We start from the raw sequence: 72,089 nt of genomic DNA, 5'->3' as shown, positions 1-72,089 counted from the left end.
ACACTGAAATGGCCCTAGTGGCCCTAAAAGCGTCCCTGAAGCTAAACAGTGAGAAGAATGCCTCAAAAGGCAAAACGAGCTGTAGAAATGGATTCAGAAGGTTGGAAAACTTCAGGAATGACCTTCTTTCCACATTCACTGGTTGCACAATTCCCAATGCAACTCCCAAACTGATTTGGCCCTGGTGGCTCCTGGAACTTCCACGAAGCTAAAACACCTGAAAATGATCTCAGATGGCTGTGAAAAATGTGCCAATTGCTTCAGAAGGTCAAAGAGACCCAAAATCAAAAACAAATTCGTCCAAAACCGACTTTCTGGGCCAAAGTTATGGCCATTTACTCCTGACTGCCAGTTTCGCCTAACAAAACCCCAGTTACATTTAGTGACGGCCAGTTAAGCCCGCCAAATATGGCGGGACCGCCAAATTTGCCATGTCCGCCAAATTTTCCGCCAACTCCTAACTGCAGTTACATTAAAAAGGCGCGCATGTGACCACAAAATCCGGTTGGCGGTTATTTTTGGATTTCACGCCGGGCGGTGAGGGTTTAGGCCCATGGTTTTGGGCGTTGGTCGTATGGCATGGGGCCTGGCCCTTAGGGGCTGGCCCCCTTCGGGCCCTGCCTCACACAAATTTAAATATTAAATAATATTTCTTGCGCCCATTTAATAAGAATTGATGTGGTGGCCTAACGGTAAGGCATAGGACTATGAAACCATAGGTCGGGGGTTCAATACCTTATCCAACCAAAAGTTTTTGAACATCCGCCCAACCACCTTGCTGACGTCATCTGGGGGCCACATGGCGGCTTGTGATTGGCTGCTAAAAGGTAATATTCCCTAGAATATTCCAAGGAATATTCTGCGGAATATTCCTTTTTTAATTTTTTTTTTTTAAATTCAAATTTTCTAATGTTTTGGGCAAAATATTCTTTTGGCCATATCTTCCTCATCCGGCGACCGTTTTTCAAACCGTTTGCGGCACCGGAATCAGGAGGACGGGCACTTTCTATTCATTTAGCTTTGAACCAGTTTTGAGCACTTTGAATTTTGAGCATTTTTACGACACTTAGGACATGAGCACCTGATCACGCCTCCCCATTGGGAAGCTTTTGGACCCCAAAAGCCTTCAACTACCTGTTAAAGAGGTGAGGGTATAGCTCCCTCACTCTTTCCACCTCCATCCACTTTGCCTTGTTCGGTTTGCTGCCTTTGAAACCAACCCGAACATAATCTACACTGCCCCTCCTTGAAGTGCATGTCCTTCTGTCAAGGATTGTATCTTCTTTCAGCTCATATAATAATTCTGGCGAGAAATCTTCTATAGATGGCAGCTGAATAGCACTTTCATGATCAGCAATCAAAGGAGGTTCATACAAACGTAAGTTCTCCACATTGACAACAGAATACATTTGCATGTAGGAAGGAAAATCTAATTGAAAAGCATTATTTCCAACCTTCTTGAGGATTTTGAATGGACCATAACGAATAGGCTTCAGCTTTTTACCTTCTCCTTGCATCCTTTCCTTACTAATGTACAGCCATACCTCATCCCCTTCTTGAAACTTGTGATCGACTCTATGCTTGGCGTGTCTTTTCTTGTACTTGCTTTGACTCTTCTCAAGCTGTTCTTGAATTTGCTGATGTATTTGCTGAATTATTTCAATGAATGAACGAGCTTTGTCAATATCACTATGTCCCTCAATGGCAACATCTTTCTCAAGTATGAAATCAAGAGGTGATTTTGGCAAGTAACCAAAACAAGCTTCAAACGGTGAGGTGTTTGTGGAAGAGTGCTTGGCACGGTTGTAAGCATGCTGTATGTAGTGCAAATGTTCATCCCAAAGCTTGGGATGCTTGCTGCAATAACCTCTCAAGAGGTGCACAATGGTTCTATTCACAACTTCGGTTTGTCCATCTGTTTGCGGATGGAAAGCAGTACTTTTCTTCAACTTTGTGTCCATCATCTCCCATAGGTTGGACCAAAAATTCCCCACAAATCTGGAATCCCTGTCACTAATAATGGAAGTAGGCAAACCAAAGTGAATCCATACATGATGAAAAAATAATTCAGCAGTTTGTTCAGCAGTTATAGTTTTCTTACAAGGCATAAGTATACACATTTTGCTGAAACGATCAACTACTACATATAAATAATCATGCTGCTTTCTAGATTTTGGCAAATCTCCTACAAAATCCATAGAGATGCTCTCCCATGGTCTAGAAGGTACCGGCAAAGGAGTATACAAACCAAGCTTCCTATTGCTAGGCTTGCTTGTAGCACATAATGAACAACCTCTTATGAACCTTGAAACAAAATCTACCATGCGAGGCCAATAGCAATACCTCTGTAGATGTGCAACTGTTTTGCTCACACCAAAATGGCCAGCAATAAGAGAAGAATGAGCTTCTCTTATGACATTTATCCTCTCCCCCTGTGGTATACACAACTTGCCCAAATGAAACAGCAAATTTTTATGCATGTGATAATCATTTTCCTCTACATGATTCCCTTTACTCAAGTTAGCATACATATCTTTAAAGTCATCATCAGATGCATATTGTTCTATGTAACTATCATGTACAATGAAAGCACCCTTAAGTAAAGTAACAACACCAATAATAGGCCTTGAAAGCATATCAGCAACCTTATTCAAAGTACCTTTCTTATACCTTATTACCAAATGGAACTGTTGCAAGAAGCCCATCCATCTGAAGTGTCGTGACTGTTGTAACTTGCTTTGTGATTGCAAGTACTGTAAGGGCTGATGGTCGGTATGTATAACAGTTTCTTTGCCCATCAAATAGTGTTTCCACTTTTTGACGCTTTGTACCAACGTTATCAACTTCTTTTGCATATGTGGTTGATTTATTTTGCAGAACAAATTCATTTTAATGTGTTAAACAGTAAAAGGAATTAACTCTGCTATGCTTAAATGAGTCATGAACAGCTGAAAATTTCATGTGTTTTCTTTCCCTGGTCATCTTTCTCGGTTTTAGCAGCTCCTATCCCTACAGAAAATAAACCAAGAAAAGTCATCATTTCAAGCCAAAATTAGAATGGAAATTAAAACACATCTGTACTATAATTTGCTTTATTTGCATAAGAATCTTGCACTGCAGTTTCCAGATCCAATTTTGTTGTGAGATTGCCAAGGGAAGGAGTCTAATCAGCCTATAGGAGGGCCGAATATATTGTTTTTCACCAACACTAGGAGAGTCGAGTTATTTATCATTCAGGGGACGAGTTCCAAGAAGATTTGCTACCACCACCAGCTGATATCGAAGTTATAATGTCCAGACTTGAGGGTTTGCAGTAGTTGAGATTAAATATATGGTGGTTGTCATTTTCATATCCAAGGACAAGTAAATAAGGAACCTATTCCAGATTTATTTAGGCTCAGAATTTCAAGGTATTATGGCCGCATTGATGAGGGAACCATAGAGATTAAGTAGCCAGCACTTCACATACATTATTGTTGATACAAAAATTGCTCCAAGAAGGGAAAAGAGAGAAGGCCTGGATGAATTGCTCACAATGACAGATTATGTTGTGTGCTCAGCAAATTTTCCTCAGCCAGAGAGGTATGATACTGCATATTGTTGTCATGCTTCTGCTATATGTTCGGGCAATTGTTAAATTGTTAAATTGGCAACTAGGGCCAAACTCCATGTGGGTTAGCTTATTTCTGGCAGCTGATATTTTTATTGGATCCCTCTCATCGAGAGGTGTAGGATTGATCCAAAGATCATCCGATTCCGATAAGTATTTATGGAGATATGAATTTATTTTGTCTATGTAATTATTGTCAAGCCGACCAGCTCTTATGTAGGATCTAGAAGCCCAACCGGTGTGTCTATTCATCATCCTCATTTTAGTATAAATAGATGAGTATTTGATGTCATTTTAAATATGTATCCTTGAGGTGATCTCCTCTCCACGGCTGGGTTTTTGGAAGGAGAGAACCAAAAGATACGCTGGCCTTATGGTGATGCCCTAGCCGCAGGTAGAGCTATGCATCAAACAGAGACACCTACACGTTGTCAAATGGAGATATCTCATATGCTAGAATGGAAGACATTATACGCAATTATGGAGACCCAGCCGTAGTCATAAAGGATCTCAACGTAGTAACTGAAGCTATCTTACACATTATTGCACGTTGTTCACAAGTCTTCTCATATGCTCTGGTAGCATGGTTATACATGGAAACACATATATGCAGTCTATGTATGGAACCGCAGCAAATACCCTAAGAAGACGCTGGATAGTCATACGCTAATATAAACATTGGACGCTGGGCAAATGCTGGACAGTCTTACATATGTGCTGGATAGTTTTATATACGCTGGACAGTCTTACATATACGATGGGCAATAATATAAACCTTGAACGCAGTTAAGGCAACACATAAGTAATGAATGCAGTAAATCAACAACCCTCATCTACGCAAGTTAAGGAGGCTTCATGAATGCTTACACGCAGTCATATACGCTCAAGATGGAGGCCCAAATGCTGTCAAACCCTAGCCGCAGTAAGGAATGAAATACAAAACACAGTTAACGAGAATCATTATACGTTGTTCATGGTTATATGCAGTCAAAGGTTATGCAGGGCATAAAGATTAATACGCTGGTCATGAAGCATAAAGGCTGTCAACACAATATATAAATGGAAATGTTGTCAACGTAATATATATTGGAACGCAAGTTAATATGCCACGTGGCTCATATGATTGTCATAGAAGATATATATACATATACATATACTTTGTAGAACATAGTCATATGCAGTCCATTCTAGGTACACACAGGTCCATACAAAGAACACACAGTCATACATTGCAGTTATGGTCACATACATTCGTTGGACAATCTTGTATATACGCTAACGCAGTCACATACATATATGGAATGCAATCATGTATTGAAGACTGTACATATGAATGCAGTCAGAGTAATAAAGGTTGTAATAAAGACTGTACATATGATCACAAGATGGCAATATACATATATACGTTGGGGTGATACAAGTTATATGATGTATGCACGTATCTTCTAGACTATGCTCATATATACATGACAAGGTATATGCAGGTTATGGCAATAAATATCTATGCAGGCAGAAGGATGTATTATCATAAGGATGCAGTTATGATATAATGATGCATGGGAAGTATGAGAAGTATGATGCATATGGGTATTATGAAGCAGCATAATGCATATATCATGTGCATCATAATGAATTAGATCATGTGTATGGGCAGAACAATGATGCATGGAGCATGAACAACATAATTGTAAATATAATCATGAGAATGGTACAATTGTGATGAATGATGCAACGGGCAACATCATGATGGTGCTACATAGTTAGGTGCAGATGCAGAACAATGATAGGTGAAGGAGTCACCTTGAGAATCAATTGAAGCAGAATGTCTTCAACTGATCTCATCATTTTATGAAATGATCTATGCTAGATCTAGATAAGTCAATGTGTTGACTTCTGTTGATGTACTCTCTCTCTCTTTCTCTGCTGAACTTTGAAGATAAAAGAAGATTTGATCAAAGGGTTTCCCCACACATTGTGGGGTTTGTTCCTGGCTTGCGCAATATCTTGTGTCCTTTTGTCTTGGCTTGTCTTCTGCATTTTATATTTATGTTCTATCTGCAGTTTATCATAATGCTAATGTGATTGCTAACTGTGAAAATTTAAATAAATTTCTCTAGCATAGAACATACCCAAAACTTAACATGGTATCAGAGCCGAGGTGAAGACAATGCCCAAGCAAGAGTGAAATAGCAATCACCGAAGACAGTTGGGACAAGACAGAAGGATCAATGGGTTCCTCATAATTCACCAAGGGTGAATTCAAAGCAAAGAATGTTATCAGAATGGCGCAGCGGAAGATTTTTGATGGTCCATCTTAAGATCACTTCATTGGGAAGTTTGGATCTAAGGGTGGAAGGAAAGGCGGATGCCTTGTTGAAATAAGTTCGGTCGTTATGCGAAGGAGTGTCTGAATGGCAGAGACACATCTCTTGATGAAGATAACAATCATTCCTGGGACATCTTCAATGATCAAAAGAATGATTGGTAATGCAGGTCATCAAGGAAATGGTCGACTCTTCCACGAAAGCAAGGAACCCCAAAATCTCTTTTATGTACCTGATCGAACCTGATGTCCATCTCTGAAATGGAATTCAAAGGTTGCAGGGTGGCACTTATCGATGGAAAGGTACGTGTTCGAAAATAGATCTTTCAAAAATGTTTTTGAGTTCAGGGTTGTATCAAGTTGCAGGAAGTCCACTGGGGACCATGTCCATTGACTCAGCTCTAGAGGTCTGTGAGTCAAATGGTGACTAGGATGCCTGAATTCAAAAGGAAGCATGAAGGTACATGTTTGAAATGTACCAAAGGAAAATATTATAAGGGTACCATTCCCCTCATGCAGCAGGTTCACAGGTTTGGAACAACCCGAGGAGTTTGAGAATCATGATCAAGGAATCTCATGTATACAGGTGGAAGAAAGCCCTCTATGGCTTGAAGAAAAACACCTCAGGCATAATATGAGAGGATTGATAGCTGTCTAATGCAGCTGAGAATCACTAGCAGTGAAACCGATCCAAACCATTACTCGAAGGTTGTGAATGATAAACCTCTCGTACCGGCACCTATGTCTGACAGGTGCAGACCCTCTCATTTATAGGAGACAGAGGGAGTTGGATTCTGAATGTGGGAAGGTAAGATGCAAACTTGTGACTACCTCGAGGATCTTAACTTTCAAAAGTTATATGGTAATGATGTCGGACTAGATTTGGGAAATGCCTCTGAGTTTCATAAACTCATTCGCGTTGATGTTCTTGGAGAACCTCCGTCCGGACATCTGTGTTGCAGTTAGCATGGTGAGCTCATATTTGGTTGAGCCTCACTAGATTGGTGCCAAGAATCTTCTAAGATATCTTCAGGGCACAATCTCTAATGAATTGAGATACACTGCCGGAAATATGAAACTACATGATTATTCGAATGATGAGTGGGCAGGAAGTATGGAGGATCACTAGAGCACTTCTCAGTGCTGTTTGGAATCTGCCTTGATATCCTGGATGAGCAGGAAGCAGAAGTCGGTGACTCTGAGCACCACCAAGGTAGAATACATTGCTGATTGTATGGCCTTCTATGAGGCAGTCTGGTTGCTGAAGCTCTTCAGTGAGCTGTTTGTACACATGATGAATACCACTGTGAATCTCTGTGACAACTAGAGATGGGATTCGATTATTGAGGAATCCCGTATTTGACAATTGCTCCAGTAGATAGACATCAATTACTGCCTTATCTGGGATATGGTAAGTCTGTTATAGACATTTTTGTGCCTTACAGCTTTAAGCATGAAATGTCCATAATCCAAGGGATCCAAAGTCCCTAAAAGTGTTGTTCCTGCCCCTAAAGGAACAAGGTCAACCAATGACAGCTTCTCCCAGAAGTTCTCCACCAGAAATTGCTCAAAACTAGTCAAATCAGGATCAATTCAGAAGCTCCACTAGCTGCCTGTGTTGCAAAGCACCCAAATACACTGTCTAGGTGCATTGCAATGCACTTGAATTCACTACCCAGGTGCGTTGAGCGGGAAATGACAAGTGGCAAAGTCATTCAATGAGGTGGAGAGACAATGGAAGCTTCCAGAATCTTCTCCAATGACACTTGCCTCACTGAATTCGACCAGTGATGAGTAAGAGGCTCTCAGTCTCCAAGTGGAAGCAAGAACTGACAGAGAGAAGCCACAAGTCAAAACATAAGTTGACTCATCCTCTCTGCTTACATCTATATATGGATCCCTCATCCCAGAGATCCAGATCCTGGAATTTTGTACTTTGCAGAGAATTGTTGTTGGTTTGAGATTGAGATTAGTGCATTGGGTGATTTATGCTTTGTTGGAGGTGAGGAAGGGATTCCTTTGCTGGGAGGTAGATGCTAGATCGGGACTCACTTGGTTGTATCTCCTCTTGGACTTTCTTATCATATCAATAAAACTATTTGAGTTTCTCCTACATGCTGTGTATCAATGATGTTTTGTTATATTTGCATGTTTAGCTTAATCTGATCCTAAGCTTTTTATGAATGTAAATCTGTATCTTCGTGTAGTTTCTCTCTTCTGTGATCTTGCAGGAATTCGGTGAAGCTGGGCTGGTAAGGGAGCAGGGAGCTGGGAGCTATTGAAGAGAGGAGCGATCAGATCAACAAACTAGCGCAAGACACAGGTTAGTTTATCCTTCCTCTTCGTCTACATTTCATAAAGAAGAATACTCAAGTAGTTTTTCCTTGTTTGTTGCTAAGGCACTGTCACACCTTAGAGTGGGATAGGGGTGTTCTGAATAGATACTTTTCCCAACAACAGAATTCCTGCAAGATCACAGAAGAGAGAAACTACACGAAGATATAGATTTACATTCATAAAAAGCTTAGGATCAGATTAAGCTAAACATGCAAATATAACAAAACATCATTGATACACAGCATGTAGGAGAAACTCAAATAGTTTTATTGATATGATAAGAAAGTCCAAGAGGAGATACAACCAAGTGAGTCCCGATCCAGCATCTACCTCCCAGCAAAGGAATCCCTTCCTCACCTCCAACAAAGCATAAATCACCCAATGCACTAATCTCAATCTCAAACCAACAGCAATTCTCTGCAAAGAACAAAATTCCAGCCTCTGGATCTCTGGGATGAGGGATCCATATATAGATGTAAGCAGAGAGGATGAGTCAGCTTATGCTGTGACTTGTGGCTTCTCTCTTTCAGTTCTTGCTTCCACTTGGAGACTGAGAGCCTCTTACTCATCACTCGTCGAATTCAGTGAGGCAAGTGTCATTGGAGAAGATTCTGGAAGCTTCCATTGTCTCTCCACCTCGTTGAATGACTTTGCCACTTGTCATTTCGCACTCAACGCACCTGGGTAGTGCATTCAATTGCGTTGCAACGCACCTAGACAGTGTATTTGGGTGCTTTGCAATGCAGGCAGCTAGTGGAGCTTCTGAATTGATCCTGATTTGACTAGTTTTGAGTAGTTTCTGGTGGAGAACTTCTGGGAGAAGCTGTCATTGGTTGACCTTGTTCCTTTAGGGGCAGGAACAACACTTTTAGGGACTTTGGATCCCTTGGATTATGGACATTTAATTTTTAGAGCTGTAAGGCACAAAAATGTCTATAACAGTTGCCCCCTAAAGTGTGATGCCGTTTATCGGGTGAAATGCTTTATTAGGAGGATCCGAAGTTCTTTCAATGCTGGGAGGAGACCTGTAATAAGATACAATACAATACATTATTTTCATACTGTTTTCATGATCTAGCTGAGGCGGGCATTCCCATGCTCAACTTTATAAATTCATTTTTATGTACATAGGACAGACAATCGTCTGATGGTAGACTGATGATTCTGATGAAATCATCATCCTTTTGGTAGGATGATTATCTGTTCTGCAGTGCTGTACATGTCAATGTCTTTATTTTTCCTGAATATATATCACAGCCCGGATGGATGAAACTAGATCCGGGGTCTTCAATCTCATCCGATCTTCACTCTAAGTACAAGTCGATCCATGTCAGAAATGTTTTGAAGTCGAACATGGAAAGACATCGCTTGATTACCAGTCAATGATGTAAATTGTTACCAAGCGCGAGAGGAATCACCGATAATGATAATGAACCTCAAGGTACTGCAGTACAATTCACGTGGTGTGAATAAAGGACTTGGCGTCGAACACCACGCAAAATCTTTCGGTCGAAGGTCATTGATGTATACCTGTCGCCGGAAGTGAGAAACTTACCATTGAGGCATGCAAGCTTCAAAGTACTGAAGGGGGTGTTCCTAGATCAACTTCTCGGATAATGAGCTAATGTCGACAAGAAGCGATCCGTCAAAGGAGGGCCTTAATGTATCCCACATCAGTGACACAGAACGGAGCAAACGATTTTGATGGAGGTGAAAACGATCTGATGATATATGGTTTAGGGTGGCGGTCATGAAAGAATGAAGTATAATGTATGGTAGTGGATGGGACACGGTTGACTTCTCTGGATGACTTCTCTTGAACATATCGGCGACACCTATGTGATGGATCGGTATCATTTACCCTAAATGTGGATGGTATTGCGAGACCATGGTGATGTGACCGGTGAATGAAACAACCCAACCCGACTCAGGCACAGAGTGGAAGTGTCATGTTCAAGAGCGACTTGCTACCAATAAAGGTTCTTTGAGTTTCTTCCCAATTTTTCCCCAGTCATTGCTGACCAGTACCTCTTTATTTTTGTCAAGCTTGAGGAGGATAACATATGCTTGTTCTATAATTTTCCCTTCCGGCAAACCCATCGCTATGTTTTAACGAGCCTAGCAATAGTGAAACTCGTTCTCGTCTAAAGACAAGTTTGTCGCTATTAATCTTTTTAACGAGTCTAACGACAAAGATAACTCGATCCTTTTCATTTTTAGAGAGTCTGAAAAGGTACGTAAAGTTAACTCCGGAATTCCTTTTTTGTCATCTAATCCCTTAAGTCCGAAAAAATATAAAACAATACAGAAGGGATGAATTTTTGATAGTTTTAACGAGCCGAACAAAACAAGCGCTCGATCGTTTTGTGCAATAATCCCTCAGGTCCAAAAATATTAAAATCTAGAGGAGGGATAGCTCTTCCAGTCGCTTTTACGAGCTGGAAGGCCAAAACTCGGCAATCTTTTCATATTTTACGAGTCAGATGAAAAGACCTTAAAGAAGACTCGTCTTTTGAGGAACGAGTGATAAAATGGGTAGCAGCTGATTCCAGGTAAGGGTTGGAATTTTCCAAGCACAGCAGAGTCACAAGGATGGCTAGTGAAATCACTCTTCGCAGCTGTTCCTCAAAAATGGGTAAACAATCAAATGGAGGTGAATGATCGGCCAACGGAAAAGTGGAGGTGACGGGGCAAACACGACCAAGGCTTTAATGGCTGATAATGTTACATTCACGGTGGTTATTTACCAGAAGATATTTCATTTTTTAACGAGCTTAAACGGGGATTGAAACACTTGCTCGGTCTTATGTTTATTTTTTAACGAGCATGAACTATGTTCTAAAACTTCTCGATCTTATGTTTATTTTTTAACGAGCATGAACTATGTGCTAAAACTGCTCGATCTTATGTTTATTTTTTAACGAGCATGAACTATGTGCTAAAACTGCTCGATCTTATGTTTATTTTTTAACGAGCATGAACTATGTGCTAAAACTGCTCGATCTTATGTTTATTTTTTAACGAGCATGAACTATGTGCTAAAACTGCTCGATCTTATGTTTATTTTTTAACGAGCATGAGCTATGTGCTAAAACTGCTCGATCTTATGTTTATTTTTTAACGAGCATGAACTATGTGCTAAAACTGCTCGATTAGATGGTCTTGTTTTGATTTTTTACCATAAATAGCTTTGCTTTTCAAAGATAGTACTGCATTTTCAATCGCTTCATCAAACTAGTTAGAAATGAATAACATTTGCTTGAAAATGAGATTAAAACGCTAATATTTTACTTTGAACTACGTAAAAAGCAATTAAAAAGTGTTTTTACCTCTCATTTTACCATTTCATTTGAACTTGGCTTGTTGGAGATTTGGAGGTGCCTCTTCCCCCTTGATTTTCATCAGTTGATTTCGGGAGATTCTGTGGATGATTCTCGGCGCCGTCTGGACCAGGTAGGAGCTAAACCTGAGCTCTTTCATTTCATGGTTTCCTTTTTGCATTCTGTGCTTCATTCTCTGTTTTTCTGAGCCCCTGGAGTTTGATGGGTGCGTTATGCCATCAACGCACCCTGGGCATATCGAAACCTGCGCTGAATGTGGGTCATCATGAAGGTAACTTGACATTCAACACACCCATAACACATGTGCAGGTGCGTTGGGCGCAGAAAGGAAAGTTGTTGCATAGTTTTTAATGGAAATTTTCCCTGTTTCTCATCAAAATCAGGATCTAATCTCCTCTCTTGTTTGTTTTTGCAGAGATATTGGAGCAAAATGACCCTTACATGGCAAGAACAAGAACATGAAGAAGAGGACATGATTGCCCTACATGATCCTGTTACAGTGAACGCGCTGAGGAACTATGGTTTGCTGAAGTTCTTCCGCATCTCTAGCATGAGACAGCAGATCAACCTACTGCAGTATTTGCTCGATGCTTGGGATCCTATCAATCAAGTTTTCCAGATTAGGGGCAAATCTATCCCCTTGACCGCAGTAGACATTTACTTCTTGACTGGCTTGTCGAGGTGGGGTGCCCCCATTTCTTTGTCAGGTTCGGCCCGAGGGAGTGACTCTGTGAGAGATTATGTCCGCCAGTATTTGTTGTGGGGAAAAATGCCTATGCAGGACGATCCTATCCACCTAAGGTGTGACAGTGCCTTAGCAACAAACAGAGACAACTATTCTAGTATTCTTCCTTTATGAATTAAGAATGAAGAGAGATGGATGGACTAACCGGTGTCTTCCGTTTGTCCCTTGATCTGGTTTCTCTTCTCTTTGGGAGTTCCCAGCTACTTGCCTTCTCACTCGCCCAACTTCAACAGGTTTCTGCAAGATCACAAGAAGAGAACACTACACAAAGACATAGATTCATATTCATAAGTAGTTCAGGATTAGAAATAAACTAAACATACTAATGCAATCATACATGAAATATACATCAGTATATAGGAGAAACCAAGATAGCTTTATTGATGAATAACAAGGTTCAGGAAGAGATACAACCCAGAGGGCTCCAATCCAACATCTCCTTCCCAGCAAATGAAATTCCTATCTTCACCTTCCCTCAAAGCATCAAGCACCCAATGATTCCAATCTCAAACCAACAGCAATTCTTTACAATAACAAAATTCCAGCCCCTAGATCTCATGGAGGAGAGATCCATATATAGATGTTTGGAGAGAGGATGAGTCAGCTTGAGATCTGGCTAGTGTCCTCTCCCTCTGTCAGTTCTTTCTTCCACTTGGAGGTTCTTGCTTCCACTTGGAGATTGAGAACCTCTTACTCATCACTAGTCGAATTCACTGAGGCAAGTGTCATTGAGGAAGATTCTGGAAGCTTCCAGGGTCTTGACACCTTGTTGAATGAACTTGCCATTTGTCAATTCCCACTCAGCGCACCCTGGTAGTGCTTCTACCTGCATTGCAGTACAGGTAGCCAGTGAAGACTTTGCATTTCAGCGCAGACAGCTAGTGGAGCCTCTGAATTGATCCTGAATTGACTTGTTTTTGAGCAGTTTCTGGTGGAGAACTTCTGTGAATTGTTGTGGTTTGTTAGCCTTGTTCCTCTAGGGGTAGGAACAACATGTTTAGGGACATTGGATCCCTTAGATTATGGACATTTCATGCTTATAGCTGTAAGGTACAAAAATGTCTATAACAGTTGCCCCCTAAAGTATGAGGCCGTTTATCGGGTGAAATGCTTTATCAGGAGGATCCGAAGTTCATCCAATGCTGGGAGGAGACCTGTAATAAGATACAATACAATACATTATTTTTCATACTGCTTTCATGATCTAGCTGAGGCGGGCATTCCCATGCTCAGCTTTATAAATTCATTTTTCTGTACATAGAACAGACAATCGTCTAATGGTAGACTGATAATTTTGATGAAATTATCATCCTTTGGGGTAGGATGATTATCTGCTGCAATGATGTACATGTCAATGTTTTTATCTTTCCTGAATATATATCGCAGCCCGGATGGATGAAACTAGATCCGAGGTCTTCAAACTCGTTCGATCTTCACTCTAAGTACAAGTCGATCCATGTGAGAAATGTTCTGAAGTCGAACATGGAAAGACATTGCTTGATTACCGGTCAATGAGGTAAACCGTTAACAAGTGCGAGAGGAATCACCGATAATGATAATGACCCTCAAGGTACTGCAGTACAATTCTCGTGGTGTGAATAAAGGACTTGGTGTCAAACACCACGCAAAATCTTTCGGTCGAAGGTCATTGATGTATACCTGTCGCCGGAAGTGAGAAACTTGCCATTGAGGCATGCAAGCTTCAAAGCACTGAAAGGGTTGTTCCTAGATCCACTTCTTGGATAATGAGCTGATGTCGACAAGAAGCGATCCGTCAAAGGAGGGCATTAATGAATCCCACATCAGTGACACGGAACGGAGCAAATGATTTTGATGGAGGTGAAAACGATCTGATGACATATGATTCAGGGTGGCGGTCATGAAAGGATGAAGGATAATGTATGGCAGTGGATGGGACACGGTTGACTTCTCTGAACGACTTGTCTTGAACATATGGCGACACTTATGCGATGGATCGGTAGCATTACCCCAAATATGGATGGTATGGTGAGATCATGGTGATGTGACCGGTGAATGAAACAACCCAACCCGATTTTGGTACGGAGGAAAAGTGTCATGTTCAAGAGCGACTTGCTACCATCAAAGTTTTCTTGAGTTTCTCCCAATTTTTCCCCAGTCATTGCTGACCAGTACCTCTTTATTTTTTTCAAGCTTGAGGAGGATAACATATGCTTTTTCTATAACCTACCCTTCGGGCAAGCCCATCGCTATGTTTTAACGAGCCTAGCGATAGTGAAACTCATTCTCGTCTAAAGACAAGTTTGTCGCTATTTAATGCTTTTAACGAGTCTAACGACAAAGATAACTCGGTCCTTTTCATTTTTAGAGAGTCTGAAAAGGTACGTAAAGTCAACTCCGAAAGTCCTTTTTCGTCATCTAATCCCTTAAGTCCGAAAAAGTATAAAACCATACAGAAGGGATGAGTTTTCGATAGTTTTAACGAGCCGAACAAAACAAGCGCTCGATCTTTTTGTGCAATAATCCCTCAGGTCCAAAAAGATTAAAATCTAGAGGTGGGATAGCTCTTCCGGTCGCTTTAACGAGCTGGAAGGCCAAAACTCGGCAATCTTTTCATATTTTACGAGTCAGATGAAAAGAGCTTAAAGAAGACTCGTCTTTTGAGGAACGAGTTATAAAATGGGTTAGCAGCTGATTCCAGGTACGGGTTGGAATTTTCCAATCACGGCAGTGTCACAAGGATGGCTAGTGAAATCACTCTTTGCAGTTGTTCCTCAAAATGGGTAAACAATCATATGGAGGTGAACGATCGGCCAATGGAAAAGTGGAGCTGACGGTGCAAACACGACCAAGGCTTTAATGGCTGATGATATTACATTCACGGTGGTTATTTACCAGAATAGTTCATTTTTTAACGAGCTTAAACGCGGGTGGAAACATTTGCTCGGTCTTATGTTTATTTTTTAACGAGCATGAACTATGCGCTAAAACTGCTCGGATCTTGCGTTTATTTTTTAACGAGCATGAACTGTGTGCTAAAACTGCTCGATTACATGGTCAAATTTTGATTTTTTACCATGACTAGCTTTGCCCTTTCCAAAGATAGTACTGTATCCTCAATTGCTGCATCAAACTTGTTAGAAATGAATAACATTTCCTTGAAAATGAGATTAAAACCTTAATATTTTTCTTTGAACTACATAAAAAAACAGTAAAAAGTGTTTTTACCTCTCATTTTACCATTTCATATGAACTTGGTTTGTTGAAGCTTTGGAGGTGCCTCTTCCCCCTTGATTTTCATCAGCTGATTCTGGGAGATTCTGCGGACGATTTTCGGCGCCGTCTGGACCAGGTAGGAGCTAAACCCTAGCTCTTTCTTTTCATGGTTTCCTCTTTGCATTCTGTGCCTCTTTTCCTATTTTCTGAGCCCCTAGGGTTTCATGAGCTCGTTTTCTGATCAACGCACCCTGTGCCTAGCGAAACCTGCGTTGAATGTCAGCAAGTATGAAGGCAGTTTGACATTCAACGTAGGTGAACCACTCCTGCAGGTGCGTTGGGCGAAAAAAAGGAACTTGTTGCACATTTTTTGATGAAAATTTTGCCTGTTTTGCATCAAAATCAGGATCTTACTCCTTCTCTTGTTTGTTTTGCAGGGATCTTTGAGCAAAATGACCCTTACATTGCCCTACATGATCCTGTCACGGTGAACGCACTGCGGAACTGTGGTCTGCTGAAGTTCTTCCGTATCTCTACTATGAGACGGCATATCTCCTTATTGCAGTATATGCTTGATGCTTGGGATCCTATTAACCAAGTATTTCAGATTAGGAGCAAATCTATCCCTTTGACCGTGGTAGACATTTACTTCTTGACTGGCTTGTCGAGGCGGGGTGCCCCCATTTCTTTGTCAGGTTCAGCCCGAGGGAGTGACTCTGTGAGAGATTATGTCCGCTAGTATTGCAGGGAAGGATCTCAGCGGAGCAGAAACGACAAGATAGTTATCCGTGAGATTGCTGACAGGTCTCTCAGGTCCATTCTGTATACTATTGGTAGGATGGCCGGTAGTGCATCTCTTCATGTTGCCAACAGATCCTATGTTCAGCACGCCTTGGAGTGCCTCCAACCGAAAATATTCAATTGGTGCGATGCAGTACTTCTTCAGATGAAAAGTCAGTTGACCAAGGTAAAGGACGGGAAGTTGAAGAACTTTGGATTTGGTTCTATTTTGACTGCCTTTGCCTTGGAGAAGATACCACTGATGCAACCTCAGTATATTGCACTCGACTTGCCTTCTCCTACTAAGCCACGCATGCAGAGATGGGTTGATCACATGTCTAGGCATGCTGGTCATTCTCAGATTTCTTTCACTGATACCTTCTTTAGGTGGTTCGAGCGTCAGGAGATGGTCTATTCCGAGTATCCATATGTTGGCATGGATTTCCAAGGTGATCCGGATTTGGTACTACCGGATGGAGAACTGTGGGGCGCTATTGGTAAAATCTTCGACCATATCACTGTTTACTGTTTTTATTTGTAATGTCCTTGTGCTTTATTCTATCAAGACTTTAATCAAACTCATGTGTGCATGCAGATGTTGGTCCTGTTCATCCAGCAGTTCGCCCGAGAGCGCCAGTCGCTGCCCCAGCAGGGGAGACTGCTGGGAGGGTTGTTCTTCACGACCTTGACATGGCCGAGACCCTTACAGCTATGCAGGAGCAGGTTGAGAGCCTTACTCTTGGCATTCCGGATGTGAGGATCGACGAGTTACCTCTACAGTTGCAGCGGCATACTACTAGTGTGCCTAGACGATGGACCCGTCTCTTACGCATGATTGCACAGGCCGTGGCATGCTATCATGAGCATCACTAGGCTAGGGTGCCCCCTAGCATTTTGAGTTTTTGGGTCATGCGACCGATTTTTGTCTTGGTTACAGAACATTATGTAAAAACGATAAACAGCTTATATATATATATATTTTGATTTTCGGGGTTTATTCTGGTTGAGTTATATGATCCATATGTACAACATTGATGATGTGTCTCTTTTTATAAATGTTGCAAATGTCTATCTAACACATAGTTTGCTAATGAGTCGGTTATTGTGTTTAAGTTTATGGAAATATGCTGGTATTGAATTAAATCAAACTATCTTTCCAAAATCTTAACCCTTAGAAACATACGATAAATAGCTGGATTCCGGACGGAATATACACCATTGAGTTGTAGTATTACGAGTTGTGAGTCTAGCCTGACGATTAGTCGGCATATACCATGGGTGATGGCATCAGAGATTAGTTCTATCAACGCACTATACTCAGTGATGTTGTTCGTTGATTGCCTAATACATACACCTCTGAAACTTACTAACTCGCCGCTTGGATCGAAAATGGCCCGGGCCGCGGAGGACAGGTTCCGCGAACTACGACTCGCTCCGTCGGCATATCCAACACATGTATCCAGAAGGTTTGACATCTGCAATAAATGTAAAAAGGTGGATTACTCGACCAAAACAAACACTTTAGCGAAAACAAAATACAACAAAAGCGTACGGGTTACTATTTAAGCATAGTAACGCTTGAGGTACAACCCATTACGGGGTTGCGCCAGTGGAATTCCGTCATAATCCATTAACTCGTAGGCTCCTTTTGCTAACACTCGTTTAACAATATAGGGGCCCATCCATAAAGAATTAAATTTACGTGCTCCCAATTTATCAGATTCTTGGTCGTAAAGCAAGACCAAGTCACCTTCTGAGAAGACACGGGGTTTGACATTTTTGTCGAACTGCACCTTGACTCGTTTCTTATGGGCTTCGTTAGCCAAAGCGGCATCATGACGGGTTTCATCCAATTGGATTAATTCCAAGAAACGGGCCTCTTCTTCTGAAGTTCCGGGGAGGAGATCAATTGCGAGTTTAAGAGACGAGATTTCACACTGGATTGGTAGGACTGCTTCCAGACCATACACCAGTTGGAAAGGTGTGAACCCGGTCGCATTCCTTACCGATGTTCGGTAAGCCCACAAGGCTGAGTACAGGATTATGTGCCACCTTCTTTTGTGAACCCCGATCATCCTTTGCAACATATGCTTCAAGACTTTGTTGATCGCTTCAACCTGTCCGTTGGCTTGCGGATAATACGGGGTAGAGCTGTCGTGAGATAGCCCTAGCTTGGCAGCTAATTCAACCATCATGTGATTGCGAAAATGCGATCCATGATCCGTAACTATAGCCTGTGGTAAGAAAATGGAGCACACCAACCAAGGAATTCCCCTTGGTGGAAATCCTAGTCCCTTCTCCTCTTGGGGAGATGTTGGTGTGCCCCATATGGCCACATTGTCGCTTCCACGACTGACAATTGGCCTGCCGGTCTGGCTCTTCTCAACCAATGTAGTTCAGAACACCACTATTCCTGAACAGTCGAATCAACAGCTAGACCAGACCAGAGTTGCCCACCGGCCTTCTACTTCATCTAATTCTTTCTCTCCTCCTTCCTCTTCGCTTGACGGAATTGGTAAAACAAAAAACAAAGTTCCTAAGGAGAAGAAGGAAAAGAAGAAGAAAGAGAAGAAGAAGAAGGAGCCAAAAGCGACTGGGAGCAAACAAGTGTCGTCTGACAAAAATCCACACACAGCACTGACTAGGCCTAAATCGCCATGTGTCATATGCAAGGGAGACCACTTCCACAGAGATTGTCCCTGCATCCTTCAGATACTAAGGGACTGGTCCCCCCGTTTGCACAATTCGGTGGCGTCAACCTCTGATAGCCATGTTGACAGCACACCGTCAACTAGTGAAAGTGAAGTCACAGGACAGAGAGGGAAAGCTAGATTTCCCTGCAAACTGTGTGAAGGCAACCATGCCATCCACTGTTGTCCCTTCTTAGACGAGGCTAAAAGAGTTTTGGAAGATCGCCCGATTTTACGAGCGCAACTTCCTCATGGATATCAAAAACTCCTGCCAAGTCCTTCACCAGTTCAGAACCCGGCTGGCCCGCTCAGGTGGTCAGCCGAAGCATCTATCATTGAGGATGAACAGTCTGAATCCATACCTGACGAAAGTCAAAAAGAAAACGGCAGTTGTTTCACCTGTGTTATCTAATGTAGGCATTGCCTCGGCCCATTTGGTAAAATAGTCAACGGCGACTATAATATACCCATGCCCCCCGGTCGAGATGGGGTTACATGTCATGAAATCGATGCCCCATTTGGCAAAAGGCCCAACAGTAACTATCAGCTGTAAAGGTGCGGGTGGTCTTCTAGTTTTGCTATCAAAAATTTGACAAGCATGGCAACTTCTGACTGCGGTTATGCAATCTTTGAACATGGTTGGCCAGAAGTATCCTGCTCGTAAGATTTTCTGTGCTGTAGCATATCCAGATTGATTCCCCCCACACGTGCCTGAATGACACTCATTCAGGGCTTTTTCGGCCTCCTCATGGGTGAGGCACCTTCTCAGAACTGTATCGACACCACGACGGTAAAGCGTATCACCGAAGATCACGTAGTCTTTTCCTTGGTATCGGATACGTTTTTGTTCTGAGTGAGAGGTGTTAGACCTGAATTTTTGGGTTTGGAGATAAACGATTATATCTCCATACCACTCATCGCTTGTGGATATCAGAAACAAACTTTCGTCCACGATTGATTCTTCGGATGTTTCATCGTTGGACACGATGGGAGATCGCACAATAATTCCGCGAAAACTAAAGCTTTCTTCGATTTGGATTTTACAAATTCCAGATCAAACTCTTGAAGGATTTCTATCCATTTTGAATATTTTCCCCCCAACAATTGTCGTGACAATATATAAGTCATGGGGTTGCAATCAGACAAAATGGTAGTTTTCCGAAAGAGGACATAATGTCGAAATCTTTGTATCGCTTGAACAACAGTGAGTGCTAGCTTTTCAACGTAAGAATATTTTCTTTATGTATCATTCAAGTTTTTACTTAAATAATATATAGGATGTTCAATTCCATCGACTTCTTGAACTAAAACCATCGCAATGGTTGTATTCGCTGTAGCCAGATACAGGTTAAAATCTCTTTGATAGTCCGGAGCATACATTAATGATGCTCTTACTAGAGACTCTTTCAGAGCGTCAAAAGAAGATTGCGCCACCTGATCCCAGACAAAAGGTACATCCTTTTTCAAAAGACGAGTATAACCTTTAGCAAGTTCTGCGTAATTTGGAATGAACCTCCTCAGAAGGTTTGCTTTCCCTTGGAGTTTCTGAATCTGAAGCAAATTTGAAGGTGGAGGCAAATTGATGATTGCCTGAACCTTGCAAGGGTCGAGACGAATCCCGTCCTCGGAGATTACAAAGCCAAGTAAACGACCAGAGCTGACGCAAAATACACATTTGTGTGGATTGAGTCGTATCTTGCATTGTCAGCAACGTAGAAATATCGCTCTTAAATGCTGCGGATGATCAGTCCACTTTCGCGAATGAGCCGGAAGGTCATCGAGGTATGGTTGAACGATTTTCTTGATATCATGGAAGGCATAATTCATTGCCCTCTGAAACGTCGCCCCAACGTTCTTTAAACCAAAGGGTAATTTTCGATATGCGAATGTGCCCCACGGACAAATGAATGCAGTCTTTGACTGGTCCTGTGGGAGGATATTTATTTGATTATACCCAGAGAATCCATCCATAAATGAAAAGATTTCACATCCGGCGCATTCATCAATTATCTTGTCGATGAAGGGTGTAGGGTAGTTGTCTTTTGGACAAGCTTGATTTACATCCCTATAATCGACGCACACTCTAATCGTTCCTTGTTTTTTCATAACAGGGACAATATTCGATACCCAATCGGTTAGAGGAACTGGGTAGATGAAACCAGCATGGAGAAGTTTTTCAACTTCTGCCTTAATTGCAGCGGCTTTCTTGGGGTGCACCTGCTGAAGCCGTTGTCTTACTGGTTTGACATCAGGATACATCTTAATTTCATGTTCAATGATACTCGAGTCGATGCTTGGCATTTCATCATATGACTAAGCAAAGACATCTCTGAATTCGCGGAAAAAAGCGTTATATATTTCAAGTTCTGAAGGAGAACAACATTTGCCAACATAAATATTCTCTACCACATTTGCTTTGTTTGAGATACTTATTGCTATAGTCTCTTCAATATTGGATAGGTTCCTCTCGGAATCCACCGTATTTACAGTATTTGATAGGAATTCAAAGACTGAAAGATGATAAAGGTCATCCTGAGTATCTTCTTCACAATCCGGAAGAAGGGAACGATGGTGGCTATCATTCCATGGTGCCCCCTCAATCAACATTGATTGTAGAATTCCTTCATCGGTTCCATGCACTCGCGACCAAGGATCTAAAGGTGTACCATATTCTCTAGACCTATCTACCCAAATGCTTGATGAGCGTTGATTTGGGTTCGCCTCCCATGGCAGAAAGATTGATTGCTACAAAATTTCTATTGGGCTTGGGGGCAAAACCATTGCATGATCCATGTCTATATCTTCTTTTGAGATCTTCGTGGAAGATATCATATTGCAGGCTCCTACCAACGCTGCTTCTCCTATATAGATTGGAGGTGGAAGTGCGAAAGTTCCCATTAATGTGGGGTCTTTTAGTAGGCCTACTCCGATATTTTGAAGCGAATGGTTGCTTTCATGGATCATAGGAATGCTTCCTGTAACTTGTGAACCATTAGGGAGGAAGTTTTGTTGGTCGACGATTGTAATCCCCCCTTGAAAGGGGAATGCAATCTTTCTAAAATAGGTCGACACAACAGCTGCCATGGCGTAGATCCATGGTCTTCCTAGTAGGATGTTGTAATCAAGATTCCCATCGATGACTTCAACATCTATTTCTACCGTTTTTCCCCCTAGTTCAACCTTCAAGTTATTTAGGATACCATATGGGGTATATGTCCTTCCGTCGAATGCTTTTAATGTTGTCGAAGATCGCGACAAGGTTGGAGATCCTAAAGTTTTCCAGCAACTCATCGACATAATACATGTAGATGCCCCCTCATCAATAATTGTTCGGTGAACAGTTTTGTTGAGGGCTTTCACGAAAGCTAGCTGAGCTGGTAACTGAGGATCATATCCTTTGTGGTCAAAGGATACAATATTGGAATCCTTAGGATCAACCCCACCAATGGCTGATAACAAAGCCTGCCTTTGGGATGGGCAATTTTGTAGTACTTCAAGAGTCGACATAGCGGATGGCGATTGGGCCAAATCTTCCACTATGTTATAATGCTGCGTTGCTCTGGCGCGAGGATTAAATGTCGACTTATGTACTACTCCCTTCGGCGGTTTTATTGTTAATTCAGGAATGATGGGCGGTACAACTTCTGTCGAAGTTGTTGTTGAACTGCTTGGTTGATCTTTATCCTTGCCGTTTGACAGCTGCGGATTCCCGTAATCTTTGTTCCTTGTCGAAATCAAAGCATCATTTTGCTGTTTTGAAACCGACAACATAAGCACTTGCGATGGGGAAGCATTTCCACTATCAACCAAATTTTGTCCTGGATTTGGAAACGGATCAGTTAACACAGCTGAGGTTTGCGAACTTTTGAAGAATTTCTTCAGCTCAGCTTTGTATGGACATTCGCTTGTCCAATGACGCTCGTCACATATCTGACACCCTGTGGTAGGGGGTTTCCTATTTCCAGGAGGGTTTGAAGAAGTTTTTTTAGGGGATGACTCACCTTGTTTCTTCTTCTTCCCTTTGTTTTGCTTTTTCTCGCTTCCTGGTTGTTTGGTTTCTTTGCCCTTATCTACTGATATGGCATTTACTTCCGAAGCAAGAATTTCATCTTTTGCATTTTGATCTGAAATCTTACGAGCTTTCTTGGACGAAGCCTTTGTCGATTTCATGTTTGTCGTGCCAATCACGCCATCGCCGGCATGAGAGTCATTATTTGATTTAGGTGGAGGAGGAATTGAGAATTCCGGTCTAGGGGCGTCAGGTATTTTGTCGTAGAGCGTGCCAGACTGAGTTTAGACTAAGTCTAGGTATTGTGCATGAGCAATAACTTGCTCTTCCGTTACGACTCCCCCCTTGGCCACATCTTCCGTTATGGCAGGAAGTAACGACTTGATAAACCATTCAGCTAATAGCTGATCGGGAACGTATGTTTTGACCATCCTACGACGACGATGCCACTCATGTATATGATCGGATATATGAGTGGCCGTTGTCTGTTTGAAGTTGGTTAAGATTTCCGTTCCTGTTTCATACCTTATCGGTAATTGAAAATGGGTTAAGAATGTTGTGGCTAAGGTGCTGAAATTGTCGAACGAAGCTCTAGGTAATTCAATATACCATTTAGCCGCTGGACCCGTTAACGTCCTCTGAAAGAGGCGAAGCCTTATCGAATCATCATTTAAGGTGTTTGATGAACACCATAGATGAAAGGTCATCACGTGATTCGATGGATCTTCACCCGGATTTCCATTAAATTTAGGAATGTCTGAAGGAAGTTTGTGAGGAATCGCTGGCCACCAAGGGGCGTAAGCAATTGGATCGTTTGTTAACCGGTGTAAATCGGGTAACTCTAAAGTTGCCACGAATGGTAACTGTTGATTCAGGTTAGGTGAAGCATACCCAGGATACGATGGGATCGCCTGAGCAGTTGGCCTTTGCATACCAGCATAATGTAATTGATGTTGGTATGACTGATACGGTTGGTGGACATGACCACTGTAAAGCGGTTGATTTTGACCATTTTGAATGTACGGTTGTCCACTGTTCGCAAAGATCTGCTGCTCAGAACCTTGGTATACTTGCTGGAATTGTGGTTGTTGATATTGCACCAGCCATGGTTGCGAAGCCATGTTCTGTTGCGCTATACTAACCGTTGGACCAAGGTGTGGGGTAATTGTACCCGTTTGGACCTGTGTCGCCCCACCAGTAGGCGATTGTGGTTGAGTCATAGGGTCATGGGGCTGTTGCATTACAGCCTGAGAAATCTGAGGTTGACATACAACAGGCAACATTTGAACTTGCGACACTGTCACAATAACCGGTGTGGTCGGGATGTTCGACATAGGTACACATTGTTGCATAGAATACACAACCCTTGGTTTTTGAGGTAGTATAGGTACCCAACCACTTGATGTAACTCCAGTATAACCTGAATACTGTTGTGAACTCCCGTATGGGTACCCTCCCGGAGGGGGTAATGAAAGGGCATACTGCCCCCCATACGGTGGCAATCCGGAACTCAAGGGGATTGTTTGTCCTTGGGGACTGGATTGCCCAAATTGACCTCCAAATGGATCAATTTGGCGAGTCTCAACATAAGAGTTGCCGGATATTATTCTGGAGGAACAAACTGGAATAGACCACACTGTCGAAATAGTCCCTGGGTGGACTCCTTATAGCGGTTGTGAGCTAGTCAGGACAGATGGTATGCCGGCAAACATTGTCGGAGTGAGGGCAGGGAGTTCTGTTGTCGCTGTGTCATTCGACACAGTCCTAGATGTTGACGGTTGTTCAGACATTTTGAGTCTATCCAAGAGATTACCTAGCGATTCTACAGGAACTTCCACTGGTGGTAGACTAACTTCTGATGTCGAAGGGAATAGAGTGACCCCGACTCCAAAATGTGTTGGAGTACTTGCTTGCGGATCTTCTACAATTTCCTCTATCGCAATCAAACCAGGTGGAAGGGGAAGACCGTCAGGTCCGTAAAATATTTCTGGTGCCGAAGAAGGGATTGAATCAACAGGGACAAATTTTTGAAGAACAAGACTCTCGAAACCGGTTATAGATGGAACTGGTTCAGTAACACAAGTGTTTGTTCTCATACTAGGATCAATATCACTATCCCTCTGTGGCCGTTGAACTTCTTCTATAGAGGCAGGGTTTCCAGAAATGTTTGGAGTAACCGGAATCTCAGATGTTGTTGGAACACTTGTTCTATCTTTGATAGGAGATTTCGAACCAGTTAAATGAGTTCGCTTTGTCCGTACTGTTTTCGATTCCGGAGACAAAGACGGTTGACTCGTAAGCCTCCGCGAACGAAGGGGTTTCAATTGAGTTTCTTCCACGATTACGGATTACTCGATCAACCAAAATACAAAATGGGAAAGTGTGTTTCCGAATTAAATGAAATTTTTAGACGCTTTTAGACACAACTTGCTTTTTCACTTTTAAAGAGTCGAGAAAAAGATAAAGATGACTCTAGTCTCCTTCGATGTTTTAACGAGCCCGAAGTGACAAATGCTCGGATGGACTTTTTCCGTTATAGAGTCTGAAAAAGGCCAAAAGGAACTGCTCTGGAGTTCTAGGTAGAGGGTGTGCCAAACTTTTCGCAAAACCGCTGAATACTTTTTAAGGTACGGGTCGATCTTCCTGAATGCTGTGTTCAGTGCATTGCGATCAGTAGGGCGGCCGACACTGCTTCCTAAGGATAAAGGTTTTATGCCTATAGGGGTCTCCCAATATATACTCGACGGTACATGGGAGCACAATCCGTACTGGCGCTATCGTCCCTCAGGAGGAATCACCCACCATCAACGAGATCGACAGTCACCAGGCTTTACGACGCCGGAACACGTCTCTAGCCTAGACCTCTATGTTGTGCGTTAAGTTACAAAGCGTTGTTAAGTTCATTCAATTTATTTTAGGTTGATCTTTTTAGAAGTTTGCCTTTTGAGGTTCACCACGAGATGTATGATACAATTCCTAAATGCAGTCTAAAGAGGATAAGCAAGCTTTTTATATATTTTCAACCATGAAAATCCTAGCTACAAAGGGAAAAGAAAGACACCATCTTTTCTCAAAGAGCAATTAGCACACTCTAATGCACTTTTCCTAAATCAAGCATGCAAACTATCAAGATGCAAAAGCACAATGCAGGTGTTTGTTTTCCGCTTTCTTAATATTGATGCCTAAAAAGAAAGCTTTTTGTACAACTTTGAATTTGATTTTAAATGAAAAATACAAACAAGTTTACTTTTTCGAAATCAGAAAGGGTAGAAGAGATTACAATACTTAACGATTTTCGAAATGAATACTTGTTTTGACACTCAAAAGAGACAAACTCAAACCAAAAGCAAAAGTAAATGTATAATCAACTGTAAACAGCCAATGAACTCTCTCCTAAGATCACAATCAACAGATCTGAATCAAGGGCTACAGGATGATTATTTCACTCTTGGAAAGGAAAACTGTAAATGATGCCACAAACACATAAAAACACTCACAATCTTTTTGTACAAAAGGAGGTGGAATTTAAGCAGAGAAAAGGAGTTATCAGACAGGTACCTATGCTGGTTACAGGCTGCAAAAATCAGAGATCAAAACAAGGCAAAACAGAGCAGAGAACCCCAGTTGCACAAGGCCTAACTGGATCAACGCACCCTCAACACAGGGGTTTTGACATTCAGCGCAGGTAGCCTTCACGGGACCTGCGTTGAAATGCAGAACCTCTTCACAGGGTCTGCGCTGAAGGAGAAACGAGAGTTTCTCACTGGGTTCTGGGTCACAGTTTGCTATTTAATCTACAGTTTTAGCCCAAATCAAAGCAACAAGCAAGGTACAATCAAAGGGATGCTTTGAGGAAGGGCTAAGATCTATCACAAAGGATCATCAAATCATTTGTGAGTCCATTGTTCAGATCATAGACAAATCCAGTGATTGGATCAAAGCAGCAGCTGTCTACTTTGAATCTGAGAATAACAGATGCAGTTCGATTGTTGCTGTTGAGTGTATGAAACAAACAATGATAGAGAAACAAATAAAATGACTAACAGATCTCCCCAGCAGAGTCGCCAATTTGTTGTGGGGAAAAATGCCTATGCAGGACGATCCTATCCACCTAAGGTGTGACAGTGCCTTAGCAACAAACAGAGACAACTATTCTAGTATTCTTCCTTTATGAATTAAGAATGAAGAGAGATGGATGGACTAACCGGTGTCTTCCGTTTGTCCCTTGATCCGGTTTCTCTTCTCTTTGGGAGTTCCCAGCTACTTGCCTTCTCGCTCGCCCAGCTTCAACAGGTTTATGCAAGATCACAAGAAGAGAACACTACACAAAGACATAGATTCATATTCATAACTAGTTCAGGATTAGAAATAAACTAAACATACTAATGCAATCATACATCAAAGATACATCAGTATATAGGAGAAACCAAGATAGCTTTATTGATGAATAACAAGGTTCAGGAAGAGATACAACCCAGAGGGCTCCAATCCAGCATCTCCTTCCCAGCAAATGAAATTCCTATCTTCACCTTCCCTCAAAGCATTAAGCACCCAATGATTCCAATCTCAAACCAACAACAATTCTTTACAATAACAAAATTCCAGCCCCTAGATCTCATGGAGGAGAGATCCATGTATAGATGTTTGGAGAGAGGATGAGTCAGCTTGAGATCTGACTAGTGTCCTCTCCCTCTGTCAGTTCTTGCTTCCACTTGGAGGTTCTTGCTTCCACTTGGAGATTGAGAACCTCTTACTCATCACTAGTCGAATTCACTGAGGCAAGTGTCATTGAGGAAGATTCTGGAAGCTTCCAGGGTCTTGACACCTTGCTGAATGAACTTGCCATTTGTCAATTCCCGCTCAGCGCACCCTGGTAGTGCTTCTACCTGCGTTGCAGTGCAGGTAGCCATTGCAGACTTTGCATTTCAGCGCAGACAGCTAGTGGAGCCTCTGAATTGATCTTGAATTGACTTGTTTTTGAGCAGTTTCTGGTGGAGAAATTCTATGAATTGCTGTGGTTTGTTAGCCTTGTTCCTCTAGGGGTAGGAACAACATGTTTAGGGACTTTGGATCCCTTAGATTATGTACATTTCATGCTTATAGCTGTAAGGCACAAAAATGTCTATAACAGTATTACAGGGAAGGATCTCAGCCGAGTAAAGACGGCAAGATCATCATCCGAGATGTCGCTGACAGGTCCCTTAGGTCCATCCTATTTACTTTTGGTAGGATGGCTGGGAGCGCGTCTCTTCATGTAGCCAACAGATCCTATATGTAGCATGCCTTGGAATGCCTTCAACCAAAAATATTTAACTGGTGTGATACAATACTTCTTGTGATGAAGAGTCAGTTGACCAAGATAAAGGACGGGAGGTTGAAGAACTTTGGGTTCGGTTCTATTTTGACCGCCTTTGCCTTGGAGAAGATACCATTGATGCAGCCGCAGTACATTGCACTCGACATACCTCCTCCTACTAAACCATGTATGCAGAGATGGGTTGACCATATGTCTAGGCATGCTTGTCAATCTTAGATTTCGTTTTCTGATACCTTCTTCAGGTGGTTTGATCGGCAGGAGATGGCTTATGCCAAGTATCCATATGCTGGCATGGACTTCCGGGGTGATCTGGATTTAGTACTGCCGGATGGCGAGCAGTGGGGTGCTATTGGTAAAATCTTTGACCATATCAAAGTTTCCTGTTTTTATTTATAATGTCCTTGTGCTTTATTCTATCAAGACTTTTAATCAAAATCATGTGTACATGCAGATGTTGGTCTTGTTCGTCCAGTAGTTCGCCAGAGAGTGCCAGCCGCTGCCCTAGCAGGAGAGGCTGCCGGGAGGGTTATTCTTCATGACCTTGATGTGGCCAAGACTCTCACAGCTGTGTAGGAGCAGGTTGAGATCCTTACTCTCGGTATTCCAGATGTGAGGATCGACGAGCTACCTTTGCAGTTACAGCGACATACTACTGGTGTGCCTAGACGATGGACTCATCTCTTGCGCATGATCGCACAGGCTGTGACTTGCTATCACGAGCATCATTATACTAGGGTGCCCCCTAGCATTTTGAGTTTTGGGTCATGTGACCGATTTTGTCTTGGTTACAGAACATTATATGTAAACCATAAACAGCTATATATATATTTTGATTTTCGGGTTTTATTCTGGTTGAGCTATATGATCCACATGTAAAACATTGATGATGTGTTTCTTTTTACAAATGTTGCAAATGTCTATCTAACACATAGTTTGGTAATGAGTCGGTTAATGTGTTTAAGTTTCTGGAAATATGTTGGTATTGAATAAGATCAAATTATCTCTCCAAAACCTTAACCCTTAGGAACATGCGATAAATAGCTGGGTTTCGGACAGAATATATACCATTCAGTTGTAGTATTACGAGTTGTGAGTCTAGCCTGACGATTAGTCGGCGTATACCATGGGTGATGGCATCAGAGAGAAGTTCTATCAACGCGCTATACTCAACGATGTTATTCGTTGATTGACCAATACATACATCTCTGAAACTTACTAACTCACTGCTTGGATCAAAAATGGCCCAGGCTGCGGAAGACAGGTTCCGCGAACTACAACTCGCTCCGTCGGCATATCCAACACATGTCTCCAAAAGGTTTGACATATGAAATAAATGTAAAAAGGTGGATTACTCGACCAAAACGAACACTTTAGCGAAAACAAAATACAACAAAAGCATATTGGTTACTATTTAAGCATAGTAACGCTTGAGGTACAACCCTTTACGAGGTTGCGCCAGTGGAATTCCGTCATAATCCATTAACTCGTAGGCTCCTTTTGCCAACACCCGTTTAACAATATAGGGGCCCATCCATAAAGACTTAAATTTACTTGCTCCCAATTTATCGGATTCTTGGTCGTAAAGCAAGACCAAGTCACCTTCTGAGAAGACACGGGGTTTGACATTTTTGTCGAACTGCGCCTTGACTCGTTTCTTATGGGCTTCATTAGTGAAAGCGGCATCACAATAGGTTTCATCCAATTGGATTAATTCCAAGAAACGAGCCTCTTCTTCTGAAGTTCCGGGGAGGAGATCGATTGCGAGTTTAAGAGACGAGATTTCGCACTGGACTGGTAAGACTGCTTCCAGGCCATATACCAGTTGGAAGGGTGTGAACCCGGTTGCATTCCTTACCGATGTTCGGTAAGCCCACAAGGCTGAGTACAGGATTAGGTGCCACCTTCTTTTGTGAACTCCGATCATCCTTTGCAACATACGCTTCAGGACCTTGTTGATCGCTTCAACTTGTCCGTTGGCTTGCGGATAATATGGAGTAGAGCTATCGTGAGACAATCCTAGCTTGGCAGCTAATTCAAGCATCATGTGATTGCGAAAATGCGATCCATGATCCATGACTATAGCCTGTGGTATGCCGAATCTGGCGACTACATGATTGAAAAAGAAAAGCGCAGCTGTTTCACCAATGTTATCTAATGTAGGCATCGCCTCGGCCCATTTGGTAAAATAGTCAACTGCGACTATGATATACCCATGCCCCCCGGTCGAGGTGGGGTTACATGTCATGAAATCGATGCCCCATTTGGCAAACGGCCCAACAGCAACTATTGGCTGCAGAGGTGCGGGTGGTCTTCTGGTTTTGCTATCAAAAATTTGACAAGCATGGCAACATCTGACTGCTGTTATGCAATCTTTGAACATTGTTGGCCAGAAGTATCCTGCTCATAAGATTTTTTGTGCTATAGCATATCCATATTGATGCCCCCCACAAGCTCCTGAATGACACTCATTCAGGGCTTTCTCGGCCTCCTCATGGGTGAGGCACCTTCTCAGAACTGTATCAATACCACGACGGTAAAGTGTATCACCGATGATCATGTAGTCTTTTGCTTGGTATCGTATACGTTTCTGTTCGAAGTGAGAGGTGTTAGGCCTAAACTTTTGGGTTTTGAGATAAATTATTATATCTCCATACCACTCATTGCTTGTAGATATCAGAAACAGATTCTCATCCACGATTGATTCTTCGGATGTTTCATCGTTGGACAACGATGGGAGATCGCATAATAATTCTGCAAAAACTAGAGCTTTCTTTGATTTGGATTTTACGAATTCCAGATCAAACTCTTGAAGGATTGCTATCCATTTTGAATATTTTCCCCCCAGCAACTGTCGCGACAATATATAAGTCATGGGGTTGCAATCTGACAGAATGGTAGTTTTCCGAAAGAGGACATAGTGTCGAAATCTTTGTATCGCTTGAACAACTGCAAGCGCTAGTTTTTGAACATAAGAATATTTTCTTTCTGTATCATTTAAGTTTTTACTTAAATAATATATAGGGTGTTCAATTCCATCGAATTCTTGAACTAAAACCATTGCGATGGTCGTATCTGCTGCAACCAGATACAGGTTAAAATCTCTTTGATAATCGGGGGCGTACATTAATGATGCTTTCATTAAGGAATCTTTTAAAGCATCAAAGGAAGCTTGTGCAACCTGATCCCAGACGAAGGGTACCTCCTTTTCCAAAAGACGTGTATAACCTTTAGCAAGTTCGGCGTAATTTGGAATGAACCTCCTCAGAAAGTTTGCTTTCCCTTGGAGTTTCTGAATCTGAAGCAAATTTGAAGGTGGAGGCAAATTTATGATTGCCTGTACCTTGCACGGGTCGAGACGAATCCCATCCTTGGAGACTACATAGCCAAGTAAACGACTAGAACTGACGCAAAATACACATTTGTGTGGATTGAGTCGTATCTTGTAGTGTCGGCAATGTAGAAATATCGCTCTTAAATGCTGCGGATGATCAGTCCGCTTTCGCGAATGAGCCGGAAGGTCATCGAGGTATGGTTGAACGATGTTTTTGATGTCATGGAAGGCATAATTCATTTCCCTCTGAAACGTCGCCCCTGCGTTCTTTAAACCAAAGGGTAATTTTCGATATGCGAATGTGCCCCATGGACAAATGAATGCATCCGGCGCATTCATCAGTTATCTGGTCGATGAAGGGTGCAGGGTAGTTGTCTTTTGGACAAGCTTGATTTACATCCCTATAGTTGACACACACTCTAATTGTCCCTTGTTTCTTCATAACGTGCACAATATTTGATACCCAATCGGTTAAAGGAACCGGGTAGATGAAACCAGCATGGAGAAGTTTTTCAACTTCTGCCTTAATGGCAGCGGCTTTCTTGGGGTGCACCTGCCTGAGCCGTTGTCGTACCGGTTTGACATCTGGATACATCTTAATTTCGTGTTCAATGATACTCGAGTCGATGCCTGGCATTTCACTATATGACCAAGCAAAGACATCTCTGAATTCGCGAAAAAGAGCATTATATATTTCCAGTTCTGAAGGAGAACAACATTTGCCAACATAAATATTCTCTACAACATCTGTTTTAGTCGAGATATTTATGGCTATAGTCTCTTCAATGTTGGATAAGTTTCGCTCGGAATCCACCGTATTTACAGTATTTGAAAGGAATTCAAAAACTGAAGGATGATAAAGGTCATCTTGAGTATCTTCTTCATAATCCGGAAGAAGGGAACAATGGTGGCAATCATTCCATGGTGCCCCTTCAATCAACATTGATTGTACAATTCCTTCGTCAGTTCCATGCACTCGCGACCAAGGATCTGAAGGGGTACCATCTTCTGTAGACCTATCTATCCAAATGCTTGACGAGCGTTGATTCGGGTTTGCCTCCCATGCTAGAGACATTGATTTCTATAATACTTCTATTGGGCTTGGGGGCAAAACCATTGCATGATCCATGTTGATATCATTTTCTGAAATCTTTGTGGAAGATATCATATTGCAGGTTCCTATCGACGCTACTTCCGCCAGATTGATTGGAGGTGGAAGAGCGAAAGTTCCCATTAGTATAGGATCTTTGAGTAGGCCTACTCCGATATTCTGAAGCGAATGGGGGCTTCCATGGATCATGGGAATGCTTCCTGTAACTTGTGAGCAATTGGGGAGGAAGTTTTGTTGGTCGACGATTGTAACCCCCCCTTGAAAGGGAAATGCAATCTTTCTGAAATAGGTCGACACAATAGCTGCCATGGCATATATCCACGGTCTTCCTAGTAGGATGTTGTAATCAAGATTCCCATCGATGACTTCAACATCTATTTCTATTGTTTTTCCCCCTAGTTCAACCTTCAAGTTATTTAGGATACCATATGGGGTATATGTCCTTCCGTCGAATGCTTTTAACGTCGTCGAAGATCGCGACAAGGTTGGAGATCCTAAAGTTTTACAGCAACTCATCGACATAATACATGTAGATGCCTCCTCATCAATAATTGTTCGATGAACAGTTTTGTTGAGGGCTTTCACTTGAATAAGGAAAGCTAGTTGGGCTGGTAACTGAGGATCGTATCCTTTGTGGTCGAAAGATACAATATTGGAATCCTTAGGATCAACCCCACCAATGGCTGATAACAAAGCCTGCCTTTGGGATGGGAAATTTTGTAGCACCTCAAGAGTCGACATAGCGGATGGCGATTGGGCCAAATCTTCCACTATGTTATAATGTTGCGCCGCTCTAGCATGGGGATTAAACGTTGACTTGTGTACTACTCCCTTTGGCAGTTTTATTGTTAATTCAGGAACGATGGGCGGTACAACTTCTGTCGAAGTTGTTGTCGAACTACTTGGTTGATCTTTATCCTTGTCGTTCGACAGTTGCGGATTCCCGTAATCTTTGTTCCTTGTCGAAATCAAAGCATCATTTTGCTATTTCGAAATCGACAACATTAGCACTTGAGACGGGGAAGCATTTCCACTATCAACCATATTTGTTCCTGGATTTGGAAACGGATCAGTTAACACAGCTGAGGTTTTCGAACTTTTAAAGAATTTCTTAAGCTCAACTTTGTATGGACATTCTTTCGTCCAATGATCCTCGTCACATATTCGACACCCGAAAGGGGGTTTCCTATTTCCAAGAGGGTTTGAAGAAGTTTTTTCAGGAGATGACTCATCCTGTTTCTTCTTCTTCCCTTTTCCTTGTTTCTTCTTGCTTCCTGGTTGTTTGGTTTCTTTGCCCTTATCTGTCGATACGGCATTTACTTCCGAAGCAAGAATTTCGTCTTTTGCATTTTGATCTGAAATCTTACGGGCTTTCTTGGACGTAGCCTTTGTCGATTTCGCATTTTTCGTGCCAATCACGCCATTGCCGGCGTGAGAGTCATTGTTTGATTTAGGAGGAGGAGGAATTGAGAATTCCGGTCTAGGGGCGTCAGGTATTTTGTCGTAGAGCGTGCGAGACTGAGTATAGACCAAGTCCAGATATTGCGCACGAGCGATGATTTGCTCTTCTGTTACGACTCCCCCCTTTGCCACATCTTCCGTGATTGTAGGAAGTAAGGATTTGATAAACCATTCAGCTAATAGCTGATCGGGAACGTACATTTTTACCATCCTATGACGATGTCGCCACTCATGTATATGATCAGATATGTGAGTGGTGTTGTCTATTTGAAGTTGGTTAGGAGTTCCGTTCCCGTTTCATACCTTATCGGTAATTGAAAATGGGTTAAGAAAGTCGTGGCTAAGGTACTGAAGTTGTCGAACGAAGCTCTAGGAAATTCAATATACCATTTTGCCGCTGGACCCGTTAACGTCCTCTGAAAAAGGCGAAGCCTTATCGAATCATCGTTTAGGGTGTTTGATGAACACCATAGATGAAATGTCATCACGTGATTTGATGGATCTTCACCTGGATTTCCATTAAATTTAGGAATATCTTATGGAAGTTTATGAGGGATCTCTGGCCACCAAGGGGCGTAAGCAATTGGATCGTTTGTTAACCAGTGTAAATCAGGTAACTCTAAAGTTGCCACGAATGGTAACTGTTGATTCAGGTTAGGTGAAGCATACCCAGGATATGATGGAATTGCCTGAGCAGTTGGCCTTTGCATACCAGCATAATGTAGTTGATGCTGGTACGACTGATACGGTTGGTGGACATGACCATTGTAAAGTGGTTGATTTTGACCGTTTTGAATGTACGGCTGTCCACTGTTTGCAAAGATCTGCTGCTCAGAACCTTGGTATACTTGTTGGAATTGTTGTTGCTGGTATTGCACCAGCCACGGTTGTGAAGCCATGTTCTGTTGCGCTATACTAACGGTTGGACCAAGGTGTGGGGTAATTGTACCCGTTTTGACCTGTGTCACCCCACCAGTCGGCGATTGTGGTTGAGTCACAGGGTCAAGGGGATGTTGCATTACAACCTGAGAAATCTGAGGTTGACATACAATAGGGAGCGTTTGAACTTGTGACACTGTCACAATAGCTGGTGTAATCGGGATGTTCGACATAGGTACAAATTGTTGCATAGAATACACAACTCTTGGTTGTTGGGGTAGTATAGGTACCCAACCACTTGATGTAACTCTAGTATAACCTGAATACTGTTGTGAACTCCCGTATGGATATCCTCCTAGAGGGGGTAATGACAGGGCATACTGCCCCCCATACGGTGGTAATCCGGAACTCAAGGGGATTGTCTGCCCTTGGGGACTATATTGCCCAAATTGACCTCCAAATGGATCAATTTGGTGAGTCTCAACATAAGAGTTACCGGATATTATTCCGGAGGAACAAACAGGAACGGACCATACTGTCGAAATAGCCCCTGGATGGACTCCTTCTAGCGGTTGTGAGCTAGTCGGGACAGATGGTGCACCGGCAAAAATTGTCGGAGTGACGGCAAGGAGTTCTGCTGTCGCTGTGTCAGTCGACACAGTCCTAGATGTTGAGGGTTGTTCAGACATTTTGAGTCTATCCAAAATATCACCTAGCGATTCTACAGGAACTTCCACTGGTGGTAGACTAACTTCTGATGTCGAAGGAAATAGAATGACCCCGACTCCAAAATGTGTTGGAGTACTTGCTTGCGGATCTTTTACAATTTCCTCTATCGCAATCAAACCAGGTGGAAGGGGAAGACCGTCAGGTCCGTAAAATATTTCTGGTGCCGAAGAAGGGGTTGAATCGACAGCGACAGATGTTTTAGGAGCAAGACTCTCCGAACCGGTTGCAGATGGAACTGGTTCAGTAACACAAGTGTTTGCTCTCAGACTAGGATCAGTATCACTGTCCCTCTGTGGTTGTTGAACTTCTTCTGTAGAGGCAGGGTTTCCAGAAATGTTTGGAGTAATCGAAATCTCGGATGTTGTTGGAACACTTGTTCTAACTTTAATAGGAGATTTCGAACCGGTTAAACGAGTTCACTTTGCCCGTACTGTTTTCGATTCTGGAGACAAAGACAGTTGACTCGTAAGCCTCCGCGAACGATGGGGTTTCAATTGACTTTCTTCCACGATTGCAGATTACTCGATCAACTAAAATACAAAAGGGGAAATGTGTTTTTGAATTAAATGAATTTTAGACGCTTTAGACACAACTTGTTTTTTCAGTTTTTAAGAGTCGAGAAAAAACAAAAGATGACTCTAGTCTCCTTCGATTTTTAATGAGCCCGCAGTGACAAGTGCTCAAATGGACCTTTTCCGTTAAGGAGTCTAAAAAGGAACGAAAGGGACTGCTCTGGAGATCTAGGTAGAGGGTGTGCCAAACCAATCACAAAACTGTAGAATACGTTTTACGGTACGGCAGTCAATCTTCCCGAATGCTATGTTCGGTGCATTGCGATCAGTAGGGCGGCCGACACGGTTTCCTATGGATAAAACGTTTTAAGCCTATAGGGGTCTCCCAATATATACTCAACAGTACGTGGGAGCACAATCCGTACTGGCACTTATCGTCTCTCAGGAGGAATCACCCAACCATCAGTGAGGCCGACAGTCACCAGGTTTTACGACGCCGGAACACGTCTCTAGCCTAGACCTCTATGTTGTGCGTTAAGCTACAAAGCGTTGTTAAGTTCATTCAATTTATTTTAGGTTGATATTTCTTAGAATTTTGCCTTTTTGGATCACCATGAGATGTAGATGAAATTCGTAAATGCAATCTAAAGATGATAAGAAAGCATTTATCTCTTTTCAACAATGAAAATCCTAGCTACAAGGGGAAAAGAAAGACACAATCTTTTCTCAAAGAGAAAAGAGCACACTGTAAATGCACTTTTCCTAAATCAAACCATACAAACTATCAATATGAAAATGCACAAATGCATGTATTTGTTTTCACTTCCTTAATATTGATGCCTAAAAAGTAAGTTGATGTACAAATTTGAATTTGCTTTCAAGTGAAAAAACACAAACAAGCTTCTTTTTCAAAATCAAAAAGGTAGAGAAGATTACGACACTTTAAGATTTTGAAGTAAACACTTATTTCGACACTAGAAAGAGACAAATTCAAAACAAAGCAAAAGTAAAAAGTATAATCAACTGTCAACAGCAAAGGAACTTTCTCCTAAGATCAAAATCGACACTTACGACAGATCTAAATCTAAGGACGACAGTATGACTATTTCACTTTTCAATGGAAAATTGTGAATGATGTAACAAATACACAAAGAACACCTACAGTCTTTTTGTACAACTGAGGCGGAATTAAGGCAAAGAAAAGGGGTTTTCAGATAGGTACACACACTGATAACAGGATGCAAAAAACAGAGATAAAATTGAACACAAGGATGCAAAGAACCACAGCTGCACAGGGAAAAGGCTGATCAGCGCACTTGTTGCACAGAGAAATTGAATTGCAGTGCAGGTAGCCCTCTCGGGACCTGCGTTGAAATGCAGAACCTATTCACAGAGCCTGCGCTGAAGCAGAAACAAGAATTTTCTCTGGGTTCTGGGTCACGGTTTGCAGTTTAATCTATGGTTTTTGGTCGGATAAAAGCTATCAGTAAGGTACAATTAGAGGGATGATTTAAAGGAGGACTAAGAGCTATCACAAAGGGTAGTTAGAGCATTTGTGGATCAGTTGTTCAGACCATAAATAGGCCCAGTGAGTGGACTAGAGTGGCAGATCTCTACTTTGCATTTGTAAATGACAAATGCAGTTCGATTCGCCACTCCTAAGTTTATGAGAATAACAACAATAGAAACACAAATAAACTAACTAGATACGATCCCCAGTGGAGTCGCCATTCTGTTGTTGGGAAAAGTATCTATTCAGAATGCCCCTATCCCACTCTAAGGTGTGACAGTGCCTTAGCAACAAACAAGGAAAAACTACTTGAGTATTATTCTTTATGAAATGTAGACGAAGAGGAAGGATAAACTAACCTATGTCTTGCGCTAGTTTGTTGATCCGATCGCTCCTCTCTTCAATAGCTCCCAGCTCCCTGCTCCCTTACCGGCCCAGCTTCACCGAATTCCTGCAAGATCACAGAAGAGAGAAACTACATGAAGATATAGATTTACATTCATAAAAAGCTTAGGATCAGATTAAGCTAAACATGCAAATATAACAAAACATCATTGATACACAGCATGTAGGAGAAACTCAAATATTTTTATTGATATGATAAGAAAGTCCAAGAGGAGATACAACCAAGTGAGTCCCGATCCAAAATCTACCTCCCAGCAAAGGAATCCCTTCCTCACCTCCAACAAAGCATAAATCACCCAATGCACTAATCTCAATCTCAAACCAACAACAATTCTCTGCAAAGTACAAAATTCCAGCCTCTGGATCTCTGGGATGAGGGATCCATATATAGATGTAAGCAGAGAGGATGAGTCAGCTTATGTTTTGACTTGTGGCTTCCCTCTGTCAGTTCTTGCTTCCACTTGGAGACTGAGAGCCTCTTACTCATCAGTGGTCGAATTCAGTGAGGTAAGTGGCATTGGAGAAGATTCTGGAAGCTTCCATTGTCTCTCCACCTCGTTGAATGACTTTGCCACTTGTCATTTCCCACTCAACGCACCTGGGTAGTGCATTCAAGTGCATTGCAACGCACCTAGAAAATGTATTTGGGTGCTTTGCAACGCAGGCAGCTAGTGGAGCTTCTGAATTGATCCTGATTTGACTAGTTTTGAGTAGTTTCTGGTGGAGAACTTCTGGGAGAAGTTGTCATTGGTTGACCTTGTTCCTTTAGGGGCAGGAACAACACTTTTAGGGACTTTGGATCCCTTGGATTATGGACATTTCATGCTTAGAGCTGTAAGGCACAAAAATGTGTATAACAAAGTCGATGATCAAGGAGGCTCCATCACACTGAGATGATGTACAGGACAGAGCCCTGAGGAAAGATCAAATTTGTGATTTTCCCGAAAAACTTGGAGTCGTCGAGAGAACTTTGTAAAAGGGTCCTGCATGTTGCATACATTGAGCTCTAGGAGCTTTGGGGGGCTTGCAGTTCTATTGGAACAACATACGACCACAGAGTGACTCACCCTCCCCTAGTGGTGCGCACTGAAACAAGATGATTCGCTCTCTTATAGGACAAGATGATTCGCTCTCTTGTGGGACAAGATGATTCACTCTCTTGTGTAGCAGGATGATTAGTTCTCCTGTGAGGCCTGGATTGATGTGTTCTCCATGGTGATTGTAGCAGGATTGATGTGTTCTCCTGTGAGGCCTGGATTGATGTGTTCTCCATGGCAGCCTGGATTGATGTGTTCTCCATGGCGATTGTATCAGGATTGATGTGTTCTCTTGTGAGGACAGGATTGATTAAGTTCTCCTGTCGAGGCATCCTACCCATGCAGTCTGGGACTCATGGGAAGTACCTCTCATCTGATCAATGAGCAGGGAAATGAAGTTAGGGACCATAGTAATACCGATGGATGCATCGTTGTATCTACAGTACTCCCTATGCTAGGATGTCCTCCATTGATCTGGGATCAATGATACTGGTCTGGGACCAGTGGTAGGAGTTGTACATTCTATGACGTTGACTTCGAGTCGGCTGAGACTGGTCTGGGACCAGTGGTACATACTCCGAGACTAGCTTCATGTCAGTGCAGTACTGGTCTGGGACCAGTGGGAGTGGTACATACTATGACACTGACTTGGGGTTGGTTGAGACTGGTCTGGGACCAATGGTACACTCTCTGTGACTGCGATACTGGTCTAGGACCAGTGGTAGGAGTGGTACTTACTATGAAGCTGACTTCGGGTCAGTTGAGACTGGTTTGGGACTAGTGGTATGCACTCTGAGACTGACTTCAGGTTAGTGGAGAATGATATGACTCATTCTTGATCAATTCTTCTTCTTCATAGTTCAGCGGAGATGAGCATAGCAGAGCAGAGCCAGCAGTGTTGAGCAGAGCAGAGCTAGCAGAGCCAGCAACGCTGAGCAGAGCAGAGTCGAGCCAGCAGAGCTGAGTTGAGCAGAACAGAGCCAGTAGAGCTGAGCAGAGCAAAGCGGCAGAGCCAGCAACGCTGAGCAGAGTAGAGCTAGCAGAGCCAGCAGCGTTGAGCAGAACAGAGCTGAGCAGACCAGAGCAAAGCTAGCAGAGATGAGTAGAGCCAGCAGAGCTAGGCAGAGTAGTGCAAGGCACTAATGGCAGAGATAGTACAATCATACATATGGATCAGCGGATGAGTTCTCCCTAGTTGAGAGGGAGTGTTAAATTGGAAAATAGGGCCAAACTCCATGTGGGTTAGCTTATTTCTAGTAGCTGATATTTTTATTGGATCCCTCTCGTCGAGAGGTGTAGGATTGATCCAAATATCATCCGATTCCGATAAGTATTTATGGAGATATGAATTTATTTTGTCTATGTAACTATTCAAGCTGACCAGCTCTTATGTAGGATCTAGAAGCCCAACCGATGTGTCTATTCATCATCCTCATTTTAGTATAAATAGATGAGTATTTGATGTCATTTTAAATATGTATCCTTGAGGTGATCTCCTCTCCACGTCTGGGTTTTTGGAAGGAGAGAACCAAAAGATACGTTGGCCTTATGGTGATGCCCTAGCCGCAGGTCGATCTATGCAGCAAACAGAGACACCTACACATTGTCAGATAGAGATATCTCATACGCTAGAATGGAAGACATTATACGAAATTATGGAGACCCAGTCACAGTCATAAAGGATCTCAACGCAGTAACTGAAGCTATCTTACACATTGTTGCACGTTGTTCACAAGTCTTCTCATACGCTCTGGTAGCATGGTTATACATGGAAACATATATATGCAGTCTATGTATGGAACCGCAGCAAATACCCTAAGAAGACGCTGGATAGTCATACGCTAATATAAACATTGGACGCTGGGCAAATGCTGGACAGTCTTACTCATGTGCTGGATAGTTTTATATACGCTGGACAGTCTCACATATACTATGGGAAATAATATAAACCTTGAACGCAGTTAAGGCAACACATAAGTAATGTATGCAGTAAATCAACAACCCTCATCTACGCAAGTTAAGGAGGCTTCATGAATGCTTACACGCAGTCATATACGCTCAAGATGGAGGCCCAAACGCTGTCAAACCCTAGCCGCAATAAGGAATGAAATAGAAAACACAGTTGTTCATGGTTATATGCAGTCAAAGGTTATGCAGGGCATAAATATTAATACGCTCGTGGTGAAGCATAAAGGCTGTCAACACAATATATAAATGGAAACGCTGTCAACGTAATATATATTGGAACGCAAGTTAATATGCCACGTGGCTCATATGACTGTCATAGAAGATATATATACATATATATATATATATATATATATATATATATACATATATATATACGTTGTAGAACATAGTCATATGCAGTCCATTCTGGGTACACACAGGTCCATACAAAGAACGCACAGTCATACATTGCAGTTATGGTCACATACATTCGTTGGACAATCCTGTATATACGCTAACGCAGTCACATACATATATGGAATGCAATCATGTATTGAAGACTGTACATATGAATGCAGTCAAAGTAATAAAGGCTGTAATAAAGACTGTACATATGATCACAGGATGGCAATATACATATATACGCTGGGGTGATACAAGTTATACGATGTATGCACATATCTTCTAAACTATGCTCATATATACATGACAAGGTATATGCAGGTTATGGCAATAAATATCTATGCAGGCAGAAGGACGTATTATCATAAGGATGCAGTTATGATATAATGATGCATGGGCAGTATGAGAAGTATGATGCATATGGGTAGTATGAAGCAGCATAATGCATATATCATGTGCATCATAATGAATTAGATCATGTGTATGGGTAGAACAATGATGCATGGAGCATGAACAACATCATTGTAAATATAATCATGAGAATGGTACAATTGTGATGAATGATGCAACGGGCAGCATCATGATGGTGCTACACAGTTAGGTGCAGATGCAGAACAATGATAGGTGAAGGAGTCACCTTGAGAATCAGTTGAAGCAGAATGTCTTCAACTGATCTCATCATTTTATGAAATGATCTATGCTAGATCTAGATAAGTCAATGTGTTGACTTCTGTTGATGTACTCTCTCTCTCTTTCTCTGCTGAACTTTGAAGATAAAAGAAGATTTGATCAAAGGGTTTCCCCACACATTGTGGGGTTTGTCCCTGGATTGCGCCATATCTTGTGTCCTCTTGTCTTGGCTTGTCTTCTATGTTTTATATTTATGTTCTATCTGCAATTTATCATAATGCTGATGTGATTGCTAACTGTGAAAATTTAAATAAATTGCTCTAGCATAGAACATACCCAAAACTTAACAAAAATAGGCTTGGAGAGAGGCACCATCTATTGTGAGTGCACTTTGTGGTATGGCTATGAGATTGCCTCGCCTTAAGTTGTAATTGTGACTTTGGGTGAATCAGGATGTATAATGCTTGAGAAACATACGCAAGAAACCACTGAAGGTGAAATCAGATGTAAATATTGTGTTGGAGTCACTACAGAAGAAAGCCAAAGGACTAAGTAGCAACCTACCTATTTCAGTTTCTTCAGAGGTAGGAAGCCTTGAAACAGATGGGATAGGGAAAATCTATGGGAGATTGCTTGTAGGAAACAGTGAAGCTATGCCTCCTTCAGAAATTTTTGACACTACCGGAGCAGGGGATGGATTTATTAGTGCCGTATTATATGCTAGTTGGAGGAATCACTTTTGTGGGTATTAATCAGGGAGGCGTTTACGTTGCTCCAAATGGAGTCCCACGAAGTTTTTGAAGATCATGGGCATTTTGGGACAGTTTCGATGTTAGAAGTGCATGAATGCAGGTTGAAGGATATTGAGAAAATGAAGCAAGATGCAGATGTAGATTTTGATCCTAGTGCACCATACTCTTCTTCAATGGATAATGTGCCATTAAAGGTTCTATTTGGAGTACCTAATGTAAAGATGCGTCTGTATCCAACACAGGAGAAGAAGACAACACAGACAGATTTATCTTCTCCCAAGGGTCATGTTGATTCATCTGACTCAGTCAGAACCAAACTGAGAGAATCATTGGCATCTGCTTTGGCTATGGTATGGGATGAACAATCTAAAAGGGATGTAAAAATGGAAAATAATTTACAGATTGAATCAACAGTCTTGAACAAGGATGGGAGCATGGATTATAATGTTGTTAAAATGGAAGACCCCGAGTTGAGCGCCATGACTGACAAATATTGTCAAGAGGAATCATCTGGAACTTTGAAGCGAGGTAGGGAAGATTTTGAACAGAATCAAGTTTTGGTAGAAACAACAGTTTCATCATGTTGCTTAAGACAAGGTTCACACCAGGAACAAAATGAAATTCAGATTAACTCTGAGTTAAATGTAACATACAACGGTGCGGCACACTGAACAAGCGCGGTGCATTGGGAACCTTTACACAGTGTAATTTTACACTGGCGCGGCGCACCCACATGGCGTGGCGCACTGGGAAGCTTACGCGGCGCACAGAGCTAGAACATTGAATCTTTTGCTATGTCACTTTGGAATTAAACGAAACAATCTTCTCTTCTCCAAGTAGGTTATAGTTGTCTTGTAATCGCCATTGAGCAGAATTTGGTATTGATTGGGAGAGAAAAATATGACACCGATGAGGATGAACCATTGTCCGATTTCCTTAAACGGGCAAATTTGTGCAAGAAACTAAAAATTACAACTGTCTCCGAGGAGTTTCAATTTTTTATGGGTTGGGACTGGTGGAACTCTCTTTCCCGTCATCAAAGGCAAATTCAAAACTATTTTTTCATTAAAAAATTAGTTTTTATTGAAGAGGTAAAAGGGAAGGTGAATAGTCATTGATCGACAGCCAAATTAGAACGCAGAATATCTACCATGGCAGACAGTTAGGAAACGGATTGCCTATTTTTGTCTTTAGTCATGATTCAATGAGATTCGTGCTACAATTTTCGCTTTTTCATTGGTCATCAGATATTTTCAAGTGGAATAATGTAACGTTGTTCTGTCTTCAGAATAGATGGACAGCTCTTTTTCTATCTTCATCATTTTAGTTGAAACCTCTCCCTCATTTCTGGTCGATCCATTTCCTCATAGTGGAGCTTATTTATTGTCTTAAAAAATCATTTGAAAAAGGTTAGAATTTCTGGGAAAGGTGTGGAGGAAGAAACTCAGTGCTTTCACTGTGCAGTTTGGCTAGGAGATTAATAAAAATGATGCAGATCTGATTCATGAGATCCCTGTGGTGTGAGTTTAGCAATGTGTTTTTTCTCTGTTTCATATGTATCCTGTTATGCTTACAGTTCATTCATTAAGCATTTCCAGTTGAATGTTTTTTAAGTGAGAAAGGTAGAATCCATTTTATTGCTCTGCCTTGGAAAAACGTTCATCCTCTGTGTGTCTTCTTCTGTTTGAAAAGGATTCATCAGTTATGCCCTTTTCAACCTCTCAACAGTATTTCCACTCCATATTACTTAAAATCAGATTGCTAAACCTCCCGCCTATCTTGCCTCGCGAAATATTATGTATCTTTGGTTTAATTTCTTAGCTCAGGCTGTCCTTTGGTTCCATACAGCCCAAAAAAATTAGTCATTCAATCAATTACCTCTTTCATATCTATTTACTAGCGTAAAATTAGCATTCATTGTAAGTCATCTCAGACCCTGTTGTTTATTTTTACTGAGTGTGACCCGAAGAGAGCCCTCTCCTGTTCTGGTAGGGCTAGCTACCAGACTGAGCATGGTTTATGTTTTCCTAAATGTTGCCTTCCTTTAGCCTAAGGCAGATTTAGGCACTAACATAGTGGCTACTCCACTAGGGAAGAAAATGGTTTGCTTGTAGATTTTCTTTCCCTAGTACATATCTCAAGTTCAGAGCTGATTGTTCATGGTAAAAACGATCAGACATAAGAAGGCTAAAATCATTCACCTGGCGACTCCATCCACTGAAGAATCCAACAATCAATCCTTCATGGTGACTCCACTACAGAGAGATCCGTAGCTTTGTTATTTTCAAGATGGAACAGGTTGCAAGAAGATATGCTCCTATGAGCCGAGATCACATTCCAGGTTTTCCAAATAAAATTTCGAAGGTAGATTGGTCAAAGAATTTGCCTACGTTTAAGGATGATGGTAGGAAGGACGCTGCTTTACATCTAGTTTGATTTCACATGCATATTCGCAAGTTGAAAGTTGATTTTCCTGAAGATTGCTTGATGAAGATACTCCTAGCCACTCTGGAAGGTGAAGCCCAATCTTGGTATGAAAATTTGCCGCCTGCCTGTATTTACTGTTTAAAGGGATTTCATGCCATGTTTATTGAGAAGTATAAAGACTCTTATCCATCATTAAATTTAGTTCATGACTATTGCAAGCATGCGTATGGTTTTATTGAAAGCCTTGAAAAATATTATGAGGATGATAATTTCATGGATGAAGAGATCATGGAAGCCTTGTATGAAAATCCATTTCAGCAGCATAAAGACGATCATGACAAATTGCAGCAGGATCAAGATTTTAGTACGGTGAAAGATGAAGGAATTTTGCATCTTGACAGTCAACAGGAATTACATGAAATGGATTAACAGTATGAGGAAAATTTGTATACACCTTCACTTGAAATTAATGAAGACAATCACTATTTGAGTAGAAGAAAACAAAAAGTATTATCTCCTCTGTCTAAATATGAGATAGATCAACTCTTGAATGGTCATGGTCTAGCTCAAGTTAACGCAGATCTGTAGTGTGCACATGGTCAAGAAGGTGATGGTGGAACTTCTTCCTCTTTTGAAAATGATGACAGTCATGTAAGTAGCTTTATAGATCAGCAGGTTGAAGAGTTCCATATGGCTAAAAGTGAGGTAAGAGAAAGTGTCGTTTCAGATCTATCCATGAAAGAAAACAACATGCAGGGAAGTCAAGTATCAATGCCAGAATGTGATAACGTTACGTTAGTCATTTCAGATCTAGATTCAGATTGTGATGACCAAGAATACCTAATACTGAATCCCATGAAGGAGAACTCTGCTGCTGAAATCATCTGGGATGAAGAAGACAGAGTTATGGATCCAAATGTTCTCATGTCATCAGAACACAGTCTTCATGAAGAGGTAATCCAGTCAGCTCATGAACAACAAGATGAGATCTTTGCTCAAGTAAGTGAAAAAGTTCCTCTGGATGAATTTATGGTAGATGATAGAAATGTTAGTGTTGGGTTTCAAGAATCATCTGAAGTTGCTTTTCTCATGATTGATGGATGTGATGAATGTAATGAGAATCTGGCTGTCATATCATATCAAGATGATCAAAAATATATTCAGACTATAGCCAATCAGACCATTCAGGACTGCCTTTCAGATTCTTCCTCATATGTCTCATGTTTTGAAATGTTCTTTGAAGAGGAGATCTGCTTATCTACTTGTTCAGAATTTTCTGAGGACCAGGAACATACTTTTACTGAAGTACATTATGAAGGAAGATCAGAATCAAAAGAGAAAGACACCATGTTTCTTCAGCAGGAGGTAAATCTTCATGTTTTTCAAGATCCTCTGGCAAATTTGTTGCAATCAGCTGTGAAGGTGATTATTGCAGTATTCAGTGATGAAGGAGATCATGGTCAATCATGTTTTTGGATGCCCAATTACCAGTATATGTTGTTGACCAGGAGATCAAATCAGGAGAATCAATCAAGAAGGCATCTGCCTGATTGGTTACATTGGAAGTCCCACTATACATAATTGTACATATTTCATCAGTATGCAGGTGGTTGTCATCATGATTTCGAATCTTGATGGACTGCTGCCATTGAACAAGTTCCGTGAGTTCTTGTTTTAGTTAAGTCAGTCATGAGTCATTTCCTTTTGCATTGAGTCAGTTTTTTCAGTCATGTTGGTTTCATAATTAAGTTGGTTTGAGTCAAGTTTCAGTCAATAAATGAGTCGAAGTCTAGTGTTGTTTGTTGAAATAATGGACTTCATAGCCCATTGGATGAATGCACTGTCTGCTGACCCAAAGATCTGCAGTTCGTGGCACCTCCAAGGAGCTGGAGCTACCATCCCCATTAGAGCCAATGTTAGAGTCGGTCTTGTTAGTCCTCCATCAGAGATCAAAACTCTTTTTGCATTTCATTTTTAGGTGTCTCGCTCAATTCACCCAATTGCATTTCGCTAGGGGCATGCCATTATCTGACAGAAGGGTCTCTTCACTTGTTTCCCTCATGTTTGTACCTGTTGGGTTGGTAAAAAATTTCTCAAATTTCATCAAAGTTCATTTCACGTCATTTGTAGTCATAGATGCTATTTTGGTCCAGAAAAGAGTCATTTCACTTTCTAGGTCTAGGGTTTGTCTTCAGAATGTTGAATAATGCCCACAGGACATGAGGATGTTTTCAATAAGTTTTCAGTTCAAGATTTTCATCATTAATAATGCTGAAGGATATTTCTTCTTCAAAACTCTGTTTTGAAGAAGAAATCATCAAGTTTGTTTAATACATGATTGTTAAGGTTTTTCAAGTTCTGCAGTTCTTCAGGCAGCCCTGGTCATCTTGCCAGGTTTCAACAGCTCCTATCCCTGCAGAAAATCAACCAAGAAAAGTCATCATTTCAAGCCAAAATCAGAATGGAAATTAAAACACATCTGTAGTATAATTTTCTCTATTTGCATAAGAATCTTGCACTGTAGTTTCTAGATCCAATTTTGTTGTGACATTGCCAAAGGACGGAGTCTAATCAACCTATAAGAGGGCCGAATATATTGTTTTTCACCAACACTAGGAAAGTCAAGTTATTTATCATTCAGGGGACCAGTTCCAAGAAGATTTGCTACCACCACCAGCTAATATTGAAGTTATAATGTCCAGACTTGAGGGCTTGCAGTAGTTGAGATTAAATATATGGTGGTTGTAATTTTCAGATCCAAGGAAACGTAAATAAGGAACCTGTTCCAGATATATTTATGCTCAGAATTTCAAGGTATTATGGCCGCATTGATGAGGGAACCATAGAGATTAAGTAGCCAACACTTCACATACATTATTGTTGATACACAAATGCTACAAGAAGGGAGTTGCCAATCTTAGTAGATGCTGAAAGAAAGAGAGAAGGTCTGGATGAATTGCTCACAATGACAGATTATGTTGTGTGCTCAGCAAATTTTCCTCAGCCAGAGAGGTGGGATACTGCATATTGTTGTCATGCTTCTGCTATATGTTCGGGCAATTGTAAAATAGGCCTGGACAGAGGCACCATCTATTGCAAGTGCACTTCTTGGTATGGCTCTGAGATTGCCTCGCCTTAAGTTTGTAATTGTGACTTTGGGTGAAGAAGGATGTATAATGCTTGAGAAACATACGCAAGAAACCACCGAAGGTGAAATTTCAGATGTAAATATTGTGTTGGAGTCACTACAGAAGAAAGCCAAAGGACTAAGTAGCAACCTACCTATTTCAGTTTCTTCAGAGGTAGGAAGCCTTGAAGCAGATGGGATAGGGAAAATCTATGGGAGATTGCTTGTAGGAACCAGTGAAGCTATACCTCCGTCAGAAATTGTTGACACTACCGGAGCAGGGGATGGATTTATTGGTGCCGTATTATATGCTAGTTGGAGAAATCACTTTTGCGGGTATTGATCAGGGAGACGTTTACATTGCTCCAAATGGAGTCCCACGAACTTTTTGGAGATCATGGGAATTTTGGGACAGTGTCGATGTTGGAAGTGCATGAATGCAGGTTGAAGGATATTGAGAAAATGAAGCAAGATGTAGATGTAGATTTTGATCCTAGTGCACCATACTCTTCTTCAATGGATAATGTGCCATTAAAGGTTCTATTAGGAGTACCTATCGTAAATATGCGTCAATCTCCAACACAGGAGAAGAAGACAACATAGACAGATTTATCTTCTCCCAAGGGTCATGTTGACTCATCTAACTCAGTTAGAACCAAACTGAGAGAATCATTGGCATCTGCTTTGGCTATGGTATGGGATGAACAATCTAAAAGGGATTTAAAACTGGAAAATAATTTATAGATTGAATCAACAGTCTTGAACAAGGATGGGAGCATGGATTATAATGTTGTTAAAATAGAAGACCTTGAGTTGAGTGCCATGACTGACAAATATTTTCAAGAGGAATCATCCCGAACTTTGAAGCGAGGTAGGGAAGATTTTGAACAGAATCGGGTTTTTGCAGAAACAATAGTTTCGTCATGTTGCTTAAGAAAAGGTCCACACCAGGAACAAAATTAAATTTAGATTAACTCTGAGTTAAATGTACCATACAATGGCGTGGCACATTGGGCGCCTTTACACAGTGTAATTTTACACTGGCGCGGTGCACCCACATGGTGCGGCGCACAGAGCCAGAACACTGAATCTTTTGCTATGTCACTCTGGAATCAAACGAAACGATCTTCTCTTCTCAATGTAGGTTCTAGTTGTCTTGTAATCGCCATTGAGCAACATTTGGTGTTGATTGGGAGAGAAAAATATGACTCCGATGAGGATGAACCACTGTCCAATTTCCTGAAACGGGCAAAGTTGTGCAAGAAACTAAAAATTACAGCTGTCTCCAAGGAGTGTCAATTTTTTATGGGTTGGGACTGGCGGAACTCTCTTTCCCGTCATCAAAGGCAAATTCAAACTATTTTTTCATTAAAAAATTAGTTTTTATTGAAAAGGTAAAAGGGAAGGTGAACAGTCATTGATCGACAGCCAAATTAGAACGCAAAATATCTACCACGGCAGAGAGCTAGGAAATGGATTGCCTATTTTTTTCTTTAGTCATGATTCAATGTGATTCACGCTACAATTTTTGCTTTTTCATTGGTCATCAGAGATTTTCAAGTGGAATAATGTAATGTTGTTCTGTCTTCAGAATAGATGGACAACTCTTTTTCTATCTTCATCATTTTAGTTGAAACCACTCCCTCATTTCTGGTCAATCCATTTTCTCATAGTGGAGTTTATTTATTGTATTAAAAAATCATTTGAAAAAGGTTGGAATTTCCAGGAAAGGTGTGGAGGAAAAAACTCAGTGCTTTCACTGTGTAGTTTGGCCAAGAGATTAATAAAAATGATGCAGCTCTGATTCATGAGATCCCTGTGGTGTGAGTTTAACAATGTGTTTTTTCTCTGTTTCATATGTATCCTGTTATGTTTACAGTTCATTCATGATCATTTCCAGTTGAATGTTTTTTTAGTGAGAAAGGTAGAATCCATTTTATTGCTCTGCCTTGGAAAAACGTTCATCCTCTGTGTGTCTTCTTCTGTTTGAAAAGGATTCATCAGTTATGCCCTTTTCAACCTCTCAACAGTCTTTCCACTCCATATTACTTAAATCTGATTGCTAAACCTCCCGCCTATCTTGCCTCGCGAAATATTCTGTATCTTTGATTTAATTTCTCAGCTCAGGTTGTCCTTTGGTTCCATACAGCCCAGAAAATTCAGTCATTCAGTCAATTACCTCTTTCATATCTATTTACTAGCCTAAAATCAACATTCGTTGTAAGTCATCTCAGACCCTGTTGTTTATTTTTACTGAGTGTGACCCAGAGAGAGCCCTCTCCCGTTCTGGTAGGGCTAGCTACCAGACTGAGCGTGGTTTAGGGTTATCCTAAATGTTTCCTTCCTTTAGCCTAAGGCAGATTTAGGCACTAACAACCTGTACATGTGAAAATAGGCCAGCAGATAAATGACATGAGGGAAATTGACAAAGAACCACTGCCATCAATTGATCCATGACCTAATGGAATGCAGCTGATCGGATGAGACACCTAATATGCATGCAAAAAGAGAAATCACTGATGGAGGGATGAAGATACCGACAATAATAGACCATATCACGAAAAAATGTCCCTCTATACCAGGACTTAAAGTTGTATTTATAGGGGGACAGGATGAAGCTGAATACTTGTATGCTATGGGAGAAAAAACAAATTGGCCTTAGGTAGGTGCAGGTATGGCTCCTGAATTTTATCCACACTATTTTGGTTATAATTCACATGCATATTCTTATCCTAACACTAATCAACAGTGGCAGTATGGAAACCAATATCAGCATGGGAAGCCTTCTCAACCATGGCAACAATGTTGGAGAGGGTCAACTCATTCTCTATATTCCTACCAGCCACCCATGCAGTCATATCCATCTACACATGCACCTTATCCAATTCCTCAACCTTCGAGTCAGTGTACTCCACCATTACCCTTACCTCCACCTTTTTGACCTCCTCAGTTGCCTGCTCAGCCTATGCCCAACCCTAACAATAATAAACCAATGCAAATGATCTATGTAACAAACCCACCTTTATTCGAGTACCAGTCTATTCCAGTTGGGGTTCATGATATTCAATTAAGATCGGGAAGGACTGTAACATCAGAAAATCAGAAGTAACCTAGAGTGATTATTGAAGAGAAAGAGAAGAGGAAAATCTTAATCATTCTCCAAAATCTTTCACTAAGGAGCCTTTACCCGCTGAATCCTTGCCACCTTCTTATAACTAGCCTCCCTTCCTAGAGAGGCTAGTAATGGAAAGAAGTGAGCATATTTCTGAGACTAGTTTGGCATCAGAGCTTGGGAATCTTTTCATTGAGATACCTTTGCTCCAAGCCATCAAAGAGATCCCTATTTTCACTAATATTATTAAGGAAATCTATCTCAAGAAACCCGAGAGGAAGAGATTGGAACCCCAAACCATTAAATTTGTTGGTAGGGAAACAGAGTTGATGACGGGATGTGTGTCTATGGAAAAATACACTGACCCTAGAAACCTTGTTATCTTAGTTTAGATTGGTAATGTCCTTGTCTCTAATGCTCTTATAGACCTGGGAGCAGTCACTAAAGTCATGACTAAGAAAACCACGGATCAACTTTGGTTATCTCATTGTTATAGCTCCAAATCTCACTCTTATGGTTTGTGATGTTGTACTCATGGCCTAGGGCAACCCCTCCTTCCAGACCTGGTCATAAAATTTAAAAAACAGTGTTTTATCCCTTATACGTGACATTACCGTGAGTTAAACGCGTGTATACGCGGGTCTGTGTATATCCAACCCGCGTATATGTATTAAAACACTTAAAAAAATATAAAATTCCTTATTTTCGGGCGGAGATCGTGGGTTTTACCTGTTAGTGCCCGTGGCCCAACTATTCCCAACCAACTCCCAACTAAAAAACTACTTTGTGAGAGGTATAAAAAGACCTCAAAGGGAAGGCATAAGGGAGGAGAGAAGAGAGAGAAAGGTTATTATGCTGAGATTTTTCCCCTGACCAGGTCTGAAGTCCCTTGTGCCTTCAGCACTATTAACGGGAAAAGTGTCTATTCAGAATGACCCTATCCCACTAAGGTGTGATAGTGACCTTAGAAACAAACAGAGAAAACTACTTTTGTATTCTTCTTTATGAACTATAAACGAATAGGAATAGGATGAACCAACCTGTGTCTTGCGCTAGTCCTTTGATCCAATCTCTCTCCTCTTTGATAGCTTCCAGCTACCTGCTCCCTTACTTGCCCAGCTTCACCAAGTTCCTGTAAGATCACAGAAGAAGAAAACTACACAAAGACATGGATTTATATTCATAAATAGCTTAGGATCAGATTTAAGCTAAACATACAAATGTAACAAACATCAATGATACACAAGCATGTAGGAGAAACTCAAATAGTTTTATTGATATAACAAGAAGGTCCAGGAGGAGTTACAACCGATGATTCCTAATCCAGCATCAACCTCCCAGCATAGAAGTCCCCTCTTCACCTCCAACAAAGCATAAATCACCCAATACTCTGATATCTATCTCAAAACCAACAGCAATTCTCTGCAATGTACAAAATTCCAGCCTCTGGATCTCTGGGATGAGGGATCCATATATAGATGTATGCAAAGAGGATGAGTCAGCTTACGATTTGACTAGTGGCCTCTCTCTGTCAGTTCTTGTTTCCACTTGGAGACTGAGAGCCTCTTACTCATCCTTGGTCGTACTCAGTGAGGCAAGTGTCATTGGGGAAGATTCTGGAAGCTTCCATTGTCTGTCCACCTCGCGGAATGACACTGCCATTTGTCAGTTCCTGCTCAACGCACCCTGGTAGTGCATTTAGGTGCGTTGCAACGCACCTAGCTACTGTACTTGGGTGCTATGCAACGCAGCTAGCTAGTGGAGCAGCTGAAATGATCCTGATTTGACTGATTCTGAGCAGTTTCTGGTGGAGAACTTCTGGGAGAAGCTGTAATTTGTTGACCTTGTTCCTTTAGGGGCCGGAACAACACTTTTAGGGACTTAGGATCCCTTGGTTTATGGACATTTCCTGCTTAGAGCTGTAAGGCACAAAAATGTCTATGATAGTTGCCCCCTAAAGTATGAGGTCGTTTATCGGGTGAAATGCTTTATTAGGAGGATCCGGAGTTCTTTCAATGCTGGGAGGAGACCTGTAATAAGATACAATACAATACATTATCTTCATACTGTTTTCATGATCTAGCTGAGGCGGGCATTCCCATGCTCAGCTTTATAAATTCATTTTCATGTACATAGGACAGACAATTGTCAGATGGTAGACTGATGATTCTGATAGAGCCATCATCCTTTTGGTAGGATGATTATTTGTGCTGCAGTGTTGTACATTTCAATGTCTTTATTTTCCTGAATATATATCGCAGCCCGGATGTATGAAACTAGATCCAGTGTCTTCAATCTCGTCCGATCTTCACTCGAAGTACAAGTCGATCCATGTGAGAAATGTTTTGAAGTCGAACATGGAAAGACATCGCTTGATTACCAGTCAATGATGTAAACTGTTAAGAAGCGCGAGAGGAATCACCGATAATGTTGATGACCCTCAAGGTACTGCAGTACAATTCACGTGGTGTGAATAAAGGACTTGGCGTCGAACACCACGCAAAATATTTCGGTCGAAGGTCATTGATGGATACCTGTCGCCGGAAGTGAGAAACTTGCCATTGAGGCATGCAAGCTTCAAAGTACTGAATGGGGTGTTCCTAGATCAACTTCTTGGATAATGAGTTGGTGTTGACAAGAAGTGATCCATCAAAGGAGGGCCTTAATGAATCCCACATCAATGACACGGAACGGAGCAAATGATTTTGATGGAGGTGAAAAAACTCTGATGATATATGGTTCAGGATGGCGGTCATGAAAGAATGAAGTATAATGTATGGTAGTGGATGGGTCACAGGTGACTTCTCTGGGTGACTTCTCTTGAAAATGTCGGCGACACTTATGTGATGAATTGGTAGCATTTACCCCAAATGTGGATGGTATGGTGTGACCATGGTGATGTGACCGGTGAATGAAACAACCGAACTCGACTCAGGCATGGAGTGGAAGTGTCATGTTCAAGAGCGACTTGCTACCAATAAAGATTCTTTGAGTTTTCTTCCCAATTTTTCCCCAGTCATTGCTGACCAGTACCTCTTTATTTTTGTCAAGCTTGAGGAGGATAACATATGCTTGTTCTATAATTTTCCCTTCAGGCAAACCCATCGCTATTTTTTAACGAGCCTAGCGATAGTGAAACTCGTTCTCGTCTAAAGACAAGTTTGTCACTATTAATCTTTTTAACGAGTTTAACGAAAAAGATAACTCGGTCCTTTTCATTTTTAGAGAGTCTAAAAAGGTACATAAAGGTAACTCCAAAACTCCTTTTTCGTCATCTAATCCCTTAAGTCCGAAAAAGTATAAAACAATACAGAAGGGATGAATTTTCGATAGTTTTAATGAGCCGAACAAAACAAGCGCTCGATCATTTTGTGCAATAATCCCTCAGGTCCAAAAAGATTAAAATCTAGAGGAGGGATAGCACTTCCAGTCGCTTTAACGAGCTGGAAGGCCAAAACTCAGCAATCTTTTCATATTTTATGAGTCAGTTGAAAAGAGCTTAAAGAAGAGTCATCTTTTGAGTAACGAGTGATAAAATGGGTAGCAGCTGATTCCAGGTAAGGCTTGGAATTTTCCAATCACGGCAGTGTCACAAGGATGGCTAGTGAAATCACTCTTCGCAGCTGTTCCTCAAAATGGGTAAACAATCAAATGGAGGTGAATGATCGGCCAATGGAAAAGTGGAGGTGACGGTTCAAACACGACCAAGGCTTTAATGGCTGAAATGCTACATTCACGGTGGTTATTTACCGGGGAATAGTTCATTTTTTAATGAGCTTAAGCGCAGGTGGAAACATTTGCTCATGTCTTATGTTTATTTTTTAACGAGCTTGAACTATGTGCTAAAACTGCTCGATTAATCCAGTCATATGATAAGAATGTCTCATATAAAATTGGCAAGTTTTAGAGTTTTGCCCCACATCCTTCGTTTATGCAAGTTAGGTGACGACTAATCCTACGAGTTTAAAAGGTTAGAGGTCCTAAAAATTTAAAAAAATAAATAGTCACCCTTCGCTTGCACTCCAAAAGGTTTGCATGCCCCCAGGTATAAAACAGAGTTTCAAAGTTACCTCTACTTTAGTCCGCCAAAACATTTGTTTTACCGAGAGAGGCCTACCTCTTACAGGTTACCCAAAGATTGTCCTATTCGCGGTGCAAACAAAACACTTCTTCAGCGATGTCTACCAAGATAAAAAAAGGTGAGTGACGACGTCCGCCAACTCACATAACTTTGACAAGAGAATCTTATTCTAGAATAACCCCTCTTCCACCGACGGACGGGGTACAGACTAGTCATATTCTCCTGCGGAAACCTACCCTATACCCGAAGTTTTCCTGCTGAAGTAGACCAGGACGCATGCCCCCTGGGTTTCAGTCATATCCCTCCGAATTACTCGCACTCATCGGGAGGACGGACTGGGGATTGAGACATTTCTTGCGTGAAGAGACCATTTAGGGATGGTATATGACTATTTGCTATGCGTGATCCGGGAAATGAAAGCTGGTCCACGAGCTTGACCACTCTTCCTTCATGCAGAAAACACATTACTCTAAAGAGTGAGGAGACAATGGCTCCCATGCAATAAATATAGTCTTGTCCAAGGAGTAGATTATAATCCAAGGGTCCTTGAACTACCATTACGTTCATGCGAATTGTCTTCCTTCTCAATGTTATGGGCACATCGGGAAGGATCCCTAAAGGTCGATTGGTTCCTTTATCAAAGCCTGTCAGATTTCTCATCTCAGGCAACAGCGATGGCGAACCAAGCGCTTTCCAAGAAATAGAGGAAAGGATACTCACAGAAGCCCCCTCATCTATGATGGTACCAGCCATGACCATTCTATATATTTGAACGATAATTCAGAATGGTATGCTTGCTGGTAAACGGGGTCTGCCTAGTTGATTCCAGTCGAAGGAGACAACTAGGTTGCTTGGAGGTGGGACCGAGTAGACGGCCGGGTATGGCTCTGACGAACTTCCCTCCTGCGGTAAGGGAAGGGGTAGATTTCCCCCATGTTCTTCAGAGTCTGTGTTGATGAAGAGAATTTGGATGGTGTCATCCTTGTTTTCTTCAGTGACTGTATCATCCAAAGATAAAACCTCTGAAGGCAAGACTGGGTCAACTGTCGCTTCGACCTTTTGACTTTCGTCTGGTATGGATTCAGATGGTTTATCTTCAATGACAGGCGCTTCAGCCGACCACTTGAGCGGGCCAGCTAGATTTTCAACTAGCGACGGACTCGGCAAGAGTTTTTTATATCTAGGAGGAAGTTGTAACGGTGAAACCGGACGATCATCCAAAACTTTTTTCGTTTCGTCTAAGAAGGGACAACGATGGATGGCATGATTGCCTTCACACAGTTTACAAGGAAATCTAGCTTTCCCCTTTTGTCCTGGGGCTTCACTTTCTCTAGTTGACAGTGTGCTTTCAATATGATCATCAGAGGTTGATGACACCGGGTTGTGCAAATGAGGAGACAAGTCCCTTAGTATCCGAGGGATGCAAGGACAATCTCTGTGAAAGTGGTCTCCTTTGCAAATGACACATGGCGATTTAGACTTGGTCGGTGAAGTGTGTGGATTTTCGTTAGACGACACTCATTTTCCCCTATTCACCTTTGGCTCCTTCTTCTTCTTCTCTTTCTTCTTCTTAGTAACTTGACTTTTGGCTTTGCCAGCCCCATCAAGCGAAGAGGAAGGAGGAGAGGAAGAATTAGAGGAAGTAGAAGGCTGGTGGGCAACTATGGACTCGTCTGGTTGCTGATTCGATTGTTCAGGAATAGTGGTGTTCTGAACGACATTGGTTGAGAAGAGCCATACTGGCAAGCCAATTGTCATTCTGGGAAGCGACAATGTGGCCATATGGGGTGCACCAACATCTCCCCAAGAGGAGAAGGGACTAGGATTTCCACCAAGGGGATTTCCTTGGTTGGTAGACTCCATTTTCTCAACCTAAGATCAACGTAGGAAAAGGGTATGAATATTCCGTTTAAAATAAATTTTTAGATTCTTTGACACAACTTGTTTTTTCAGTTTTTAGGAGTAGAGAAAAAACAAAAGATGACTCTAGTCTCCTTATATTTTTAATGAGCCTGAAGTGACAAGTGCTCAGATGGACCTTTTCCGTTAAGGAGTCTGAAAAGGAACGAAAGGGACTGCTCTGGAGATCTAGGTAGAGCGAGTACCAAACCAATTGCAAAACTGCAGAATACTTTTTACGGTATGACAGTCAATCTTCCCGAATGCTGTGTTCGGAGCATTGTGATCAGTAGGGCGGCCGACACGGCTTCCTATGGATAAAAGGTTTTAAGCCTATAGGGGTCTCCCAATATATACTCGACGGTACGTGGGAGCACAAGTCCATACTGGCACTTATCGTCTCAAAGTGGAGGAATCACCCAACCATCAGTGAGGACAAGAGTTACCAGGCTTTACGACGCCGGAATACGTCTCTAGCCTAGACCTCTAAATGTTGTGCGTTAAGTTCCAAAGCATTGTTAGATTCATTCAATTTATTTTAAGTTGATCTTTCTTATGAAGTTTTCCTTTTGGGTTCACCACGAGATGTAGATGTAATTCCTAAAATGCAATCTAAAGATGATAAGCAAACTTTTATCTCTTTTCAGCAATGAAAATCCTAGCTACAAGGGGAAAAGAAAGACACAATCTTTTCTCAAAGAGCAAAGAGCACACTGTAAATGCACTTTTCCTAAATCAAGCCAAACAGACTATCAATATGCAAATGCACATGTGCATGTATTTGTTTTTCACTTTCTTAATATTGATGCCTAAAAAGAAAGTTGATGTACAAATCTGAATTTGCTTTCAAGTGACAAACACACACAAGCTTCTTTCGAAATCAAAAGGTAGAGATGATTACGACACTTTATGATTTTGAAATAAATACTCGTTTCGACACCAGAAAGTCACAAATTCAAACCAAAGGCAAAAGTAAAAGCATAATCGACTATCAACAGCAAATAAACTTTCTCCTAAGACCAAAATCGAAACTTACGACAGATCTAAATCAAAGGATGACAGTATGACTATTCTACTTTTTCAATGGAAAACTGTAAATGATGTAACAAACACACAAAAACATCTACAGTCTTTTTGTACAAAGGAGGCGGAATTAAGGCAAAGAAAAGGGGTTTTTAAACAGACACATACACTGATCATAGGCTGCAAAAATCAGAGACAAAACTGAAAAAATGAAGCAAAGAACCTCAGCTGCACAAGGCTAGGCTGATCAGCGCACCTATTACACAGAGAAACTGGATTGCAGCGCAGGTAACCCTCTCGGGAACTGCGTTGAAATGAAGAATCTCTTCACAGAGCCTGCGCTGGGGCAGAAACGAGAATTCTATCCGGGTTCTGGGTCATGGTTTGCAGTTTAATCTATGGTTTTTGGCCGAGTAAAAGCAATCAGTAATGCACAATCAGAGGGTAGATTTAAAGGAGGTCTAAGAGCTATCACAAAGGGCAATCAGATCATTTGTGAATCAATTGTTCAAATCATAAATAGATCCAGTGAATGGATTGAAGTAGCAGATGTCTACTTTACATTTGTTAATGGCAAATGCAGTTCGATTGCTACTTCTATGTTTATGAAACAAACAACAAGAGAAACACAAACAAACTAACTAGACACAATCCCCAGCGGAGTCGCCATTTTGTTAACGGGAAAAGTGTCTATTCAGAACGACCCTATCCCACTAAGGTGTGATAGTGACCTTAGAAACAAATAGAGAAAAATACTTTCGTATTCTTCTTTATGAACTATAAACGAAGAGGAATAGGATGAACCAACCTGTGTCTTACGCTAGTCCTATGATCCAATCTCTCTCCTCTTTGACAGCTTCCAGCTACCTACTCCCTTACTTGCCCAGCTTCACCAAGTTCCTGTAAGGTCACAGAAGAAGAAAACTACACAAAGACATGGATTTATATTCATAAATAGCTTAGGATCAGATTTAAGCTAAACATACAAATGTAACAAACATCAATGATACACAAGCATGTAGGAGAAACTCAAATAGTTTTATTGATATAACAAGAAGGTCCAGGAGGAGTTACAACCGATGATTCCTGATCCAGCATCAACCTCCCAGCATAGAAGTCCCCTCTTCACCTCCAACAAAGCATAAATCACCCAATACTCTGATATCTATCTCAAAACCAACAACAATTCTCTGCAATGTACAAAATTCCAGCCTCTGGATCTCTGGGATGAGGGATCCATATATAGATGTATGCAAAGAGGATGAGTCAGCTTATGATTTGACTAGTGGCCTCTCTCTGTCAGTTCTTGTTTCCACTTGGAGACTGAGAGCCTCTTACTCATCCTTGGTCGTACTCAGTGAGGCAAGTGTCATTGGGGAAGATTCTGGAAGCTTCCATTGTCTGTCCACCTCGCGGAATGACATTGCCATTTGTCATTTCCCACTCAACGGACCTTGGTAGTGCATTTAGGTGCATTGCAATGCACCTAGCTAGTGTACTTGGGTGCTATGCAACGCAACTAGCTAGTGGAGCAGCTGAAATGATCATGATTTGACTGATTCTGAGCAGTTTATGGTGGAGAACTTCTGGGAGAAGCTGTAATTTGTTGACCTTGTTCTTTTAGGGGCCGGAACAACACTTTTAGGGACTTAGGATCCCTTGCTTTATGGACATTTCCTGCTTAGAGATGTAAGGCACAAAAATGTCTATAACAAGCACTTCCCCCATTTGTCCAAGAAACCTTTGTTCCCTTGTGTGTTGATGTTCATCCACCATTTATGACATCATGGAGAGAGTCATGGAAGGAGTTTGTTAAAGGCTTGAGGCTGGAATGGATCCAGAAGGAAGCTTTTCTTGGAGCCTGCTGAAGGTGATTCAGGTGAAAATATTCCTTTTTATGTACTTTATTTTTCTATAATAAAAGAAACACATGTCTTGGTTCCCGAAATAAATCTTCTTTATGTTAATGATATTCATGTTTAGAATTCATATGTAAATGGTTATTTGGATTCCATAACTAACTACCTTTATTTATAACATGAAGATGGTTTCTTTATAAGTTTTTGTCCATATACTATTGTGTTCTTTGAATTGGTTGTTTTGCAGGACAAAAGAGAAGAAGGGAACTCCAAGAAGGGTTTGGACCCTAAAGGTCTTCTCAAACTTAGGACCTAAGGTACGTACCCTTTACAATAGAATTTTCTTATAATAGCATAATGGCTGTGTGAATGTGTGCTTCTTTGAATAGACAAATTTCAGTCTGCTAGGGTTTCAACCCAAAAAGCCCTAGGGGAACATTTCCCTCCAATAGAATTGGCGACTCCACTGGGGACAACACTCTTGTTGTTCCTAGTTTGGGTGTTTTTCAAGCCAATCAGGGCTCAGCTACATGTTTGTTTGCTATTGTTGTCTTGTCTATTTTTGAACTTTATGTTTTGCCAGTTTCTTCAGTTTGTTTTTTATTTTTCTTGAAACATTTTATATACGTTGTTTTTCTTAGTTACAGAGGCGTATGTACGCATGTTTCTTTAAGTGAACCCGCGTATACGCAGGTTTCCTTAGTTACAGTAGCGTATACACGCATTCTGTACATAAGTACAGTCGCGTATGTCTTTCAATTTTCAAGATTTGTAAATCTTTTTGTATCTAAAGGTCTGTCTGGTAGTTTGAGTCAGTTTGAAACAGTCATTTTCTAGTATCAGTTACTTGTTTTACAGCGAGCATCTTGTTTCGAATTCTCTCTGAGTATAAGAAGTATTGGTCTTGTTTTTCGTTGATTGCAAGTGTCATCGTTTTTGCTAAAGCATGTAAGATTTCTTGCTAGGAATCTTGGATGCTCTGATTTATCAGGGTAGGAAGATTGGTCTCAATCTTTGTGTTAACCTTGCTTTTGGTGACCTTTTGTTTGCTTGACAAAAAACTACTTTTTGTGACCATCCACTTCTTTGTTTCATGAAAAGTTGTTGATTGACACTTTCTTGGAATTGGTCTTTTTGATCTTTTTGGTTTTCATTGCCAAAGCTTTCATTGCTACTTTTGATTGTTAAGAACACTTTTTAACACATTTATTTTTGTTGAGTTTTCATCCATTGTGTGGTGTCAATTTGCAAAAGTGTTTATTGCCTATTCTTCAATCACAAGTTTCAGTGTTGTTGAGAGCATTTTTGAAAAGACTCTTTTGTTGTTGCTTTTGAAGAAAATCTTTTGAAAAACTTAGTTTTGCTTTCTTGAACTTGGTTTTCATTTGGTTTCCTTTTCTTGAGTGAAAGTGCTTTACGTTTGTCTTAGAACTTGTTTTTAGTGTTTAGACGAAATGAATTGTAGCATCTCATATTCCATCTAGACATTTTAAGTGGCAAGATAAAGATTGATAAGCAAGCAACTTTCATTTTTTGTTTTTAGAGTAGTTTTAAATCTTTCATCCGCATATATTTGTTGCATTAGGATAGATTTGCATCCCCTTTTTAGGCATACATTGAGTTGTTAACTTTTGTGAGTGTGAAGCGTGAATTAACGAAAAGAAAAGAAAATTTTGCTTTATTAGAAGTTCCTCTGAACCCTATAGAAATTTCTCTTCATCGAAAAAACGAAAAGTGCATGTGCATGTAGTTAAGTTTTTATTAATTTCTTTTGCGTCAAAAACACCACTAGTTTCACTTCCGTTACCTTGTGACTTAAAGAACAACCTATTTTAAAATCAAGCGCTAACTAAAATTCACTAGAACTTTTTGTTTTAGTCGGTTACACCAACAAGTTTACGATTTTAGGGCCTTAGATTAGGCGAGTGGAGAGTTAACTCTCCAAGGCCATATAAACATCAAACGTAGGAGTCTGAATAACGAGAGAAAATCCAATAGCGTTAGGAGGACCAGGAAAGCTCTGGATGTGGGAGTTAAGCATGAGGGTCTGTGAAGACAGCGAAGAGAGATAACCCCTCTCCTACTTGTCTGAACTTACCTCATGACTGTTTCGCCTGGCTTCTGTGACGAGTTGGTATCCATAGTTGCTACTCCTAGGGATCTACACAGGTGGCTGTGGAGGGGAATCCTGTGGCACCTGAGGTCGACGTTGCATCACTCTCGACAGTACTACTGGAGGGCACCCTTGCAAAGCTTGGGGGCTTGCACTGGTGTAGGCTATTGTTAGGAGGTCAGCTTAACTTCCTCTGTTACCTTCGCTGATAAGACTGGGCCGTCATTATCCCAGACTATCTTTGGAAGGCCCCTTACTCCACTTTCTTGTATTTTGGTGTCTGGTCCTCATCACCTGGAGCGGAAATACTTGGAATTTGTTTGACCGGTTGATATCTTTAGGGAATTTATAATGTGTGCTCTTCGTTCCTTGTATATAGTTGGCTTTAAGTATTTTTGTCTAGTAACGTCTGGACTTTGTATTCTGAGTGACCGACTTACCACTCTACCGATCTTGAAAGGCTTTTGGTCGTTCTTTCAGAAGTTGTGGAGTTGCCTCCTCAAGGGTAAAGGTTTTGATTGCTTATCCATATTCCTTGAAAAGTTATTTCTATATTCCCGTAGGGGAAGGGTCTTTGGATCAGTTAGATATGGCCAATATTCCTTTGGAAACCAACTTAGGTGCCCTCCCAAAAGGGGATCCTTGTGCTTTTCCTTTCTTTGGAAACGTTGGTACTCCCTTGATGGCCACTTTGAATATTCCTGGGTTGAATTTTGGACTACCCGTTTGGTTGTGGTCCACTCCGAATATTCCAAATGCTCTTGAAGCTTCTCAGTTGAATGCTTTATTTCAAGGGCATCACATGGGTGCTAATTATTCATCTTCTCTCAAAGAGAAATCTGGGGTTCCTTCTTCTCCTCCTTGTCACAAGAAATCTAGAAAGAGGAGAAAGAGGAAGTCAAAGAAGAAGAATAATTCTATCCTTTCATCTTCAACCTCTACGAGTCATGTTGGAGATGAGCCTTCAGCCACTGCTAGTCATGCTGGGGGAACAAGTCTAGTCACTGCGAGTCATACTAGCAAAGAGTCACCGACCTATGCAAGTCATGTTCAGGACTCTCCGCTAACCACTACTAGTCATGTTGGTGGAATGGAGGTTGATAAGGAACCTGGATGTAGAAGTTTTAAACCTAAGTTCCCTTGTAAGATATGCAAGGGAGACCATCTAACTCATTTATGCCCTGGTATTCTAGAGGTTCGAAGGATATGGTCTGAGTCTGAAAGTACTTCTACTCTTAGATTTGAAATGGTTTCTCATCAATCCCACCAACCATTGGTTGATAATGTGGTAGAGCCACTGTAATCGCTGGTCGATTACACTCCTCTTTTGGGGGGTGAAGTGGCTAAAAAAGGAATCTGTTTGATCTCTAGTACAGAGTCTTCTAGTATAGGGGGCATTCCGGTTACTTCGAATGTTCCCCCTCCAAGTTCTAAGAGTGTTTCCTTTGATTGGGATAGTCTTGTTGAGCCTCGTCTTACTTCTGCTGCACCTTTCCAAATAAAGGTCATATTTAATTCCACAAATGTCTATCGATGTATGGTGGATGAAGGATCCTCTGCAAGTATTATATCCCCTTTGACTTGGAAAGATTTGAGTTCCCCAAAGTTGTTGACAGCTCAGAGTCAGTTGTTAGCCTATGATAGAAGACCTGGTGAATCTATGGGTGTTCTTCCTCAATTGCCTATCACTTTAGGTGGGAAGACTGTCTTAATCGATATGATGGTGGTTGATAGCCCTTTAGACTTTAATATGCTACTTGGGTGTGATTATGTCTATGCTATGAATGCTATGGTGTCTTCACTCTTTCAAGTAATGTGCTTTCCTCATAACGGGAATATTGTCACTATTGATCAGCTTTCATTTGATAATCACCACCCTAATTCGACTTTACTGCAAAATGCCCCTTGGTTTGTTCCAAGTGTTCAAGTAGACTCTACCCCGCCACGGGTGAATTATGTGGCATTGAGTCCTCAATGTTCAATCGCTTCTGAGAAGGATCCTTTGGCCTATTATTCTCCTTCTTGGCACTTGGTCCCGGCAGTTGACTGAGAGATTCTTCCTATAGGGGCATGGGACCCCTTAATTCCCTCTTTTGATCCTTGTAGTTCTCATGATTTCTCAAATCTTTCTTTGCCTTCACAGGAGGAACTCTTTGAAGCCATGAGTTATGACTAACGAAGGAGCCCTTGGTCCGATCCCTGCGAGGGGTTTTTCCAGAAGAACTATTATACGTAAGCCGAAAGGTTTCGTGGTTCCCTGTACCATATTGTATATATGAGGTACGCATTTTCAAGTTTTGTATTCTATAACACAAAGATTTTATATGAATTTTATATGTGGGATGCATTAACTTCTCGTCTAGTGTTCCTATTTATGTTTATAGAACTTAGAAGATTTCTCCTTTGGAAGTTTATGGTCGGTCCGTTCTGACAAGTATTGGTTTTCGAAACTGGCATATAGGTTAGGTTTTTCCACCTGCATTGTGCACTTATCAGTTTCCTTTCCATTTTGGACTTAGGATCGACCCCACCAGGTTATGGTGCGGAACCTTCTCATTGCTTAGAAGTATCATGACTTGTGTGGTAAAGCCTACCTTATCATGGGTGCCCTAGTTAGTGTTAACACCCAGGTTGTTCCCTATGACTCCCAAGGGAATATGGCCGGGGTAACCACTAACCAATCTTTGGATCATAGTTTCTAGCCAAACTGTAATCAGAGAGGGCTCTCTCTTTATGATTTGTCTCTGTTATGATGTTGTTTTAGGCTAGGTATTATGCTCAGGTTTTGGTTTATGTTTTGGTTGAAGGACTTCTTTCAGGTCTTACAGTGTAGTGTTTGAGGAGTGAAATACCATTGGGCGATGGAGTCTGGAATTGTGAAATGATTTGATATGCAGGATTGGTGGTGTTCAAACTGTAGGGCCTATTTTGTATTTTAGACAAACAAACTTAGCTTAAATGGTGATGTATGTCAACCAATAGAAAGCAATTAAGAATTTTCTATTAAGCTGGTGAGGTGAAAGTGTAACACGCTGCACAGGAGCAAACTTGAATTCCTGTGACAAAGGCTACTGTGAAAGATGTATTCTGAAAGTGCAGCAATTAAGAATTACACTTATCAATATTGCATCTGAAGAAAACATTCATTAACAACGTAGATTGAACTCAGGGTATTCATTGAATAAATCCTGAAAGTTATTCTTTTTCCTTGTTGCTAGATATTTAAAGTGAGAAAACATATGGATTTTAACAAACAAAATACATAACAGAGAGAGTTACAGAGACTTATTGTATGGCGAAATACACAGGAATCCAGCAGTTTCCAACAGACACCAGTATGCATTCAACATTTCAGAAATCCGAGAAATTCCATCACTTTCTTTATTAACTTCTAAAAGGATTACAGCATAAGAACTTCTTCAGGAGAAATCAACAACAACCCTTGCAAGCTCATGCGAAGAGGACTTTATAGGGATATCTATACAAAATATCTCAGGCATTGAGTCATTTGAGAGAGAAAATATCTTCATAAATGCATACAGAAAGTAGGAAAAGAAGTTATTGCAACGTTGAATGCAGCATAAATGCTCTTTATGTCTGTCAGAGGATAATTTGACCTTTGGAGGTCATTGAGTCGGTTGAGCCGCTTTGCTTTAATGCTGAATAACGCATCTTTATTTCTTGCTGCGCTGTATTTTCTCGGCCCTGCCACCTGTAGTCTTCTATTTCTGCTTTGTTGGCCGATCCATCTGCTGAGTTGGCTCAGCTTTAATCCGCCGTGCATGCTGATTTTGTTAAACTTTGCTTTGCATGACAACTGATATTTTTAAGAAACAAAATTGTTAAGTGACTCCCTGTTTACAAAATCTTCTGTATTGCGTTTGTCCACCATTCTTGCGTAGGGAGTTGATGCCTGAGAATAGCATCCATTGTCTCCTCTGCGTCTGTGTACTTGAAGAAATTGGGAGCCACCCCAAACAGGTGATTGATCTCATTCATTATAAAAAACAGATTCTCGACTCTGTTGTAAAGAGACTGTCCTGTGGCTGGCCCTGTTTCCTCTAAGGTGCTGGGCTTATCATTGATCTGGCTAGTGGCAAATGCATTGACCCTTTTAGCATACTGGTCATGTGTGAACAATCTCCCTGCGCTGTTCAGTAAGCCAGGGAGTCCTCTGCTTTCTAACACTTGAAACTTTTCTAAAAACTTGTTCACCTCAGTCTGCATATCCTGGGTTCTTCTCTCCAAGGTCTGCACAAAGTTTCTCAGTGTGAGAACCCTTTTGACCATTTGGATAGTGTCAGTTCTGTTTGTAATTCCCATGGCAGCTAACTGAGAACTTGTTCTGTGCTTAAGTACATTGATCATTCTAGTGGCCACTTCAGGCATATTGCTCAATTGAGCTCTTGATCTGTGAATCTCCCTCTGTGCCTTTGGGATATGCTCTAGTTGCTCATGGATAGTTTCAATATATGGCCACTGCTCATTGATAGATTGACCAATGTTAGCCCATAGCACTATTTTCAGTTCGGCCACCACTTTATCTAACTTGAGCTCATTCTCTAGCTCTTTTATTTTGTTTTTGAGGGCTTTCACCTCCCTGTCCTTCTCTGCCACAGTTTGTTTGGATTTATCATATCTATCATTGATTTTAGCCAAAGATTCTTTGGCTGAATTGAGCTCCAACATTTGAGCTTCCAGGACTTGGATTTCGTTCTTCAGCTTTTGCATATCTAGGCTTTGAGCCTGCTCTGTAGTTGTTGGCGCTGCTGAAGTAGATGTTGCTGTTTGTTCGGTCTGTTGAGGAGGAGGGGCAGTGATAGGAGCAGTTTCCTCAAGATTGATGATCTGAGGAGGAGGCTGAGAAGTCTGCCCTTCTTCTCTTTGTTTCAGAGATGCCTGTAATGCTGCCTTTGCAGCTTCTGACTCTCCCAACTTCTCTTGTGCTTGAACCAGCTGTTTATAAATGGAGATCAACAAATCTGTGGTGTCCTTCTCATGCCTTTGTTGGGCTACCTCATCTGTCTGAGGGTGAATGGTAGCTGGGATCTTGATTTTCTTTCTCATGGCAGCCATGTCAGCATCCCTTAACTTCAAGATTTCCTGTATCCCTGAAATATCTTTGGGATCATGCCCAATTTCAATGATTATGTCTTCCAGGGACCTTATTCTGTTGTCCTTTGCCTGGGATGATGCCTTCTCCAATTCCAGTTGAGAGGCTCTGGCATTGAGGCTGCTCTTTAGCTTATAATTTTCCAATGTTTCATCTGCTAAGGAGGCATACACCATCTCACCAGTTTGTTTGTGCAGTTCAATTTTGTCCATTGGGTGTATGACTTTGGCCATGACCTCCAGGTTGGTCCTGAGGTAATCTGAGGCAGATTGGGGCTGCAGTGCTGTGGGCAAAAAATGGCTCATAATCATCTTGCCTTCACCTACATCAAAGGCAGACATAAGTCTCTGCTGATTAGTAGGAGCCATGTTTAGCAGATGATTGTACAGCTGTATTTTGATAGGCCCATTCCTCCTTTTGATGTCTATGAATTGTTGTTTGATGCTTACTTGTCCTTCTTTTTGTTGGCTGGAGGAGCTGACCTCCCCTCCCATAGCCCTGTCCTATTCCTGCTGGAAGGAACTTGCTGAAGCTTCTCTGCTGGGTGGGCCCATGCCCAATGCCTGTCTTATTGTTATGTCCTCCTCTGAAAAATCATTTAATCTTTGTCTCTTTTCTCCCTGGTCGATAGATGAAGTGAGGGGAGTTTCTCTATCCCTCTTTCTGCTTAAGTCCTCCTTTTGAGGAGTTTGGAGGACCGAGGCATCGGTGGTAACTTCTGGCCTAGGAGGCACTATGTTCTGAGCCTGTTTCTCAGTGGAGGTTGGAGTATCAATTACTCTCTCCTGCTGTAAGGGCTGTTGTCTGTCATGTTGCACTTCTTCTTGCTGCAGATCTTGTTGCTGTTGTTGCTCTGCCTGCTGCTGCTCTTCTTTATCTGTCTGCTCTGTCTCCATTTCCTTTTCTTTGCCTCTGCTGGATATATTCTCAGTGGCCTTGGTAGTTTGCTGCTTGGCAGTTGAGGAGGATTCAGCTGCTCCCGTTTGTGTGCTTGGAAGTGTGAATACCTGTGAACAAAGCTCAAGGTCAGCCAACTTCTTTAGATTCCTTAGTGCCCTCTTGTTCAGCTCTTCTTGTGACAAGGGCTCTTCTAAGGTCCCTCTCCTCCATTTGTCTTGGTTTGCATATTTTTCAATGTGAGGGATGCTATGGTGATCATAGGCAGATAACTTATATTTGAGCCTCCTCATGGATATGAAATGATTAGGGTCATAGGGTACCCATATGAAACTGGTTTGCAGGCCAAGGGCCTCAAGCATTCTCTCTACTTCCCTCCATCCTTGCTCCCTCTCATTATAGATAAAATGGCCAAGTTGGCTTTTGACCTTCAACTGTGCCTTTTTACCTTTTCCTGAAAAATGAAGCACATCAACTCTGCCAAATTGCCTAAAGTACTCTAGGGCAAATAGCCTCATAGGCACATACTTGGGTAATTTGAAAGGAGGTAGATCACACCCATATATCCTGATGACAGTGTGGTTTTGGTAGAAGTACCAATCCCCAATGCTATAAGCTTTGGACAGCTGAAGAATTCTCTGCATGTCATCAGTGAGTCTTGGAGGAGGTGAGCTCATCAGCATTGCCATAGTTGGATGGATGAACGGATCCATGAATTCACAGTAAGTGTATGGAGACTCAGGTCTAATGTGGAAGACAGATGACCAGTAGACCACTGATCTGGGATTGCTTGGGCATCCATTCTTTTGATTGAAAAGTGAAACTTCTCATGTTGATGGTACAAGATCAAATGGTAAATGTAGGAGGTGTATCTGAACATCCTATCTCTCCTTAAATTCATCAATTACTCATGAATCTTGTCTGATATGTAGGTGGCGTAGTCATAGTAGATTGGTGACTTGCCAGGAGCAAACATAACCATCATTACCAGCACAGTTGTATCAATATGCTCAATTGAAATATATCCCAAGATGGGAGAAATCATATCTGCAAGGTCTCTGCCCAGCTCATTGAGGTATACATGAAGAATTGGAGGGCCCATCACAATGTTAATTTTGATGTATAATTGATTAAATTTGACAATTTGAGCATCTGTGAGTTTATCCCCTTGTTTTATCAGGTTTACCAGTGATAAAGGAACCAACTTCTTCTGAGGGTTGAAGCAAAGCATGTCTCTGATAGCTTGAGGGGTAACATAGAAGAGTACTGAACCAGATGGGTCAACAACAGCTCTCTGAGAAACATCATATTGTTCAGCACAGAGGTGGATTAGTTCAGGGAACTGGTTGACCTGAGGGAGCTTAAAAATAGGGAGGAAAGAGTCCCATAAGCCCAATATATCTGTCCCATTTTCATGCTTGGCTTTCAACTCATTCAACAGCTGAATGTGGAATTTGCTGCTCATAAGCTTCTCTTCTGTAATTTGGTAATCCATATCTGCCAAGGTTTGCCATTTCAAGTCCTTTTGAGGGGCATTCAAAGGTTGAACATTTAGTACTACAGGTGTCTCCATTGCACGGGAGGATTTTGAATCAAGTGCAAAGTGATTTTGATTGGGCAGGATAGTACAGAGGAATGCCTCTGTATCAGGGAGGTGAGATTATCAGGAACAGAGAGTGGTTATAGGAAATAGCAGTTGAAATACTATTTATAGTGCAACTAGGACCAATGTTTGGCCTTTCCTTGTCTCTCTCAGTGGTTAAATTTGGTTTGAATGAGTCTGCCACGATTGCGCAGACAGAACTTAGTTTTTCAATAAAATGTAGGTAAAACAAGGCTCGGCTAGTAGTTTTCGAGGTGGTAGTTGAAAATTAGAGGCTCTGTAGAGGAATTCACCGGTGAATTTATAAGTTTTATCGTCTTTAAGCTTTCTGAGTGATTTACAGAGAATTCCAGACGTACGGAGGATAAATGATGAAAAATACCTGGTAAAACAGCGAGCAGAGGTTGTGTGAGCAGGCAGGATTGGTGCTCTGGAGGTCTCCTGGTTGATTTAGCAGGTTGGCGGTAAGTCGGACGTGAACAGCATGCAGCAGAAAAAATGAGCGAAAAGAACGTAAAAAAATGTTTTTCGGCCATAATATAGACTTTTTGACAATTTGGCGCCTTTTCTGCGATGACGTCAGCATGACGTCATTGGTGGGATCAGGGCCGGTTGACGTCATAGGTGAGGTGGCGGGCTCTGATTGGTCCACGGGGATGGTGAAGTGGCATGCCAGGTCGGCAGGTGGTCGGGCGCAAGGGTTGAAGTCTCGGCATGGTGGCAGTGATGTGGGATGATGCGGAGGTGACGTAGCACAGGCGGAAAAAGCTAAAACCGGAAACAGCCAGTGGTTTCATATCGCACCGCTTATGGTACGGGGGAAATCTGTCAGACGTACCTCCGACGAGCTATGGCGAGGACGCGTGGCAGCCGAGTGACGTAACCATTTTACAGATATCGGACGATATCCGTCGGACGTGAGACCCGCTCCGATATCGATGCTGACCGTTGGATCCGGAGGGCTCGATCCAACGGCCATCAAGGAAGTGACGTGACCGGTATATACGGCGGGTAAACGGCGGACGTCGGAGCCGCTCCGATGTGATAAGAGCCGTTGGATGCTCTGGATCAGATCGGGCGGTTTTCGGGGCGATGACGTGATAGGTGGATAAGGCAGCGGGCGGAGGCATAAATACATATTTTTAATGTTTTTTCAATATATTTCAAAAATCGAATATATGTGCAAACTTTGGTTAGGCAACAGAAAGTGGGTTTTTTCGGGATTTTTGGTAGTTTCAAAGGGTTTTCATGGGTAAAGGGGTTTTATAAGGTTTTTCTTGGCAAATAGCAGTTTAGTGAGTGGAATGACTTGAGGAAAGGGAGGGTGGATGGGGTGTAGGTTCATCCAAGTGGTCAGATGTCACTTTGATCCCTGATAGAGAACTTATTGGCTATAATGCCAAAAGGAGGGATATTTATACAAATTTTGGGGTTTATACACCATGGTGTTTAATACTAGTAGGGGAAAGGTAATATAGGGGATTTACATAATAAAATTAGAGTTAATATGGGGGGAAATGAGTGAAGGGAGAAAACACTAAGTTTGTTTGAGACTAACTTAGTTTAGGGAGTGGATCAAAATGAAAAGAATTTTTAGACAAGAAATGTGGCTTCTAAAAGATTAAAAACCACCATAACACTTTAGATTTTTCATAAATATTCATGGATGAAGGGATGTTAGTAATAGGAGTGGAAGGGCATTTGGGGAATTAGACATGCTTCCTGCTTGCTGCAACTTGATGAAGAAGAACACCTTCTCAATTGTTTTGATTTTGCTTT

Source organism: Pinus tabuliformis, chromosome 5_1 (assembly GCF_031772625.1).
Source record: "Pinus tabuliformis cultivar Carrire ecotype Pingquan chromosome 5_1, CPIR1, whole genome shotgun sequence".
Taxonomy (NCBI): Eukaryota; Viridiplantae; Streptophyta; class Pinopsida; order Pinales; family Pinaceae; genus Pinus; species Pinus tabuliformis.
Note: the sequence above shows the minus strand (reverse complement) of the source record.